The sequence below is a fragment of the Strongylocentrotus purpuratus genome, unplaced genomic scaffold, assembly GCF_000002235.5.
Source record: "Strongylocentrotus purpuratus isolate Spur 01 unplaced genomic scaffold, Spur_5.0 spur5_scaffold_2, whole genome shotgun sequence".
Classification (NCBI taxonomy): domain Eukaryota; kingdom Metazoa; phylum Echinodermata; class Echinoidea; order Camarodonta; family Strongylocentrotidae; genus Strongylocentrotus; species Strongylocentrotus purpuratus.
Genome location: NW_022145605.1, coordinates 931 through 73,019, shown reverse-complemented (window position 1 = coordinate 73,019; position 72,089 = coordinate 931). Strand labels below are relative to the sequence as shown.

The 72,089-nt window shown below is 38.0% G+C and overlaps 3 protein-coding genes across 3 annotated transcripts; 1 reads left to right on the top strand and 2 right to left on the bottom strand.

Annotated features, from left to right (window-relative positions):
• Positions 1-9,100: 9,100 nt before the first annotated feature.
• Positions 9,101-28,458, bottom strand: LOC115926895 (probable E3 ubiquitin-protein ligase HERC4). The gene is made up of 14 exons (XM_030992502.1): positions 28,368-28,458; positions 27,216-27,393; positions 19,869-19,950; positions 18,623-18,827; positions 18,138-18,289; positions 17,162-17,296; positions 16,087-16,176; positions 15,092-15,265; positions 13,693-13,797; positions 12,677-12,798; positions 11,794-11,976; positions 11,105-11,279; positions 10,667-10,775; positions 9,101-9,614 (listed from the first exon to the last, which is right to left on the bottom strand). Exons 2-14 carry the CDS (start codon positions 27,365-27,367, stop codon positions 9,367-9,369), a joined length of 1,932 nt encoding a protein of 643 aa, XP_030848362.1. The 5' UTR covers positions 27,368-27,393; positions 28,368-28,458; the 3' UTR covers positions 9,101-9,366.
• Positions 28,459-31,448: 2,990 nt separating this feature from the next.
• LOC100890334 (probable E3 ubiquitin-protein ligase HERC4) lies at positions 31,449-57,425 on the top strand. Its single transcript, XM_030991361.1, has 10 exons — positions 31,449-31,624; positions 33,031-33,112; positions 35,285-35,498; positions 35,835-36,004; positions 37,013-37,147; positions 38,030-38,128; positions 39,133-39,318; positions 40,059-40,163; positions 40,882-41,003; positions 57,248-57,425. The coding sequence occupies exons 1-10, from the start codon at positions 31,473-31,475 to the stop codon at positions 57,423-57,425; spliced, it is 1,443 nt and encodes a 480-aa protein (XP_030847221.1). The 5' UTR covers positions 31,449-31,472.
• Positions 57,426-57,994: 569 nt separating this feature from the next.
• LOC105446378 lies at positions 57,995-61,596 on the bottom strand. Its single transcript, XM_011683125.2, has 2 exons — positions 61,191-61,596; positions 57,995-59,768 (listed from the first exon to the last, which is right to left on the bottom strand). The coding sequence occupies exons 1-2, from the start codon at positions 61,333-61,335 to the stop codon at positions 59,503-59,505; spliced, it is 411 nt and encodes a 136-aa protein (XP_011681427.2). The 5' UTR covers positions 61,336-61,596; the 3' UTR covers positions 57,995-59,502.
• Positions 61,597-72,089: the final 10,493 nt, after the last annotated feature.

Sequence of the window (72,089 nt, the reverse complement as noted above, 5' to 3'; positions counted from 1 at the left end):
CCCTGCAATTATTATAACCCCCTCAATTAACAGGTACCCACTTACACCTGGGTGAAGAGTGGCAAATGTAGATAAAATATCTTGTCAAAAGATGTAAGTGCTTGGCTGAGATTCGAACCCTCAAAAAATATTGTATTGAGAGTCAAGTGAATGGAAGGTGATGGCGGATCCAGGGAGACCATGGGGAACCCCCTCCCCGTCTAAAACTGATTTGCCTTTTCCCTTTTTTCCTTTGGCAGAATGTATATATTTTAGGAATAATAACTCATTTGAAAATGTTCCATTACTAAATGCACAGGGGTATAAATTCACGAACGAGTCTAAAATATGAGAGATCACTTCGTTTTGGAATTGAATCAATTCCAAATTAAAATGGAATCCACTCCAAGGAGTGGTTTGTATTACTCTCTTGAGAATGGTTTCAAAACAAAATTTTCCCTAACATGAATCCTAAAAGAGTGCACTCCTTTTTCTGTAGATTTAAAGAGTGTGATAAACTCCCTTTTGTCACGTGTGCCACCAACCCCTCTCCCCACCCATCTGAAAATCCTGGATCCGCCACTGTTTATCAATACATTCAATTCGATGTGGTTTATTTAAAATTTAAAAAAAATAGTAGTCTAGGAAATAATTGCGCAATGTTTACAATGTACAAATGGTCATAAAATGGGATCATCGATTTAAACAAAACAAAACGTTAATGAACAAAGCATTAATAAGAATATAAAGTACATAATCATTAGAAATAATCCCACTTTCATACAAGTATAAAGATTTGGAAACAAAATGTCCCTTATTATGCTTAATAGAAGTAAAAGATCACTCGAAAATGAGCTGATTATTAATAATAATAATAATACACAATATTTATAAGGCGCTTAATACTGGTGTCTCCAAGCGCACCATATTCTGACTAAACAATTAATTACCAAAACTTATAATAAACACACAACTTATACATCTGTTCTTTATTCAATAAATCATGCATATATAATAATAAAAAATAAGATAAGAGTGAGATCAAAGATACATACAAGACGTCAAACATAGGATCAAACATAAGATCAAAAAAAAAAAAAAGACGGTGTGAACCTCCTTTGACCGACTCACAACTGCATGCAGAATATTATTTATGAATTAAAAAGGTGCGTTTTCAGCAAGGACTTGAATTGGTCAAGAGAATGAATATTATGAAAGTGCGCTGGTAATTTATTCCAAAGGATAGGGGCATTTGATTTATTATTATGATGCAGTATAGAAGACGTCATTTTCTAAATTAATTATTCCAGGTCGCATAATCATGTGTGAATCAAAGCGCAATGTTGGATATTATAGAAATGAGACAGAAACTAACTGTTTTATAATTGTTTGTTTGTTTGTTTTTATTTCCGAAATCCATATATACATACAAGTTTTTAAAAAAAACATATATATAAAACACATTTCAAACGATAAGAAAGTAAGTAAATGTGTAAAGTATAGACAAACGGTATAGATAATAAAACATAAAGTAAACATGGCTATATAGTAAGTATCCTTACCCGAGCCTAATGAAATCAGTATCTAGGAATGCTTCTACTAGACATGTTGGTGACATCCATTTAAAAAGCTCGGATCGTTGCTTCTGAGTTAGATCAGCTCCAGGATCTAATCTGAAGATGCTCTCCAGTACTATCTTGGAATTGGTTGCCATGGTTATTGGTTCCTGAATATATCCAGCTGAAGATGTTTTAGAATTGAAATTGAAATTGAAAGCAAAATATATTTAATTTACCATCTTTTCAACGAAAATGAGGTTTTTCGTGGTATCCAATTTAATTTTTTAATCCAATACAGAATATTTCATCTAGTCTTCATTAAATGCATACGCGGATCTATCAGGGGCTACCCCACTCCAAAGTCGGTCTCTACAAAGTCTACACACACTAGGTTACCCAGCAGTTGTGGAATTTCATCGTTTTCAAACATGCGATCCCCCCTCCCCCCCCCCCCCCCCCCTCCGCCTGCACCTTTCTAATAACCATATAGCAGTCTCTACATGAAATGAAGTGAATTCCTGCATACTGGGAATAGTCAAAGATAGACATAAATAAGGACATATTTATTCTTTATTCCTGTTTCCATACAGAATAGTTAAACAATAAATCAATCACTGATATTGATAACATCAAACAAATATATGAAAATGGTGTCAAATGAGAACCTTAAATCCTAGCTTTTAAATGAGTATGAACGTAATTATTGTACGTACCGTGATATGATCCTTCTCAGTCAGTGTACTGCATGTGAATGTTATAATAATGAACTACAGCAAAAGTGTGTACAAATAGACGGGGCTGAATTGCGCTCGTACCCATAATTCATAACACTAAGCACAGCCCCGTATGGTACGCTCATTCCCACATACCGTACATGCAATACGAGGAATCCCCGTCTCGCAAATAATAATTGTTGCGTAATCTCTTCGGTCATTTATTTACAGAAAGTTTTGCATTGCGAAAACGGCATGTGCAATCTCGACTGACCTCGCAAGACAATGTATTTGACTGTATGTAGGGTGTATGTATATTGATGTGTTTTCTTAGTTCTAGCTCGGTTACTGTGTGATTAAGTGGCGGCATTTCCTCCGAGGAAAGTCACTACACAACCAAATTTCCGGCTTCAATCAAGGTCCAACGATAGTTAACTTTAACAATAACCATTATCCTTAACCTAACAAAATAAAACCAGCTTTGACGTTTCATTAAATTATGAGAAAAGCAGACGATTTGTTGTACCGTTTTCGACTCTTAATCCTTGTCTGAATTCAGTTTCCCCCTTTCCGCGCGAAGCGCGAAAAGGTTAGGTGTTTGATTTAATTAATATAGAAAGAAGACGATTCGTTGTACCGTTCTCAGCTCGTCTAAATGAAGTTTTCCCCTTCCGCGCAAAGCGCGGAATTTTTGGCTTTTCATCAAAATATAGAGGAAGGAAGACGATTCGTCGTACCGTTGTTGACTCTTAAACCTTGTTTGAATTTAGTTTCCCCGAAAATTTTAAACCTCTGATTTCTTTAGCTGATATTATAGGAAAGTGAAGCTTCGAGAAAATACAAGTATTGTAGTTGTAGTCACCCTCGAAGTCGTCACAGCGGATAAACAGTCACAGTTCGTAGGGAAAAAAACTTGTCGGCCGACCGACAATATACATCGCACCGACTTCAAACTTCCGCATTGATATAGTACCCGATGATCGAGCAAGAATACCGACACAGCTGACCCGACACAGCAACATATTTACCCGTATCTTTCTTGCTCCCTCGACGAAACGACTCCACCCAACAACCCCCCTCTCTCTTTTACTCCCACTCATCCTCTCTCAGGCTCTTACCTTCCCTCTCTCTCCTCTCTTTCACCCCCCCCCCCCCCCGTTTCTTTTGTTTCCCTTTTCTCTTTTTTCTTCTTTTTTTTCCTTTTCTTTCTTTTCTTTCTTTTCCCTTCTCTCCTTTTCTCCCTCTTTTTCTTGTTTCTCTTTCTTTTTTTTTCTCTTTTCTTTCCTTTCTTTTCCTTTCTTTCCTTTCTTTTCCTTTTCTTTTTTTTCCCCGACGGCAGCGCTATTAGGTGTGGGGGGGGGGGGGTGTCGCACCCCTACACCCCCCCCCCCCCTTTGGAGACGCCCCTGCTGGCTCCTGACCATTAGGAGCCAGATCATATAACACTGAGTTCCTATAGTTTCTATGCTCTTTTGGAAAATGAAGACAAAATTGAGAAATTGTAAAAATAGTTTTTTATGACGTCACAGCTTCGGTACTCTATGGTTACATTTCTATTCGAATATTGTAATTACATCACTGTTATATGCTCTTATTATATACACATCGTTAAAACTACTTAGTCACAAAATGCTTACAATTTTAATACAATTAAAATCAGTAATTTGATTTCAACATGTTTATTTTTCATCATGTTTATTTTTCATCATGTTTATCATGGTTTCATGTTTCTTTCATATTCCATTTTACATATTTACTTTTAGTTTCATTTATTTCTCCTCAAGAGATCAACAGATAAAAATACATACATGTATATAAACAGATAAATGTATGATAATACTTAAGAGGAATTATGAGGAAGGCAGTGGCCTTGTAAGAGGCCAACAAACAAACCTTGTAAGAGGCCAACCCTTTCAGAAAACAAGATATACAATATGTAACATAAAAACACATCAAAAAGGAACACAGACTAAGATAAGAAATTAAGTAACTAACCTAATGAACAAACACAAGAGCCCAATACTGAATCTAATATCTAGATAATAAAACTGCTTTATATTTCCTTCTAAAAAAAGATACTGAGGAGCTATTTTGAATGTTAAAGGGAACTGAATTCCAAATTCACTGGACCCTGGTAAAATAACCTATTTTTAAAAAGGGAGGTATTGCACTTTGGGATGTGGATATTTCGAGAATTTCTTGTGAAATAATTATGCACAGATGTATTTAACCAGAAATAGCTCAATAACGAATTTGGCAACAGATTTTGTTTATAAGAAAACATAAACAAGGCTATATTCAGTTTTAATAAGTCCATAATATTGAAAAAATTTCAAGGAGGAAAATAAGGGTCCAGAGAGAGAAAGGTAAGGTGAGCGAGTTATAATTCTCATTGCCTTTTTTTGTAAACGAAATATTCTATTAATATGTATTTGGAAAGTATGACCCCAGCCTATATTACAATAATTTAAGTACGGTAAAATCAAAATATTATACAATATAAGAAGAATTCTCTATGAAGTTTATATATAATTTCAATGTTTTGGCAATCTTATTGCAGACGGCACCAGCATGTTCATTTCATGTTAACCTATTATCAACAGTGACACCTAGAAAGGTAGCAAATTCAACTTCAATGACAGGCATGTCATTTAAATAGACATCAATTTTGAAAGACGCTTTATTTTTGTTCGTAAAAACCATAAAATGTTATTTCCTAACATGTATAGTTAATTTATTGACAATTAGCCACTTAAATACATATTTCAGTTCATTATTAAAACATTTTGTAACGTATCGATATTATGGTGAGACATGAACAAGCTGGTGTCATCTGCACACAAAATGCAATTCAACATTTTAGAAATATTGCCCAAGTCCTTTTTTGTAAATTATAAACAAGATCGAACCTTGATCTTTATTTGAAGGCACTATCTTTTGGCAAGATATTAACCTCCACTTGCTACCCTCCACCCATGTGTAAATGGTTACCCAGTAACATGCGACCGTCATTGTTGGTCAAACAGTTTTCGAGCGTCAAGTAACACCTGACTGGAATGTAAATTATTTCCAAATCGAGATTCAAACCTTTGTTGCTTGTGATCCTAAAGGTGATACTAAAAAAATGAGGTGCCGTATGAAAGATCATATTTATCTCCATATTTCGAAAGGTGCATCATCTCGTCATTACATGTAGATCTAGGCCCACAATCGAGATCGGCGGTCATCTGCGTTGTGTGCAAATGTAGCCATCAAATTTATCGCACAAAAACTATGGTAGCCGCGCTCCGCCCAAACTAAGTTTTAACATGTAAACCAATGGGGATCGCAACTATAGGTTTTCCCGCCCAACTTCGTAAACTTAGCATCCGAATTAACGTTACCATTATTCAAGTTCGTGCGAAATTGAATGACTATGTAGATCAACATTCAAAAAGCGTGATTCAATTTAATTTAGTAGCATGCGATTTCATACTCTTGTCACGGAGACGTGCAAAACGAGCATTCAATTTAGAAAAGCGTGCAAAGAACATTCAAATTCGCGCCGGGCAGACGGTGGTATGTATTCGTGCATTCAAGTTCGTGATTGAGCATACATATTATGTGACATTTTTGCATTGCTTTTCATTTGATGTTAATTTGTCACTTCATATACTTCTGTTTGAATAATTCATGCAAAGTTTACTTGGAGGAATGACATGCGTATTCGTTTGTAGATATCTGTCATTACACAGGTATAACTGTCCCCAGAGAAGGTGCACAGTTTGTGACTTCTCTTCTAAGCACAATCTATAATTATATAAAAAGATCCTGGACAGAGGTAGAGTTCAGCTTTAATAGACATGGACATGATGGAAACAAAATACGATGATGAATAAAGAAAAAGATGTTAAAGAAAAGATGAAAAGATCACCTACTCAATCAAGATTGATCAAAACAAACCATTTAAAAAATAACCTCAAAGACATGTATAATGACAAATATGAAGATATGAATAAAGAGATGTTTCAACAAAAATAAAGAATGTCGAAAGAAAGAGAAAACATAAAATGCAATATAAATATATCAGACAAATAAGAAGATGGTATTTAATGAAATTTGATATGAAGGTACATGATATAAAAATACAGGCCAAGTTCGATTTTGGAGAACGTAGGTCGAAGGTCAAAGGTCATAGCTCATTAAATATGCGAATCTGGTTTTCGATCCATAACTTTAGTATTGTTTGACGGATTTTAATGAAATTTGATATGAAGGTTCATGGTATCAAAACACAGCCTAAGTTCGATTTCGGAGTATGTAGGTCAAATGTTATAGCTCATTAAATATGCGAATCTGGTTTCCATTTGATAACTTCAGTAATGTTCGACGAATTTTAATAAAACTAATATGAAGGTACATGGTATCAAAATACATGTACAGCCTAAGTTCGATTTCTGAGTATGTAGGTCAAAGGTGAAAGTTCATAGCTCATTAAATATGCAAAAACACCTAATTATATATGTGAAAATGTGGTTAACTTCCTTGCCTAGTAATATAATAGTACAGTCCAATGGAGGTAACGTGTTCTAACGTATATAGGCCATTTGTACCCTGCGAGGGGATACTACGCTGTGCGTTGACTTGTTTATTTTAGTACATCGTATTATTTCAAAAGGGTGGTCTCATTTCAAGTCAATTTCTGGACCTGCTCTCCCAGAACATGTACAATAAATTTTAAAAAAGGAATTAAAAACATAAATACTAAGGTAAAAATATACATGGCATTTGCAATAATTCAACTCAAATTGATATTAATAAGAAAAAGGAAAAAATGATTGAATATAGGTAACATAAAAACACACATTAACAACTATAAGAAAAAGCTCACTAATGATTAACAGATGATGTTTGTTTGTTTGGTTGTATTTCTGCGTTATTGGTCGCTAGAAGAAGTCCAATAAAGGTACCTGTAAAGCATTATTAAGCTTTGACATTGTGTGTAATTGTGTTTTTACAGACGTGTAAAAATGTATACAATTAAATCGTATTTATATTACATTTCAATTCTATTCAATTCAATTCGATTCGATTTAATTCAATTCAATTCAAAGTTTTAATATTCAATACTTTTTGTCATGATTACGAAAAAATAATAAACAAAGTTCATGAAAAACGATTACAATTTAGTATAGTAAATCTGTTAGTTAAAAACCTAAATGCTTCTATAAAAAAAAAAAAAAAAAAAAAAAAAATAATAATTTTAAAAATTTAAAAAAAATAAAAAATAAAAAAAATAAATAAATAAATAAATAAATAAAAAAAAAAATTAAAAAAAAAATTAAAAAAAATCGAATTTCAGTGGACCATTTGGCATTCAAATGTTGTTTTCCCCCCATAACCGAATAAAAGCAATGACAATTTCTTCATCCAAAATGATATTTACATTCAATCATAATTATAATTATATTTGTATTATAAAAATCATCGTGAAGAAACCGCGCCTATGTCTCACAAGACAATAGGCCTACATGGCGCCTTGTGGAGAAAAATACACGATGATAAAAAATAATAAGCCAGTTCACGATTGCAGTCTGAGCATGAGCAGATAAAGGTCATTGCAGAACAAATTTTGAAATACACGGAGACGAAATACTGTATACGTGCTCATGAAAGTTATGTAACAGTATTCATTCATGCACATTCAGTGCACTCCATGATACACAGGTGGAAGTATTCTTCGAAAAAGATTCTTTGAAAAGGGGAAACAAAGGATATTTATATAACACCTCCATCGCTGTAGGAGTGATTATTTCAAAATCTACAAAGTGGGACCTCTTCATGTTTCGAAGATCTGTGGATAATCGGGGTCTATTGTTGAAAGATATTTTCATATGGATTATCAGTTTAATGAAGTATATATATATATACACAACTGCGAGAATATACAACACTTTTAGTACGCCATCAGTATACAATTGTTTAGTGTAGTACTCTGTACGACGCAGAGGAAAAATTAAAGCTTACGGTGCACATCTGACATTATTTTCTCATTTATATACATGTGCAAATCGGCGTATTGCTGCAATACAATCTGTCTGAAATTTTATGATTTTATTCGCAATCATCAAAATTAGTTATATTTTACATATTGCATATCCATGTGTTGATAACTTTTTCCCCTAGACAAGACATGTTTGACACCATCTGAGCAATTTGTTATTACATCAAATTTAATCAAATCCTTGGCTACCATCTAATAACCAGATCTACTGGGAAAATGCAATAATATAGTCTGTTTGTTTTCTGGTTAACATCTGCTTGTTGCTTACCTCAATGTCATGAACTAGCTGGTTGTATTCAATACATGTATTATGCCAGTGTGCTCTGCTGTGCCAAAGTGCTAGAAATATAAAATGGATGAGCATCTTGTAAAGGCAACCAGAACGTGTCTAACTTTGTCTTTATCTTTTTCTTATCCTCATCATCCTCATAGTCGCCTTTTTTGTTGCCTTCCTTACATGTTTATATTGTGATAGCGAAGCGCACTCAGCAATGATTGAGGAAACTAACAACAAAACTTAATCTTAATAACTACCATATCCTCCATCTCAGACAACTTGAATGGATAGTCATTTGAATGCTATGATTCAAAATGCATAAAACTACACGATATAGGCCACTTTGAAAACAAAAACCGACTGAATCTTCTAAATAATAGAAAGTCTAATGTTGTACAATTCAATTCAATTCAATTAAAACGATGGATCATGTTATTTATGTATGATGCAGAAAATGACAGGCATTTCAATATATTCCATTCTTTGTTTATGTCGTATGTTGTCTCAGCTCAGTCACACAAACGAGACAAATACCAAACAAAACAAAGTTTTCAATTACATTATTCCCAGTGGCCCAAAATAGGTCGATTTGTCGCTGTGACCGAATTTAGTGCCACCGCGTATGACAGATAGGATTCCATACAATTTCTTAACTTTTTCTTTATTCATTGACCCAACAGGACAATTCATTAACCAGTTTTGAATTTTTTTCTTTAACTAAGATATTATATATTGATTTATAATAAGTCAATGTCCGAATACGAGACTGTTAAAGTCTTTACGACAGTCAAAGGTTCAGTCTGGTATTTTATGAAATCCATGCCCTTTCATCTCTATTAGCTTCATGAGTCGTTCTTTTAGATGCTCTCTTTTCCTGTACTTCGGGAGATGGAGCACGACAAAACCATGACATGTATTCACTTCAGGGCACATGTCCTTCGGGGGTTTCCCCTTACAATCTTTGTCTCCTCCCATTGGCCACATCCTAGGTCTAACCTCCTGGATTCCACCAATGGGGACATGGTCAGCACCTGTCATGACTCCTGAAAACAATTTGCATTAGAAGATGAATAATCGGTCATTGTCCATTTTTCTTATTAAAGGTAAAGACGAGTTCTGGTCATGCGATTGCATTGTAAAAGAAACGTGGTGGAATCGATCAGAAAAGGTTGATCATCTAGCATCTAGCATCTGCAAGGTTCTGGAATCATCAAAATGATAAGAAATTTGGCCCATTCTTCGTAAAGTTACAAGCACTATACACAGAAAGATGTATATGGGACTACCCTATATCTCTCACAGACCATGAGAGAAACAAATTTACCAAATATATGAATTAGTAGGCGTTTTCCCGGCAAATTTTTTATCATCATGTATTAGTCAAAACATATTCTTTCACATGATTGGTAATGAGAGCTTCCATTTCATTTTTTGAAATTGGGGCGTTTCCAATACTGGTCTTTACCTTTAAGGCTCATAAATCAAAAAGTCTCTTACTCTGAAGGTTAACAATTCGGAAGGTTCGTATTTCGGAAAATGAAATAGGGCTCATAATTTCCATGAATTTGAACGTTTCTAATTCCGAAAATGACATAGAACCCTATATAATTTGTTAAGAATTATGAACTTTCGGAGAATGAACTCTATTTCATTTTCGGAATTATGACCACACCTGGTATGGGATTTTTTTTTTCTTCTGAATTTCAAACCTTTTATTACTTTTGGAAAAAAAGAGTGCCTTCCGACATAATCAAAGGTAGTTGGTGGATCATGAAAGCAATGTGCCCTGAAACATGCAGAGTGAAAGACATGACTAGGTTATTATCATCTTGTCACAGTGACACTATCAATGTCTTGAAAGTAACACCATGCATGTCAAAATGACAAAAAAGATGCCAAAGCAGCACAATATTTGTCTTGTCACAGGACGTTTTAAAAGGTATTATCAATGTCATACGTTCAAACACGACGAAGTGACTGATCGTCTTTATACTATCTATTTTTCATACAGCACTGTGCTATACATGTAGGTACGTCTATTTACATACAGTTAGACCTTTGTCGGTCAACGATCACCAGTGAAGATTTGACTTACTCAGAAAGTCTCTTTTGTCATCCTCAGTGAGATCACCATGGAACACTGACCAAAACATCTTGACCACGCGATGGTTTGCTGTGTAGCCTTTCTCATCATAACCAAAGCTCTGTGCAGAGAAGAGCAAATTAAAACATGAAAATGAACAACAGCAACAACAAAGAAAAGATAATTGATTTGTGCCACAAAAAAATAAACTCAATTTCAAATTTATTTCTCAAGAAACAAACTTTAAGTATACAGCGTGTATTATCTTTGTTTTATCTTCTTGAAATAAATTGTCTTCTATTAAATCTTAAAGCACCTACTAACTTTGCATTATGTAAACAAAAATCAAGATATTTTGCTTTGAAGTAGATTAATTTTCTACATTTGTGGATTTTAAAGTGCGTTGATGAGAGAAGATTTTTATAAACAAATTAAAGAAGAGGAGCTCACTTCTTGAAAGGCCTTCCAATCATATTCCCCTCCTTGAAATAATGACATCAGCTCTTGCGGTGCGAAACGTTTGTGCAGACTTAAACGACCGAACATACTCCGAAAACTCTCACTGAATACATTGAACTGGGAGGACGCTGTGTAGTGCCTGGCGTAAAGCTCAATGTACTCTCCACTGGAATTCGAAAAATAAAAGAAATATTTCCATTGAAAGCCAATAAGACTTCAGGATTCACTTCATTTTCAGGTTTTGGTTGGAAATGGGAGTTAAGATAATACAGTCTTTATTTATAAGCATCTCTTTTATTGGTCAAAATTACTTCTCAGGATACCATAATCAATATAGGGGGTGGAAGTCTCGAAATCGAGTGCCAAATTTATACAAGAAAGGCACTTTTTAACTGTCAAAATTAAAGCTATAAACTCCAAATGATATGTGACATTTGTTTTGAAATGATGTTTGGCGTTAGTATGAAATCTATTATCTAATAATTCTAGAACTAGTATTCAGAAAGGAATTTAATGTAGATAATTTGTAATAAACAATTCAGGGACGTTTTTTTAATTACATTCCAAGACAAAGTGAACCATAATTCATATACTTCCACGACCACATCGACATGTCCAATGTAGAAGTTTTAAAACACACAACGGTATAAATCTTTCTGACTAGGTCGTACTGCACTTACACATTTGACGTGGTCACGACCTCGTCTTTGCCTCCTGGTTTGAGTTCGATCTCCGGTTCGTTCACCGGTCCATCGACTGTAAATCTGTAGTCGGAAAGCTCAAAGTCACTCGCCTCTATCAATGTTTCCATGCCCTTCGCCATCCCGGGATCTAGTAGTTTCAGATCTTCCAAACTGGATGGGCTGAATATTGTTAAAATAGAGTCGTATTATTTCTCTGGTCACCTGGCGTGACAAGCTACAGTTAATAACTAAAGAATAATTTAGAATAAACTGTATGTAATCAGCAATGCATCCTCATCTTTCTTTCTCTCTCTCTCTGTTTATCTCTGTCTCTGTCTCTGTCTGTCTCTCTATCTCTCTCTTTCTCTATCTCTCTCTCTCTCTTTTTTTCTTCTCTTCTCTCTTTCTCTATCTCTCTCTCTCTTTCTCTCTTTCTCTTCCACCTCTCTTCTCTCTCCCCCTTTCTCTAATCATTAGCTAGCTCTTACATTCAATGTATTCCAGATCCATTTATTTATAATATTATGCATGTAATCATTCTTTGGTATGTTCTATCCAAGAGCTTGTGGAGTTTGACATCGAGCTATCTGTCCAACAAACTCGGTATACAACTCGTAAGGTAATCGGAGAAACAAGTCGGGAAAGCTCGATCTCGTCTTAGTTCGCAAGAACTTACAATCATTTTGAAATGTTTTTAAAATAATGGAAAAAATTATCAATGAGCTCTCTAGTTCGAGAATACAAATGAAAATAGTACGAAATGGGAACAAAAATTGCAAAGGAATGAAGAACTTTGTACCCCCTGGCCCCCAAATATTAGAGACACATAACTTCCTTGTCTTTCTGCGATTAAATTAAAAATTGTTGATTGGGTGTGTACCTAGTTCCAAGCAGTTTCTTGTAGAAAAGAAATGGAAACGGCATTGTGACGATGACCTTATTGTAGAACATCAGAGCGAACAGCGTCCCGACTGATCGTAATTTGTCCAGGTCCTTAGAATCCTATGTTAAAATTTTAAATATAGAAGAATACAAACTTTTATTGCATGGTGTTTTGATCCGAATGATGGTGCACACTATTTCCCAATTGACAAGGCATATTTTTTCTTGGCCAACAAACATTATGTATATGGAGGGGGGACGCAAAATATTGGTTAGTACTCATGGTAATAAATAGTTTGTAACTTTTTGGTTATAAAGTCAAGATTTTGATCCCGTTTGGACACTAGCTTGCCCTCACCCCCCCCCCCCCCCCCACTCCGTGAACGGAGAGATACCATGTGTGTTACCAAAATGTCCGGTAAAGGGGTACTTTTCACGCACCAAAGTTCGGCTCGTAGTACACAAAAACGACTTTACACAACGGACTTAGGGGGTGTTTTCAAAAGGAGGGAACATGCGTACCCTAAATAACACTGAGTGGAGGGGCCGGGAGCTTGCCTGCCTGAGTATCGAACCCACTCACTGGAAACTGGGCCACAGGTCTTAATTACTCATGGTCGAGTAATCAGATTAAAAACCAATAAATTCATGAACAGACGACAATGTCGATAGATTTTCGAAAGTAACTCTGGGGTGAGCAAGGAAGGCTTTTATATTGGGGGGGGGGGTAAAGAAGGCACTATTACAGTATTAGTGCATTGGCATTGAAGATTAAATCAAGCAAAACATTTAATTTACATGTGGAAGTTTCTATACAGAAAACGTACTTTAAAGAGAGAGATTTAGAGGGAGGAGGAGGGGGGGGGGGGGCAAATACTATTGTGTTCCCCGGCTGCCAACCACCCGTTGTCACCAGCAATAGCTATAATCAACTTACATTAACAATATATTGAGATAAGTAATAATGGGTACTGTACTGAACTTCCGAGATGGAAATTTGGTTTCGATAATGACCTTGTTAAACCACAATGTCGTACACGAAGGAGAATCGTTGAGTTTCTTGAAGATGGAATGCTTCTTTACATTGAACAGCTCTCCGAACAGTCGGGAAAAGAATTCCTTTACGAGAAATGTAAAGGAAAATACACGTTTCAAACAAAACAAAACAAAACAAAGTAAAACAAAACCCCAAATGCACAAAAAGAATCAAAGATCGGAAACAGCTATTAATTACTAATGGTTTTTTGTTTTATTTTAAAATTTTAAAATGTCTAAATTAGTAGATCATTGATTGATTTTACCATTATTATTAATCTCGATGTAATTTAGTATTGTAATAAGCATTATTTACTGTCTTCCATGCCCACCGTCTTCCACGAGTTTGGATTTGGAATAGGGTCGAGTTGTCGGGGTCATCTCGTGAGGAGGGGTTGGTAATCAGAAACATATATATCAGTGTCGGGCGCGTACGCAGGGGGGGGGGAGGGCGTTTGGGGTTGAACCCCCCCCCCCCCCCCCCTTTTTAGCTTTTTTTATGTGTGTGTTCTGGAGGGGGAAAAACACCTTTGGTTGTTTAAAAAAAAATACACATTTAAAAAAAAAAAAAAAAAAAAATTGTGGTAATGGGTGACCCCAAACAGCTGACCTTACCCCCCCCCCCTACGAAACAAAATATCGATCGGCCAAATTTTCAAATTTTGGGACACAAAAAAAAAATTGCTCTATCATTTTGATGATTCCAGAACTTGCAGTACACACCAAAACTGATATGCTAGATGATCAACCTTTTCTGATCGATTCCACAACGTTTCTTTCACAATGCAACACTTGACCAGAACTGGTTTTTATCTTTAACAAAAAAAAAATGAGAACGATCCTATCTGTTTGGATTGAAATCAATAAAATTTGAATTTGAATTTGAATATGTCACAGATATAGACTGTCAGGGGGGATATAACATTCTTCGGACCTGAAGAGAGTTATGATTTCCCTCGTGACAATATTTTCCCTCAGCGCTGCGCGCTTCGGGCAAATATAACCACTTGGGAAATATAACTCCCTTCAGCAGTCCAAATAATGTTATATTACACCCCCTGCCAGTCAATAACTGTATAATATTAAACCCCCTGCCAGTCAATATCTGTATACTGTTCAGACGGCGTCAAAGAATAACAACTGACATCAAGCTTTTGAAGTTAAAGTTATGTTTACGCGATCGCAGCTAGTTTCGAAAATCAACTCGAGGGTAATTTCAATACGCTATTGTATTTCCAATATCAATAATGTTCAGATTACGTAATACGTCATCATCATGTTTACACATTTAGATAGGTGACGCACAAAGCTATTGAAATTGCCTTCGGTTGATTTTACGAAAGTAATTGTCACCGTGTGAAAGGGTGTTCATATTTACCTTCATGGGACCACCAGCATTTCGACCCAAAGACACGTTATCCTTGAAATGGACTTCCATCGGGAGCATGAGAGACGTTTCATCTTTACCTTTTAGCTCCGAGATAGCCGATTCAACAACCTTCTTTTTGTCGTCGTCAATCTCGAATCGAAGGTAAAATGGTTCCAAGTCTATCTTAAGATATCTTAAGATAATTACCAACATAAGGCATGATCCTCTTCCGAAAACTTCCTCAAATTTTAGTAGAAATATCTCCTTCTGTCGGAGCTATAGGATATCATGGGTAAAACAGTATTTGAAACAACATAAGCCTTCCAGCCGTACAACCGTAGATAATAATGGAATAATAACTCAAGCACGAAAGATAAGCGATTTGGTATGCCTTACGTCTCAACAACACACACACAAAATGAAGAAAAAAAGAAGAAAAAAAGAAACTAATAGAAATCGAGGAAAGAGATAGGGGGAAATGTGATTTAGGTTATCTGAAAATGAGATGCACTAAAACGACAATTTTAAGTGCTGTAGTTCACTTTGGGTTATTTATCACCAAAGTAAGAAATAATGAAAAATATTCTAAAAGATAAAGCTCTAGCTACATTCTGGTTTTGTTTTGATTGAACAAACATTCATCACCTACTACAAGTGAATTTTTTTATAAAAATCCTTGAGAGTTCACTTCTTCACTATGACCGGTTTCATTTTTTCCCCTTCAGATCAAGAAATAAAATTGAAACCGGTCATAATAGGGAAGAAGTGAACTCTCAAGGAACTATTGTTTTAATCATCATAATAATTGTCTCAATAACTACCTTGAAAATGATATATGCATGACTCATTAACCAAAATTGCAAACCCCTCTTTTACTCGCCTTTTCATGGTTATGAGAATAAGAATGATATAGAAAGTGACCATTGTATGAAATTAATTTGAATTCATTCAACTGCTTTTACGACTTCACCATGACTTGTCAATGAATAGAGCTTTAAACATACCTGACATGCAGAGTCGAACTCCATACACAGCATTTCCCACTTCAGAGGTACGTCCAGTACCCATGGCACGTTGGCTAATGAAAGGAGACGCTGATTAAACGAACATAAAACAATTTAGATTGCATAAGCGGACAGGGAAGAGAAAAAAGTCAATGACGGGATTCAATATAATCTCAAATCCACAGGCGAGATCAGATGATACACCCCCCCCCCCCCCCCCCCCGGCTGTGAGATGGCCGAAATTCCACGGACTGTTTTTGATTAGAATTCATCATAAATCTATAATAATACGTTTCTATATAAGAATCTAGAATGAAATGTTACATTTTCCACTAGATCGTGATACAGATCTAATTCATTATCGAGAATATATATTTATATCAAGTAGTAACCACATTATTGACACATGTGTTTATCATTTATTTCAAAATAAAAGAGTTGACATTTATCCTTTTTTTTAATCAAGAGATATTGAGTAGTTAGAATATTTTATTGCCTTCAAGTGCCTCCCTCCTGTACACAATACCTTATTCATCTGATATTGTTTTCTTCTTTTCATAATCAGTACCTTTTTAGGAGGGGTGTGAAGGGGAACATCCCATTAAAATTTACAGACAGTTATCAAATTTATGTCTTAACATTAACTTTACAGTTTGTAGATATAGCAAGCTATTAACAAAAGCCATGGATAAAACCACCGATATGATAGCGCCAATGAAAAATAGTATTTTTTTATTGTAATATCGTCATTGAAGTGTATAAGGCAAGTTGTGAGAAATACAGCATCCCTCGCGGTCTCAACAGCCGAATATGCAAAATGATCATGGTGAAGGTTGTCCCCATTATCAGGCATGTCAGGGGGTGATGGTTAATAACGATGGTGAAGATGATTGATGAATAATGGTTAGTTATGATGATGATGGTGGTGGTGATGGAAATGCTGATGATGATTAGCACAATATATATTGTCAACAACAACTTTACGATGAATTGGCCTATAATTTTATGATTGTCTTTTGTAGTGTTGTGTAATGTTTTCCTGAAAATGTGAAGCATAACAAGACTGAATAAATACCAGGTGAGGGAGTTGCAAATGCTGATGATGAAGCTGAAGAATAAGCCTCTTGATCTTCCTGTTTAATTCTTCATTTCCTGGTTGAAGGATGTAAAACTGATTCACGGGAATCGTGTACCCATGCGATGTATTGATCTGTATGTGAAATAATCCATTAACTTATTTCAATCTCATTGCATCATAGTGAGACAAGTTTGCATTGAGCAGGTCCACAGAGACGTATTTAAAAGGTAAATCCTACCTTGATATCAAACTACTCTCGAGGAAAGCAGACAAATCAGAGAAGTAGTCTGGTGAAAGTTTGAATGAAACCGGACAAAATTGAGAATGTTGTGAATTTTTGAAAGTTGTGATCACTACAGACATGGGCTCCTCAAATTGGCTAAATCGGTAATGTCTCTGTGATGTAGTGGCATACAACATTCCTTGTTGTTCAAACACACAAAAAGACGAAAATTTCACTTGTTCAATAATATATGATTTAGGAGAGTCTATCCTCTTTATAGGATTTATATCAATATGCTATCAATTATATATTTTGAGTAGTGTCCTAAGGGAGAAGACACTAGGGAGAAAGACAGGTCCAATATCAAATTTTCGCCATTCTATCTTATTTGTCTTCTTTCATACAAATAAACTTATAATAAGGGTTGCATTGCCCTTTAATTTTACAAATAGAAACGAAATACTGAAACAGTATCAATGAGTACTACATTTCGCACTGGATGTGCAATAATAAACCTCAGGGGGTTAATAGTAAAGGTTGCTGACCGGAAGAGTTTAAAGGTAAAATGTTCAACATATCCTCAACAGTATGCCTCAGATAATCACCCGCTACTTTGTTACATTTTGTTGATATAGGTCTACATCACTATGTATCTCACAGCTATGCATATTCAAACTGCTATAATATGTCACATGAAAAGTCAGAACGACCAATAACAGTAAATCATTTCCGTTCCCCAAACATACGAACCTGTCTCAAGAGTACCAATACATCTAAGTATAGGTTATCACATGGTTTCGACGCAGTGTTGTCCAGATAATCCTTCAGGTCATTCCTGAATGCCTGTACGTAGACCTTAACCACTCTGGCTAAAAGATCCGAGTCCTTACTCCACCAACAAACTGTCAATCGAAAATAAAGAAGTTTATATCATGGTCCGATGGTTTAAGTTATCAAGACCCATTCTATGCTTCATATCGGTCTAAAATCACCCAGTTGTAGTCAATTTGTTATGAGTTTTCTTTAAGTTCAAGACTAAGAAATGTATTTTTATCGTTAAGTAATGATTCTCAGGAAATTGCAAGTAGTAGACCGCTACGAGCACATATTTGTAATTAACCGTAATAATGTCATGTAATAAAATTGAGATGTGTAAACGACAGTAGATCCAATGCCCTGGCGTGAGATATATCAATGTACATTATGCTTCAAGCCACTTTTGATTTTGTTTTTACCAAGCACTTCGAAGTTCCTCTTCGTAGCTTTATGCATCCGTGTCAAGATTTCGGCCATTTCTCTGATGATTCGATCACCCCACTCTTTATCCGGTCTGTCGAAGGCTGGACACTCGAGTAGGATCGGAACTACTCGGAGAAGATCGGGTTCGATTGCATCCTTGCGTAATTCTGAACGCATGTGCCGGAAGATTACTTCTGCTACCTGCATCAAACATGAGCCAAACGAATATAATGAGATAAAGAGTTTGGAAAGAAGGGACAATCATGCACAGAGATGTAGGTTCAAAGTTTGACCAACCTAATTCGAGTTGGGCACAATAAAGCGAATAATGCTTTGTTGGTCAAGCACAAACAAAAGAATACACGCCAAGGTTGTGACCAACTGATTTAAGTTGGTCAAACTCTTTGCATAGATGGCTCAGGGGCAATGGAGTAGGAAACGAGCCTCCTGTTTATTAGGAATGCTTGATTCAATCAGTACAGTATAGAATGCAAATATTGAATGTTTTGAGGTGCATGGTTAAAACTATTGCCCAAGATTATCTCAAAAATGTACTCCGCCATTAGACGTAACCGAGCGTCATCACCGAGGAGCTTTAATTTTACCCGTGACTCGAAAATGATATTTGTAAAAGTACGCAACCCTACACCTGTTATATGCAATCGTATGCGTAGGTACGCCAATTGCATATGCCGTAGGTAGGCGGTGCCTATGCATAGGGCACGTAACCATACGTCATCGTAAGCCAGCATACGCATAACTTACGCAAGGGCTACACCGAAGCAACATTTATTTTTAATGAATACGCCGCCTAATTTCGTACTTGCGTAATTGCGTACTCGCTACGCCCCACTACGCAGCTCTACGCAGATCCGGTGTGAAAGAGGCTTATACCTATAAGCCCCCGTTTTAAGTAGCGAATTGAAGAGTGATATAGCATCACAGATCATGACCAAATTGCAGATTTGATATGGGAGATTTGACCCGCTGATTTAATTAATTGATCAGACTTTTTATTTTAGTAATGTTAACTAAACTCAGTCAAACACCAATGGCTATGTGCTTGACTTTAACAAAGCCCTGCGATCACAATGAAACAAGAAAGTCACCCCATATAAAACCAGTCATGTTATGCATAACATTAATGTTATTCCCAGAAGATGAAGTATGCAATCATAAACTAAAACGAAATTAAGAGTTCTGCATACATTAATATTACAAACTAAAAATATTGACACGTACCTGTTCTAAGAGTTTAATGTTGTCTTTGAGCAGGAGAAAGGTTTCCTTCAGTGAGTCCATTTTTAAGGCCGTATATTGGTCTCTTAAAATTAAATATATATGTAGATAACAATACTTTGAATAATATAGAAAGACCTACAGAACATAATGATGTGGTATAATACTGTTGACTTGCAACAGTCATGCGGGGGCTATAAGCTAAACGTATACTGTGTATGATTATAATTATTAAGATAACATTTCCGATGCATTTAACAATATTCAAACTAAACTGTATAAATTGTAAACTAATACAATTATTCAATGTCGTTTGTATTGAATCATATATCAAAGGTTAAATTCTTCAAATGTTTCATTTTTATGTTAAATGAAAGACTACTTTTATATCATCTAAATATGAATTCTCTCTGCGGTATACACAACATTTTGTATGCCATGGCAACCTTTGATATTAATAATAGTAATATTACCAACCTTGGCTTCATCAGCATCAATGCTGTTTTTCCTGAAGGCGTTGCAATTATTATTATAGCAACAATTAACATGTGACCACTTACACCTGGGTGAATAGTAGCAAATGTAGATTAATGTCTTGTCAAAAGATGTAAGTGGTTGGCTGAGATTCGAACCCTCAATCCTTATGTTGAGAGTGAAGTGAATGAACCACTATACCACGACACCTTCACATTTAATATGTGAAAGGTGATGGTGGATCCAGGGGGACATGGGGAACCCCCTCCCCGTATAAAACCGATGCTTTTCCTTTTTTTTCTTGTCAGAATGACTCATTTGAAATGCTCTATTAATGCGGAGGAGTAGAAATCCACTCGGGAGTTTAGAATATTAGAGATCACTTCGTTTTGGATTTGAATCAATTCCAAATTAAAGTGGAATCCACTCCAATGAGTGGTTTGCATTACTCTCTTGAGAATGGTTTCAAAATAAAATTTTCCCTAACATGAATCCTGAAAGAGTGCACTCTTATTTCTGTAGATTTAAAGAGTGTGATAAACCCCCTTTTGTCACGTGTCCCACCAACCCCTCTTCCCACCCATAAGAAAATCCTGGATCCGCTACTGTTTATCAATACATTCAATTCGATGTGGTTTATTTAAAATTTAAAAAAAAAATAGTAGTCTAGGGAATAATTGCGCAATGTTTACAATGCACAAATGGTTATAAAATAGGATCATCGATTTATTTAACGTTTTGTTTTGTTTAATAAACAAAACAAAACGTTAAATAACAAAGCATTAATAAGAATTTAAAGTACATAATCATTAGAAATAATCCCACTTTCATACAAGTATAAAGATTTGGAAACAAAATGTCCCTTATTATGCTTAATAGAAGTAAAAAAAAATCACTCGAAAATTAGCTGATTTATCATTATGATGCAGTATAGAAGACGACATTTTCTAAATTAATTATTCCAGGTCGCATAATCATGTGTGAATCAAAGCGCAATGTTGGATATTATAGAAATGAGACAGAAACTAACTGTTTTGTAATAAAACATAAAGTAAACATGGCTACACACACTAAGAAAAAATGGTGCACCTTTCGGGGTGCAAACCTATGCAACAATAGCAGCACCTTTAGGGGTTAAATCCTACACCCTTTTTAAAGGTGCAATCCTGCACCCTTTAAAAGGGTGCCAGATTGAACATTTTAGGGGAAATAGTACCCTTTATGGTTCATTCCTGCACCTTAAGGGGTGCAAACCGATGCAACACTAGCAGCACCTTAATGGGTTCAATCCTGCACCCTTTAAAAGGTGCAATCCTGCACCCATCGAGGAATACTGGTAAAATTTGCTCGTACACGAATACATATTAAACATGCATGATGTTTCTTGGTTAGTAATCATATAATCAATATATCTATTGCTAAAACGTGAATGTAAGTGTAACATGATCAGACAAAATAATCTATTGGTTAATGATTGCCAAAGGAAAATACAAATCACAAAATTGATGTGCATTGTCATAATTTGCTTAACAAATCATGATAAATGTATTTGTATGTGAACACGGGGAAATTACATTAATCTACATTAACAACGTGCCTGACTGTATCTCCAAAGGTACCAAGATACGTTTATTCGCTGACGATGCATTAATCTACCGGGAAATAAATTCTGAAATGGACCCCCAAACTCTTCAAAAGGATCTCGACGCCCTCTCCAAATGGGGCTCCGACTGGCAGATGGCTTTTAACACGGACAAATGCTTTACCATGCATTTCACATCAAAGAAATCTCCAAACATTACCCCCTTTAAACTATGTTAACAACACTCTACAGGTGACTTCTAGCCACCCCTACTTGGGCATCACCTTCAGCAGCGATCTAAAATGGAACTCTCACATTAACAACATCACAAAGAGCTCTAAGAAGGTACTGGGAGTCATCCGACGCAACTTCAAAGCATGTACTGTTGACGTCAAATCACGACTTTATCTATCACTTGTACAACCCAAACTAGAGTACGGCACGACTGCATGGTACCCTAGCACACAAAAAGAAAAACATCAGCTTGACATGGTCCAAAGAGCTGCTGCAAGAATGTGCCTCATCGACTACTTAAGAGAATCCAGCGTGACAGCCATGATAACCTCTCTCCAGTGGACTGACCTCGAAACCAGACGAAATATTGCCCGACTCAATATGATGTACAAAATCAACGCAAACCTCGTAGACTTTGACTGGAACTCCTACTTAACCAGACCATTTCGCCAACTTATGCTAGGAGTCCACTGGGCCGGCGCCAGTTGGTGCCAGTTCGCGCCAAAGATTATGTGATTGGCGCGTAGTGGCTCGCTGTGGCGCCGAATTAATGTCCGCTCGGAATGTGTCGCCAAGTGGAATAAACTGGGTGCCATATGGCGTGCGCCAAATGCCACCCGGCTTGCTCCAAAATGTTGCGCCAGTTCGCGCCAGTTTGCGCCATTACACGGCCATTTGATTCCAAAATTCACCCTGTTGGCGCCATTCGCGCCAATAGACGGCTACTTTGCGCCACTTGGTGATTAGTTTGTGCCAAAGGTCGCCAAATTGGTTTGAACTTGCCGCCGCTTGGCGCTACTTGCCGACTAATACCGGCCATTGGCTACCTGGTTCAGACCCTCCTCAGCTGCTGTATGAACAACATCTCTACTAAATATTTGATATAATTTTGATATGTCTGAGGCTTTTGGTAATGTTGGAGTGATGATGCTGCTCCATCAGAAGATGATGAGAGATGCTGAGGTGGCCACTGCCTATCAACTTATGCTGGTCAATCCTGAAGAAGAAGAGCCTCCTAAGAAGAAAAGGAAGCACAACTGGTGGTTTAGACCCATGCTCCACCCACAGTTGAGGGCCGAACGTGGACAGTACCACACTTTGATGGAAGAGCTGAGTGAGAATGACAGGAGGAAGTTCAAGAACTACACCAGGGTGTCCCCAGAGATGTTTGATGACCTGTTGGTCAGGCTTACACCCCACTTGCAGAAGAAGGACACCCACATCAGGAAGGCCATTCCCCTGGTCTCAAGTTGTCCGTCTTCCTGCGCCATCTCGCCACTGGGGCCACCTATGCCGAGCTGTCTTACAACTTCCGAGTGGGCAAGGAAACCATCCAGAAGTTTGTCCCTGATGTAGCCAGAGCGGTAGTGGATGAGTATGCTGCAGAAGTCATCTCCCTCCCCACAACCAATGAAGGCTGGCTTGAGGTTGCATTTTGAAGCCAGATGGAATCTTCCTCACTGTCTGGGAGCCTATGATGGAAAGCACATCCGTCTCCAGAAGCCCGACAAATCAGGCAGCCTTTACTTCAACTACAAGCAGTTCTTCTCGGTTGTCCTGATGGCTCTGGTAGATTCAAAGTACCAGTTCCTGTGGATCGATGTGGGTGGGGTTGGCCATCAGTCTGATGCCCAGATCTACAACAACAGTGAACTGAAGGAGTGCATTGAAGCTGGCACTTTAGGCATCCCAGATCCAGCTCCTCTTCCCCATGATGATGAAGAGCACACTATGCCGTACTTCTTCGTGGGAGACGATGCCTTCGCCATGAGGACGTACATGATGAAGCCCTATGGCCGTCGTAACATGGACCAACAGCAGAAGATCTTCAACTACAGGCTGTCCAGGGCAAGGCGTGTGGTTGAAAATGCCTTTGGTATTCTGGCTCTGCGGTTCCAGTGCTTCCTTGGCCAAATGAGACAGGAACCAGACACAGTCCGCCTGCTCATTGGAGCTGCCGTCATGCTGCACAACCTCATCAGGAAGCACAATCAGGCACTGGACGTCCGCATGTTGGACCAGGAGGATGCCCAGCACAACCTCATCCCTAGAGCTTGGAGAACTGCCGCCATCACTGTGAGAAAGTCCTGCGATGCCGCCCTGCTGTTATAGGCGGCAAGTGGCGCCGAATGGCGGGCAATCAGGTGGCATTTGGCGCGAAGTAGTCACCAATCGGGTGCCGTTTGGCTCGCGTAGTGGCGCAAACAAGGTGCCTCTTGGCGCCAAGTGGCGCCATGTGGCGCGAAATCTCATTGGCGCAACTTGGCGCGCGCCATTACATTCCATAATGCTAGGAGTCCACTGGGCCGGCGCCAGTTTGCGCCAGTTTGCGCCAATGCAATTTGCTGTGGCGCCTAGTGTCGCCAATAAGGTGCCTAGTGGCGTGTAGTGGCTCAAACTGCCTCCCAACTGGCTCGTGGTGGCCCGTAACGGCACCAAATTTGAATTTGGCGGCAAGAAAATTTCAAAATGTTTGAAATTTTCGTCGCGCCACTTGCATCGAGCAATCAGCGCCAAGTGTCCGCCAAGTGGCACCAAATGGCGCGAACATATCGCCCTTTGGCGCAAACAATCCGCCTATTGGAATCCACTGGAATGTAATGGCGCGCGCCAAGTTGCGCCAACGAGATTTCGCGCCACATGGCGCCACTTGGCGCCAAGGGGCACCTTATTTGCGCCACTACGCGAGCCAAACGGCACCCGATTGGTGACTACTTCGCGCCAAATGCCACCTGATTGCCCGCTTTTCGGCGCCACTTGCCACCTATAAAAGCAGGGCGGCATCGCAGGACTTTCTCCTAAGCTTTTGGTGGAAATGTTACCTATTATATTTCTATATCAATACAATATTAGTTTTATTAGTAGTTCTATATCAATACAATATTAATATTATCATAATTCAATATAAAGTTTCTACAACAGGGTGAAATTAAATTAAATAGAAGGAACAACTTTTGAGAGCTGACACTCTTTCTAAGGGACCTCCTTTTTGTTTTGCCTTGGGGTGACCTCTTCCCTTTAAAAAAAAAATCATATTTCGATAAACAATATAATACTGTAATAGAATCACAGTAATCGTAATCACTGCCTTCAACACTGGTCATATTAGATAATAACTAATTATAGCTTATGAGAGCGGGCATTCTTTTCGAAGGTACTTCTCTGTTTTGGGTTTTGGGTACATTGCCTACATATTTATGTTTCTATATCGATATTATAGTAATATCATCGAAATAGATACTACTGGTTCATATCAAGATAATGACGAGGATAAGCTTTTGAGAACTGATATTCTGTACATGGGTACTATATATATCTTTTTCTTTTTGTTATGCTTTGGGTATAATTATATAACTTATATCAACTCTATACCTGTATAATACCAAGATCATCAAATTCGATAATACCGGTTAAAATGTGGGTTTATTTTAGAAAAGGGGGAACATCTCACGAGAGCTGGAAACCCTTTCATAGTTACTGCACTATTTAACCCATGGTTAATCTCTTACCTAGTAAATTTTCTATATCACGGCATTGATCTTTTTTGAATAGTCGGCAAAGACTAACTCAACGTTATTTGATGTTAATCATTTTATTAACAGTATAAGAATTTAACAAATGCACCTCCTAATGTACACCTATTGTTTTGATGTTTATGTATATGTGCCACCGTTTTACGTCTACTTGTTCCCCATTTTGTTTTCTCTTATCCAAAAGAGCTACATAATTGTATTGAGTCACGGCTCTTATGAAAGAGTGTGCCACATCATTTAATTTCGAATTCCAAATATATAACAACAACAAAAAATGAGCACAAAAAAAAATTAATAATAATAATAATTAAAAAAAAATATTATATATATATATATATATATATGAATATATTCAAATAAATACCGCTATTTCTAGCTGGCATAAATAGTCATTTCTGACTGCAATGCCAAAACAAATTTAAATTAACAACAACAGGACTTTCTCACAGTGATGGCGGCAGTTGTGCTTCCTTTTCTTCTTAGGAGGCTCTTCTCCTTCAGGATTGGCCAGCATAAGTTGATAGGCAGTGGCCACCTCAGCATCTCTCATCATCTTCTGATGGAGCAGCATCATCACTCCAACATTATCAAAAGCCTCAGACATATCAAAATTGTAAATATTTAGTAGAGATGTTGTTCATACAGCAGCTGAGGAGGGTCTGAACCAGGTAGCCAATGGCCGGTATTTATTTAGTCGGCAAGTAGCGCCAAGCGGCGGCAAGTTCAAACCAATTTGGCGACCTTTGGCACAAACTAATCACCAAGTGGCGCAAAGTAGCCGTCTATTGGCGCGAATGGCGCCAACAGGGTGAATTTTGGAATCAAATGGCCGTGTAATGGCGCGAACTGGCGCGAACTGGCGCAACATTTTGGAGCAAGCCGGGTGGCATTTGGCGCACGCCATATGGCACCCAGTTTATTCCACTTGGCGACACATGCCGAGCGGACATTAATTCGGCGCCACAGCGAGCCACTACGCGCCAATCACATAATCTTTGGCGCGAACTGGCACCAACTGGCGCCGGCCCAGTGGACTCCTAGCATAAGACGCACACACCCATCATCCTTTCAGAGACCTAGAACCAACTCAACAATTTACACAAATAGCTTCTTCCCATGGACTGGTAAATATTGGAACGACCTGCCTCATTACATCCTAGACGCCCCAAACATAGATATTTTTAAGAAAAGGCTCTGCGATTTTTTCACAAACACTAATCGGAAATAATTCCACCAGGTCAACCCCCAGGTCAGCCCTCTGACGTGATGCGGGATCCCGCTTTGTCGGAGTAAAATCCAGAACCAGAGCCAGAACCAGAAGTAATCATGAATATGCATGCAATATGCAAACTTTTATTTTGCACCCTTTTTTGGTCGATAGGGTTCATTTTTGTGGGAAGGGTGCAAAATCTTATATTGCACCCTTTTTTTAACCCCTTTTCCTTCAATAGGGTTCATTTTTATGTAAAGGGTGCAAACTCTTATTTTGCACCCTTTTTTCTAAGAGTGTATAGTAAGTATCCTTACCCGAGCCCAATGAAATCAGTATCTCGAAATGCTTCTACCAGACATTTTGGTGACATCATTGTAGACAGGTCGGTTTGTTGCTTCTGAGTTAGATCAGCTCCAGGATCTAATCTGAAGATGCTCTCCAGTACTATCTTGGAATTGGTTGCCATGGTTATTGGTTCCTGAATATATCCAGCTGAAGATGTTTTAGAATTGAAATTGAAATTGAAAGCAAAATATATTTAATTGTCCATCTTTTCAACGAAAATGAGGTTTTTCGTGGTATCCAATTTAATTGTTTAATCCAAATTAAAATACAGAATATTTCATCTAGTCTTCATTAATGCATACGCGGATATATCAGGGAAGGAGCTACCCCCACTACAAAGTCGGTCTCTACAAAGTCTACACAAGCTAGGTTACCCAGCAGTTGTGGAATTTCATCGTTTTGAAACATTCAACCCCCCCCCCCCCCCCTCCACCTGCACCTTTCTAATAACCATATATCAGTCTCTACAATGGAGATGGAGTGAATTCCTGCAGACTGTACATAGTCAAAGATAGACCAAAATGAGAACATATTTATTCCTTATTCATTTTTCATACAGAATATTTGAACAATAAATCAATCACTGATATTAGGTAAGATAAGATAAGATATGTATTCGTCTTTCTTTCAAATGACACATAGAACATAACATTAGATCATTATACATTTACAATGCAAAATAACAAATTATGGCAATGATAAAAACAAAGTTAACTAAAAGAAAGACGAGGAGACCCTGGTAAAAGCAGAGTTTGTAAGTTTTGGGGTCCCCTCTGAGCCAGATAAACAAGATGAGTAGATATTTGTGACTACCTAAGAATACAATAGGGAAAAGTGGGTATAAAAAACAAGAAGTGTACACACACAACAACAACAAAACGAGAGACGAGACTAGACAAGACGGGAGAAAAGAGAAAATATGAGAAATAATAGAAGACTACAACACATCGCCAATAGGCACAGCACACAACGGGCACAAGACAACAGGGGGAGGGAATAAGACTAGAGGTTGACAATCTGAAAATATATTGATAACACTAAACAAATATATTAAAATGGTGTCAAATGAGTACCTTAAATCCTAGCTTTCAAATGAGTATGAACGTAATTATTGTACGTACCGTGATATGATCCTTCTCAGTCAGTGTACTTCATGTGAATGTTATAATAATGAACGACAGCAAAAGTGTACAAATAGACGGGGCTGAATTGCGCTCGTACCATAATTCATAACACTAAGCACAGCGCCGTATGGTACGTTCATTCCCACATACCGTACATGCAATGCGGGGAATCCCCGTCTCGCTAATAATAGTTGTTGCGTAATCTCTTCGGTCATTTATTTACAGAAAGGTTTGCATTGCGAAAACGGCATGTGCAATCTAGACTGACCTCGCAAGACAATGTATTTGACTGTGTGTAGGGTGTATGTATATTGATGTGTTTTCTTAGTTCTAGCTCGGTTACTGTGTGATTGAGTGGCGGCATTTCCTCCGAGGAAAGTCACTACACAACCAAATTTCCGGCTTCAATCAAGGTCCAACAATAGTTAAAGATAAACTCCAGTACTGGTAAAAAAAATAATAATTCTCACAGAATCAAACGAAACTCACACTGAATGTTAAAGATTACAAATAAATGACATGTGCCAAACAATTTTGGAAGAAAATGTATACTGGCTGAGTAATGAGCATAGAAAGACAAGGAAATCAAGGTAGTGAAGTAGGCTGTGCGCCTACTTGGTAAAAGTAACCATAGCTCACTCACCTAATTGGCCTTGAGGAAATACGTCCTCCAGGTCCGGAATAGGTGCTTGATACTGGTTACTTGTCTGTGCTGAAGAGGTAGAATCTTCCCGCCGCACCCATATATATATGTGTCGCGCGAGAGGATCCGAGTGTGCAGCTAGTAGCTCAGCTCAGCTGGCCTCCGAAGTGCAATGCCGCCCTCTAGTGGTGAGGGCGGCACCTGTCGTCTGCTAGCTCTGGCTGCTCTGCTCTGCTATATTTATGGCCTACTACAGTAGTACTAGCCCCGACACCATGTGTGTTGTCCCATATATAGCTTTCTATGTGAGTGCTTGTTACTTTACCAAGACTCGGTCAAATTTATTATGATTATGATGACTCCAGAACCTTGCAGTGCACACCAATACTTTCATGCTACATGATCAACTGTTTCTGATCCTTTCCACACCTTTTCTTTCACAATGCAATCGCATTACCAGTACTAAAGTTTATCTTTAACTCCGGAGTTAACTTTAACAATAACCATTATCCTTAACCTAACAAATAAAACCAGCTTTGACGTTTCATTAAATTATGAGAAAAGCAGACGATTTGTTGTACCGTTTTCGACTCTTAATCCTTGTCTGAATTCAGTTTCCCCCTTTCCGCGCGAAGAGCGAAAAGGTTAGGTGTTTGATTTAATTAATATAGAAAGAAGACGATTCGTTGTACCGTTCTCAGCTCGTCTAAATGAAGTTTTCCCCGAAAATTTTAAACCTCTGATTTCATTAGCTGATATTATAGGAAAGTGAAACTTCGAGAAAATACAGGTATTGTAGTTTTAGTCACCCTCGAAGTCGTCACAGCGGGTAACAGGCGCGTACGCAGGATTTTTTCAAGGGGGGGGGGGGGGGGTTTAACATTTTTAAATCGGGCCGAAAATTTCGCAACGACTCAGCCGGCCGCTGAATAAGCGGGGGGGGGGGGGGTGGAGGTAATAGGACACTTTTTTTTTTGGTCTCGAAATATGAAAATTTGACATTTTGCTCCGATAGGGGGGGGGGGTAAGGTCGCCTTTTTTAGGTCAGCCATGGGAATTTTTTTTTTTTTTTTTATTATTATTATTAAACAAAAACAAAACAACAAAAAAACCAAAAAAACAAAGGGGGGTTTAGTTTTTTGTTAGGGTTTTTTTTTTTTTAGGGGGGTTTATACACATAAAAATACCAAAGGGGGGTTCAACCCCCCAAACACCCCCCCCCCCCCCCCCCCCCCCCCCCCCCTGCGTACGCGCCTGTACATACACCCTACAAAAGTCAACTACATTGTCTTGTGAGATCATTCTAGATTGCACACGCCGATTTCGCAATGCAAACCTTTTAGATGGGGATTCCCCGCATTGCATGTACGGTATGTGGGAATGAACGTACCATACGGCGCTGTGCTTAGTGTTATGAAATTATGGTACGAGCGCAATTCAGCCCCGTCTATTTGTACACACTGTCGTTCATATATTCACGTAGCAGTACACTGAATGAGAAGGATCATATCACGGTACGTACAATAATTACGTTCATACTCATTTGAAAGCTAGGATTTAAGGTACTTATTTGACACCATTTGTTTGGTGTTATCAATATATTTTCAGATTGTCAACCTCTAGTAGTATTCCCTCCCCCTGTTGTCTTGTGCCCGTTGTGTGCTGTGCCTATTCATTGGCGATGTGTTGTAGTCTTCTATTATTTCTCATATTTTCTCTTTTCTCCCGTCTTGTCTAGTCTCGTCTCTCGTTTTGTTTTTGTTGTGTGTGTACACTTCTTGTTTTTTATACCCACTTTTCCGTATTGTATTCTTAGGTAGTCACAAATATCTACTCATCTTGTTTATCTGGCTCAGAGGGGACCCAAAACTTACAAACTCTGCTTTTACCAGGGTCTCCTCGTCTTTCTTTTAGTTAACTTTGTTTTTATCATTGCCATAATTTGTTATTTTGCATTGTAAATGTATAATGATCTAATGTTATGTTCTATGTGTCATTTGAAAGAAAGACGAATACATATCTTATCTTATCTTACCTAATATCAGTGATTGATTTATTGTTCAAATATTCTGTATGAAAAATGAATAAGGAATAAATATGTTCTCATTTTGGTCTATCTTGGACTATGTACAGTCTGCAGGAATTCACTCCATCTCCATTGTAGAGACTGCTATAGGGTTATTAGAAAGGTGCAGGTGGAGGGGGGGGGGGTTGCATGTTTGAAAACGATGAAATTCCACAACTGCTGGGTAACCTAGCATGTGTATGTTTTGTAGAAACCGACTTTGGAGTGGGGTAGCCCCTTCCCTGATATTGTTATATTCTGTATTGGATACAAACATTAATTGGATACCACGGAAAACCTCATGGTCGTTGAAAAGATGGAAAAATATAAATATTTTGCTTTTAATTTCCATTTTAAAATATCTTCAGCTGGATATATTCAGGAACCAATAACCATGGCAACCAATTCCAAGATAGTACTGGAGAGCATCTTCAGATTAGATCCTGGAGCTGATCTAACACAGAAGCAACGATCCGAGCTTTTTACAGCGATGTCACCAAGATGTCTGGTAGAAGCATTCCGAGATACTGATTTCATTAGGCTCGGGTAAGGATACTTACTAGCCATGTTTCCTTTATGTTTGTATTACAAATATATAGTTTTATTTCTTTTATATCCAACATTGAACCTTTGATTCACACATGAGTATGCATCTTGGAATAATAAATTCAGAAGATTTTGTCTTTTATACTGCATCATATATAAATCAGCTAATTTCCAACTAAATATTCGAGTGATCTTTTACTTCTATGTTGCAAAATGATGAACATTTTGTTTCCAAAGCTTTATACTTGTATGAAAGTGTGATTATTTCGAATGATGATGTACTTTAACTTCTAATCATTAATGCTTTGTTCATTAATGTTTTTTTTAAATCGATGATCCTAGTTTATGACCTTTGTACATTGTAAACATTGCGCAATTATTCCCTATAGACTAATATTTTTTATAATTTTAAATAAACCACATCGAATTGAATGTATTTATAAACATTGGCGGATCCAAGATTTTCTGATGGGTGTGAAGAGGGGTTGGTGGCATACGTGACAAAAGGGGGTTTATCACACTCTTTAAATCCACAGAAATGGGAGTGCACTCTTTCAGGATTCATGTTAGTGACAATTTTGTTTTGGAGGAGAAACACACTTTTTAAACCATTCTCAAGAGAGAAATGCAAACTACTCCTTGGAGTGGATTGCACTTTGTTTTGGAATTGATTCAAATCCAAAACGAAGTGATCTCTCATATTTTAGACTCGTTAGTGGATTTATACCCCTGTGCATTCAGTAATGGAACATTTTCAAATGAGTTATTAGTCCTAAAATATATACATTCTGCCAAAGGAAAAGACAAATCAGTTTTAGACGGGGAGGGGGGTCCCCATGATGTCCCTGGATCTGCCATCACCTTTCATTCACGTGAATCTCAATATAAGAGTTGAGGGTTCGAATCTCAGCCAAGCACTTACATCTTTTGACAAGACATTTATCGACATTTGCCACTCTTCACCCAGGTGTAAGTTGGTACCTGTTAATTGAGGGGGTAATAATAATTGCAGGGCCTTCAGGAAGAACATCACTGAAGCTGATGACTCCTCCCTTGGTAATATTATTATTATTAATATTAAAGGTTGCCATGACAAACAAAGTATTGTGTATACCCCATATCGATGACATAAAGGAGTCTTCCATTTACCATTATTGTGAACCATTCGAAGAGTTTCACCTTGTATGTATGATTCGATACTAACGACATTGAATACTTGTATTGGTTTACAGTTTATACAGATTTGTTTGAATATTGTCAAATGCTAATCATACACAGTATACGTTTAGCTTATAGCCCCCGCATGACTGTTAAAATCAACAGTATTACCACATCATAATTGTATGTAGGTCTATCTATATATATTATTCAAAGTATTGTAATCTACAAGTTTATTTAATTTGAAGAGACCAATATGCGGCCTTGAAAATGGACTCACTGAAGGAAACCTTTCTCCTGCTCAAAGACAACATCAAACTATTAGAACAGGTACGTGACAACACTCAGTTTGATTCATGTATGCAAAAGTTTCTTTTTTATTTTATTTTAGTTTATAATTACAAACGTGATCTTCTGGGATATCATTATTATGCATAAAATGACTGTTTTTTTATGGAGTCACTCTCTAATTGATTCATTGTGATCGCAGGACTTTGTTAAAGTCAAGCATATAGTAATTTTTTGTTTGACTGAGGTTAGTCAACATTTCTGAAATAAAAAGTCTGATAAAGTACTGAAATCAAAGTGTCAAATATCATATTTCAACTCGGCAATTCGGTCATGATTTGTTATGCTATATATCTCTTCAGTTATAGCTGCTATCAAAATATTATTTAATTTTTATATTTTTTTCCACTTTGACAATAGAACATAATTTTTCCTTCAAGCATTATCGGTGACCACTTTCATTATGACATTGAGAAAGGGGGAAATTTTAGTGTTGAGATACGATGGAGATTTCTCAGTTAAAACATAGATATCTAAAACATTCATTCATTCATTATTTTTTTCTAATATTTCTGCTTCTATCCACCATGTCCATGTACGTTTTCAAAAAGGAAAAGGGGTCTATTTTTGTATGTAAAAGGGGGCACTTTAGGTTTTTTTTAAAGTGATGGGGCACTATGCTCCTGACCTCCAGGAGCGCTGCCTCTGAGCACAAATATTTAATGTGCATTTTTCTCTATTTGCTTCTCTATGTGTTTGGCAAAAATAATGTCCCCTTTTGTGTATCCTATCTTTCTCTCTCTCTCTTCCACGTGTACTATTATTGGTACCCCTTTGTAAAAAGTTGGTTTTAGTGGAATCAGAGAAATACGGGGTCGGGGGAGGGGTATATTTGAGATAGGCTATCAAAGATAGAAGAAAGTCATGAAAATTGACATTTGAGATTGATAACTTTCTTTTTGTCAATAAACTTGTTTCTGATGTGTAATGCGAAGGCCCCGACAAGGAGAACTGTAAAATATGTCTACACAAAATATAAGAATTCCATTTTCGAATTCATGATAGGGTAGCCATAATTTTGTTCTTAATTTGTTATGGGCGATATGCTTTTACTTGTTAATTTGCCCCCCCCCCCCCCCGTGAATAAGTATCTGTTCCATTATTTAAAAATCACGAACAAAATCGACACTTCGAGTAATTTTGTGCACAAATCTAATAGGAGTCATCTTTGTATTTTGTGATATACGTTACGCGTACATGACATCGCACATAAATGCCAGTTGGAGATCCTCCATATAAGTGTATTGTTAAAACTTTCTATTTCGCTCTCTCTCTCTCTCTCTCTCTTATCCTTTCATCTCTCTCTTCCTCCCTCACTCTTTCATCTCTCTCTCCTCTCTCTCTCCCTTTTCCCCCTCTAACCGCTAAATATCGATTGTAATATTTTGTTAACCGCCATGTTTTACTGATCATTTTTGTACTCGATTTATTCTCCGCTGCTCGCCCTCTTTTCATTTAAAAAGAGTTAAATTATTATGTGTCTCCTTTCATTTTGCAGTTTAAATATGCCATTCAATCCATGTCTTCATGTAAGTCACTTTCTGTCGTTATAATGTATTAAATGTAGGTCCTGTTGAAACTTTCCTTTTCTCTCTCATTTTTTCATCGCACTATATAATTAATATCTGTCTCTCTTTCCCTCTTTCTCTCATGCGCTCATCGTTCTCTCTCTTTTTCTCCACTCTCTCTCTCTCTCTCTCTCTCTCTCTCTCTCTTTTCTCCCTCATTCAGTGTTGCATAACAACATCCCTAGGATGATTCATCTTATAATGTACTGTCTGGAACTATGTTATGCTTTCAAATTGTTAAGATTAATGTATACTTTTGTAAGTTCAAATTTTACTGCTATTTTATTGTGAATCGATATGCAATTCAGCTTTCGGGCTGCGCTTTGGATGATTTTTAATAAATCATTTTTAATTCGATTTAATACCCTACCATAATTATAGTATATTGATTGAATCAAGCATTCCTAATGCACAAGAGACCCCTTCCTACTCCATTTCCCCCAGAGCCATCTATGCAGAAACGGTTTGCCCAACTCGAATTGGGTTGGCCAAACTCTGTTTCTACATCTCTCTGAATAATTATTATCCCTTCTTTTAAAACTCTTCATCCCATTCTTGCTTATCGTTTGGCTCATGTTTAATGCAGGTGGCAGAAGTAATCTTCCGGCACATGAGTGACATGCGTTCAGAATTACGCAAGGATGAAATCGAACCCGATCTTCTCCGAGTAGTTCCGATCCTACTCGACTGTCCAGCCTTTGACAGGCCGGATACAAAGTGGGGTGATTGTATCATCAGAGAAATGGCAGACATCTTGACATGGATGTATGAAGCAGCGAAGAGGAACTTCGATGTGCTTGGTAAAACAAAATCAAAAGTGGCTTGAAGCATAATGTTCCCTGTTATTATCTCAGGCCAGGGCATCGGACCCACTCCTGTCGTTCAAACATCTCGATTTTATAAACATTACATTATTACGGTCAATTAAAAATATTATGTCGTAGAGGTCTACTATTTGCAAGTATATGGGAGTCATTACTTTAAGATCAAATACAATGCTCAGTCGTGAATTATTATTTTTTTAAATAACAAATTGACTACAACTGGTTGATTTTAGACTGATTTGAAGCATAGGATGCGTCTTGATAACGTAGACTATTGGACCATAGACAAACTACTTTATTTTCTCTTGCCAGTTCGTTGGTGGGATAAAGACTCGGATCTTTTAGCCAGAGTGGTTAAGGTCTACGTACAGGCATTCAGGGATGTGCTGAAACGTTTTCTGGACAACACTGCGTCGAAACATGAACCTAATACAAAACCACTTAATATCAACTACTTAGCAGTATTGGTACTCTTGAAACAGGTTCGTATGTTTGGGAAATGGAAATGATTTAATTTTCAATTTAAAACAGTTGTTGGTCGTTCTGTACGTCTGACTTCATGGTTGTTTTCATGTGACGTATTATCGTAATTTGAATATTCATAGGTGTGAAATGCATAGTGATGTAGACATGTACACGACAAGCGGGAGAGTTGTCCGTGAATACAGATCGTAACAAAGTAGCAAAGTGATTATCTGAGGCATACTGTTGGGGCCGGATCGGTTAAACAAACAAATTACCTATCAACTCTTCCGATCATCAACCTTTACTTTTACCCTCTTGAGGTTTAGTGATTGTTGCACATCCAGTGCAAAATGTAGCACTCATTATGGAGTCTTTATTTGTAAAATTAAAGGAATTTTGTTTGTTGGTAATAAGATCATTTGTATGTAAGAAGAAAAATAAGATAAATAGAATGGGGAAAATTTGAAATAAATCGGACCAATAATAGGGAAATTATGAATGTTTGAAATATGAAATAAGTCTATGCGTATCTCCAATCGGCAGTCTAGTCAGTGGATTGTGACGTTTTCACGGACAACTCTCCCGCTTGTCGTGTACAAATAATATCAATAATATCTGTTTTTCTCCTGAGTGCCTTCTTCCTTAGGACACTAATCAAAGTATATTAGGGATAGCATATTATTATAGAGGATAGACCCTCCTGAATCATACATTTTCGAAAAAGTGAAAATTTAGTCATTTTGTGTTTGAACAACAGGGAAAGATGTCCACCATACATCCTCGAGACATTACCGATTTAGCCAATTTGAAGAGCGCATGCCTGTAGTATTTACAACTTTAAAAACAATTAAAGTCTCATGTTTGTCCGATTTCATTCAAACTTTCACCAGTCATATACTTCTCTTATTTTTCAGCTTTTCTCGAGAGTAGTTTGATTTCCCGTGGACCTGCTCAATGTAATATTGTCTCACTATAAATATGATGCAATGAGATTGAAATAAGTTCATGGATTATTTCCTATACAGATCAATGAATCGCTTGGGTACAAGGTTCCAATAAATCAGTTTTACATCCTTCAACCAGGAGATGAAGAAACAAACAGGAAGATCGAGAATCATATTCTTCAGCTTCATCAACAGCATTTGCAACTCTCTCTCCTGGTATCTATTGTCTTATGCTTTTCATTTTCATACACTTTTTCATTTTGTGTCATATCTTTCTAAATGTACTATCATGGAATTTTATTTTAACTGTTCTGTATAAACGTTATGCTTTTTGATGTAAATATGTTCATGTTTATTCAGGGCCCCATGGAAGACCACTACTTATTGGTGAATGGGCTACCCTGACAAAAGATTAGAAATAAATAAATAAATAAATACACTTCGATGACGATATTACAATACAGATACTGTTGTCATTAGCTCCATCCGTGGTTTTATCCATGGGTTTTTGCTATACCTATAATTGACTACAAACTGTTAATTAAAACTGTTAAGAATTTCAATTAATTTTATACATGTCGGTAAATTTCAGTTGGATGCCCCCCTTCCCATCCCTCCTAAATAGATATTGATTATGAAAAGAAGGAAACAAAAACAAATGAATAAGTTATCGTGTACATGGTGAAGGCTATAAAGTAATCAAACTACTCAATATCTCTTAATAAACAAAGATCATTTTCACCTCTTTTATTTTGAAAAAGAAGACAAACACATGTCTAAAAAAAATGTAGTATACTTCTTGATATAAATATATTATCGACAATGAAAATTAAATCTGTATCAAGATCTATTTTAAAATGTATCATTTCATTCTTATAAAGAAACATTTAATGATAGGTTTATGATTTGTTTATGAGTTTGTGTAACCCAAATAGGCCCTTATTACGGCCACCTCATAGCCGGTCCGGCCCGGTCGTGGGGGATGGGGGGGGGGGGGGGTGGTGGAATCTACTTTTCCGTGGATATTGACTCCCGCCATTGAGTTTTTCTCGTCTTGTCCGCTTATGTAATTGAAGTGTATTGTCTTTGTTTTTCAAGTTTATTCAAGGTCCCTCTTCATTAGCTCACATGCCATTTCTACTGGATGTACCTCTGAAGTGGAAAATGCTCTGTATGGACTTTGATAATGAGCGTATGGTATGTTTAAAGTTCTATTCATTGACATCAATGACATGGTCTAGTCGTGAAAGCAGTAAATGTCTTCTAGATTTCTTCATAAATAAAAACTAGATTGAGTGAATAAAAAAAAAGTCATACAACGGTTACTATCATTACCATTCTACTTCTCGTAACCATGCATGAACTAATTTATTATCCCCTCGCCGACGAAGTAACGCTGCCGTCCGTCCTTCCGTCCGTAACAAATTTTTATGAAAAGGCGAGTTAAAGAGGAGTTGGCAATTTCGGTTTCAATTTTATTTCTTGATCTGAAGGAACAAAAATAAAACCGGTCATAGTGAAGAAGTTAACTCTCAAGGATTTTTATTATTTGTTCTATTCAGGGGCGTACGCAGGGGGGGGGGGGGGGTTGGGGGTTCAAACCCCCCCCCCTTTGGTATTTTAATGTATGTAAACCCCCCTAAAAAAACCTAAACCCCCCCCCCCCTTTGGCTTTTTTTTTTATTTTTATTTTTTTATTATAAAAAAATATAAAAAATGAAAAAAATTATACCCACGGCTAACCTAAATAAGGTGACCTCACCCCCCCCCCAACGAAAATTTTCGGGAGCAAAATATTTTAAAACCCCCCCCCCCCCTTGAAAAAATCCTGCGTACGCCCCTGGTTCTATTAATATATATATATATATATATATATAGGCGTAGTAAAGAATGTCACTGATACATGTAGTACATGTAAGTAATGATTTTTAAGTAGCGATATTACTTTCGATACTATATTGAGCATTAATGGTTTTTTGTTTCATTAAAACAAAATCAGAACGTATAGCTAGAGCTTTATCTTTTAGAATAGTTTTCGTTATTCACCACTTAAAAATGTCGTTTTAGTGCATTTCATTTTCAGATAACTTTTTTCTCCATTTGTGTGTGTGTTGTTGAAACATTATAGGCTTCCTAAATCGCTTGAGTGAATGGATTAACTATTGCCAATATTTGTTTGCTTTGTAAAAAAAACGTTACAGAAAACCAGTTACTTACGTCTGGTACCACTAAAGCTTCGATTCGAAATTGACGACGACAAAGAGAAGGTTGTTGAATCGGCTATCTCGAAGGTTAAAGATAAAGATGAAACGTGTCTCATGCTCCCGTTCGAAGTCCATTTCAAGGATAACGTGTCTTTGGGTGTAAATGCTGGTGGCCCTATGAAGGTAAATATGAACACCATTTCACACGATGGCAACTACTTTCGAAACATCAACCGAAGGCAATTTCAATAGCCTCGTGCGTCACCTATCTAAATGTGTAAACATGATGATGACGTATTACGTAATCTGAACATTTATATTAGGAATGCAATATAAAGGGTATTGAAATTGACCTTGAGCTGATTTTCAAAAACAGTTGCGATCGTGAAAACATAACTCTATTTGTAAAGATAACATGCCGACGTGCTTAATTCCAAAGAGTTATTCCAACATTTTATTCTTCGACGTCGGCTGAACAAAACTAAATATTTCAATCGCTGTGACTGTAGGCTTTGGAGAAGGAAACAACGCTGAAAATGCCTTAATTATTTACTAAAGCCGGATAACATTTAAAAATACGATGGTCAAAAGAATTACAAGCCGCTCTATAACCGGTTTCCTCGGATTGGATTAGACTAAAGACTTAAAGCATCTTCTGCCGAACCACTCTTTGTACTTTCATATTAGTTATATCGCCTTTTCTATATAAGATTCGTGATGAAGAACCTGAATAAATATTAAGATATTTCAATTTCGATATTGCAGTCTATCAACTGGACCGTAATTTTTAAATTAAAGAAAAACCAGTATTAATTATTAACTGTTTCCGATCTTGGATACTTTTTGTAATTTGGGGTTTTGTTTTGTTTTGTTTTGTTTTGTTTTGTTTGAAACGTGTATTTTCTTTTACATTTCTCGTAAAGGAATTCTTTTCCCGACTGTTCGAAGAGCTGTTCAATGTTGAGAAGCATTCCATCTTCAAGAAACTCAACGATTCTCCTTCGTGTACGACATTGTGGTTTAACAAGGTCATTGTCGAATTCATATTTCCATCTCGGAAGTTAGAGTACCCATTATTTACTAATCTCAATATATTGTTAATGTAAGTTGATTATAGCTATGACTGGCGTCAACGGGTGGTTGGCAGGGGAACACAATAGTATTTGCCCCCTCCCCCCCCCCCCCCCCTCCTCCCTCTAAATCTCTCTCTTTAAAGTACGTTTTCTGTATAGAAACTTCCTCATGTAAATTAAATGTTTTGCTTGATTTAATCTTCAATGCCAATGCACTAATACTGTAATAGTGCCTTCTTTAACCCCCCCCCCAATATAAAAGCCTTCCTTGCTCACCCCAGAGTTACTTTCGAAAATCTATCGACATTGTCGTCTGTTCATGAATTTATTGGTTTTTTAATCTGATTATTCGACAATGAGTAATTAAGACTTGTGGCCCAGTGTTCAGTGAGTGTGTTCGAGACTCAGGCAGGCAAGCTAATGTCCAAACGGGATCAATATATTGACTTTATAAACAGAAACTTACAAAATATTTATTACCATGAGTACTAACTAACATTTTGCATCCTCCTCCATATACATAATGTTTGTTGGCCAAGAAAAATATGCCTTGTCAATTTGAATTTCGTGCAGGAATATTTGTACTGATCATGGAATTAGTGTGCACCTTCATTCGGATCAAAACAACGTGCAATTAAAGTTTGTATTCTTCTGTATTTAAAACTTATCATAGGATTCTAAGGACCTGGACAAATTGCGATCAGTCGGGAAGCTGTTCGCTCTGATGTTCTACAATAAGGTCATCGTCACGATGCCGTTTCCTCTTCTTTTCTACAAGAAACTGCTTGGAAAAAGGTACACACCTAATCAACAATATTTAATTTAATCGAAGAAAGACAAAGAAGTTATGTGTCTCTATTATTTGGGGGCCAGGGGGTACAAAGTCCTTCATTTTTTGAAAATTTTGTTGCCAACTTGTATCATTTTCATTTGTATTCTTGAACTGGAAAGCTCATTGATACATTTTTTTTAAACATTTCAAAATGATTGTAAGTCTTCGCGAACTAACACGAGATCGGGCTTTCCCGACTTGTTTACCGAGTTTGTTGGACAGATAGCTCGTGTCAAACTCCACAAGCTCTTGGATAGAACATACCAAAGAATGATTACACATGCATAATATTATAAATAAATGGATCTGGAATACATTGAATGTAAGAGCTAGCTAATGAATAGAGAAAGGGAGAGAGAAGTGGAAGAGAGAGAGGGTGAGGGAGGGTGCGCGCGAGATAGATAGATAGAGAGATAGCGAAGAGAATAGAAAGTCAGAGAGAGAAAAGAGAGTTATCCATCTCATATACATTTCAAATCATATTTGAGGATGCAATGCTCATTATATACAGTTTACAACTAAATTATTCATACCTCTTTCAAATTTGATGTACTGGTTCAATTAGGGCCTTTGTTGAATACTTTTAGATGTAAGCTTTGATATCACATTCCTAAGAAACATATTCGTAATTGCTGCAAAGTTCTACAGAATTTGATGTTGGCTGCAAATACGGTGTTATGTCGAGGCTTTCCAGAAACACTTACAGTTTTTTTTCTCAATTAGACTTCATATTGAATATCTGCAGTCTTAGGTTTCCAGTAAGACAACCAACAACAAAAAGTAATGCCCTGCGCGTGCGTAGATCAAAACAACACCGTACAAACTCTCGACCAATCACCGAGTTGACTCAAAGTTCTACTCTGTGATTGGTCAAAAGTTTCTTGACGGCGCGCGTATAAATTTGCCATGCTACGCGTTGAATACCATCGCTTTTGGCTTACAGTACAAATCGCTTTTGGTGTTCAGTAATACATCGGAGGAGTGTGATCATCAGGAAAGTATAAGCCCGGGCACTATGGGGCGCTATGATGCCCGTTTTCAGGGATGAATCGAGTTATTAATCACACCAGTGCCTCTCTTTAATTTACTCGTTAGCTAGGAAGTACTTCAAGTCCCAGTTTAGGTTTCAAGGGTTACCTATCTGTCTCTCATAATGATTCATTGCTAGGAAAAACCCTAAAGTTTTCCCGAGGATTGCCAAACATAGCAACGAGTAATGTGAGTAGACGTGATTCCAAGTATTGTAGTATATCCATCAATACAGGTTAATGGAATAACTGGTCACTATAGTATACCGGTCTATTGAATAGAGCACTTATCTATTCCTAATTGCTATGTCGGGGAGCCCTACGCAGAAGCTTACTAAAAGGACTGTACATTATAAATGTTTAATCACACAGCCCCTTCCCCCACACCAAGAATAAACAGAAACAGTAATGATAATACGCGTTTTATTGCCACTTTTGCCTCGATCTACGTACTGAATCTAAGTTGTAAGACCAGCTAGGAAAACAATTAAAATCTGACACTGTTTCCTCCGTGGTTTTAATACACATACTTATGTTCTGTTACATTTTCTGCATAGTATTTGTAGGACTGTTTTTCATCAATGTACGTTTAAAACCTGTCCATTAAACATAATTTTTATTCTTCTCTCAGTAATTTTGCAGCCAGTTTGTTTATTGTAAATGCTTGTAAATAAAAGATGAGAGTGTGCGTGCCTCTCTGAGTAAGGCCTCGGTCACAAACGCCATTACGAACTGCTACGAACGCCGTACGAACGATTTTCAGACCATGAAAATTCGGGGAGACCATGGAAAAACAGGGGGATTCGCACGAATCTCGCTGAGAATATGCGTACTTAATTGAAAAGAGCACTTTCCTTTACTTTATTGCTATGTCGGGGAGCACTACGCTTCTCTACGCAGAGGCCAACTGATATAAAAGTACATTCTGCATGTTCCATCACCAAGAAAATCAAAACATTGTTTTCTCTATAGGGCGACTCTAAAAGCGTAAACGAATGCCATTTTTTTTGTCAATGATTAAATATACATTTCTCTGAAAAAAGTGTTTAGATGAAGAAGCGAAATAGATAGTAACAGTGAGGAAGAATGGCCTTACAGTTAAAGCGATCGCCTCTTCATTGGAAGATACAGGGTTCGATTCCAAGCGAGTGCGCTATCGCATTTAGTTATTTTGTTATATGTTTTTCTTCTTTGGGAGGGGGGTATAATATTCAACCCTTTTATGTCATTGATAGACTGATGTGCTCTTTTTTAATTATTTATTTCATCATATAAAGCCCTAAAAAGGAATTATAGAGATAAAACAAAAAACTATGTTTATTCGCCCTTTTCGCTCGACTCTTTGAAATTGCAACGATATCAAAGTTAAGTCCCTGATACTTCTCGATCTGTAAATCTACCCTTTTCCGAAACAACTGACAACCGAAAGCCAAATAGGTAGTAGCAGTGAGACAGAGTGGTCTCGAGGATAAACGATCGCCTCATAAGGGGAACATAACCACCCGGTGTGCTTTCGCCATTTTCTTTTTTGTTTCTCGGATAGAACATCAATCCATCAATACAATATACCGAACACAGTAAAACTGTTCATTAAAAACAAAAGTACTAGTTTTACAGACCTCAAACTATTTTCTGCATTAAGTATATCATATTATGCAGGGTTACTGCTGTATCCATCATTAAGATGCTAATGAGCTAAAATCTCTATAAACGTTGAAAGTAGCCAGTTTATAGAGATCGGCTACACAAGCTGCATTTATGTGTTTGAACAAGGAGTTTTAAGAGATGGAGTCATATCTAGCTCATTCCCTTTGTACCATCGTCGATGCCGCAAGGAGGAAATGTGTCAGGCATGTGCCTTACTGGATCTTCATTGCAGATACTTTTTTCCTGTTTTTAATGAAAACATACAATTCTTCTCTCTTTCTACTTTTCATTTTCTACTCTGTCCTTCTCTACCCCTCTCCTCCAATCTTTCGTATATTCTCTGATCAACTTTTATTTCTTTCTTCTTCTCCCTTCTCTTCCTCTTTCTAGTTCCTTCTGTATCTCCTTTCTCTGTAACCTTTGATGACCCAGAAGTTTTTCATGTTTTTAATATTTGTAATATACTAGACTTTTATGTAATATTTGAGAGTTTTATTAAGTTTCATTATGCATGATTTATGGTCATACGTTTTAGTCATTTATATTTTGATCGCGTATTGTGTTGTACATTGACCTTGACTTTTACATTGACCCTGTAAATTGAGCAATTTCAGCTTTCCAGCTGCATGTTTTATTGCAATAAACCGAATCAATTCAATTCAATTCAATTCAATACGTAGACAAAAGATTCCTGCCTAGCTGCAAACTAACGGGCGACTTTCAAAGGGAAATATGCTTTGTAATTATAATTACTTTTCGCTATCACTCGTCTGATATAATACGAGCAGTACACAGTGCTTACCTTTACAGGAGGCAAGCGAAAGGAAATGGAGCAAAATTTCCTGAAATATTAATCAAAATTACTCGACTGTGCATGTGTGGGCACCAATCTGACATATAACATCATAAAAAACTGCACATGAACACATTCATTTTTTTATTTTCGTGAGTCGGAAGTAATCGGAAAAGTGTCAAATTACAGGTTTTATGACAAATAAATATATTTAGCATGAATTAAAACTGCTATTATACAATGTAAACAAATTTCTTGACACAATTAGGCTTTTGTATTCATATTTCAACACCTGTTCGATTTTCCTCTTGTTAGTTTAAATAAAAAGCGAAATATTAACGATATTACTTTGTGAACAAAATCACTACTCAATCTGTCTAATGATATATGCGGCTTCGAACCTCGGACATCAAAGGTAACAGCACACCTGTAGATTCTATTGTGCAACCTAAGGAAACGGCAGCTGCTTTGAAAAAATTGTTGCAAGTTGGGACTCCAGGCGGGGTGGGGGGGGGGGGGTTCGCAAAGATCCTAAATTGAACTTATCTCTAAGTTGGACTTAACAATTATAGAAAGCCGTTAGCATCATAGAAAATATTTTTAAAGGCATAAAATGTTGATTCAAATTATTGATATTTTCTATTACCTTGGGAGATTTCATGTTCTTGATATGGAATTTATGAAAAGTCTAAAATACTTGAATTTTGCTTTTGAATGTATTTCATTATAAGGCTACACATGGCTCTCCATAATATTTAAGTCCAACTTGGAGTTAAGTTTGACTTAGAATCTTTGTGAAACACCCCCAGGTCTGAAACCTCTTTGGTTTAAAACACATGTCGAGAGAGGAAGGAGGGAATAGAGGAAAGTCACGTGTGAGAGTGTGTTGTGGGAGGGGTGGGATGAACCTATATGTTGCCCTGGCAACATTTGCTTAGGGTTTTATTTTGTCAAAAATATGGTTTCGGGCCACAAAATTGAAAAATACGTATTTTTCAGTTCTGTGGTTTAGGGGTAGGGCTGCAACTCAATTTTAGGTTTGGATTAGGGTTGGGATCAGTGTTGAGTTGAAGTTTGGAATTCGATTCAGCTCGGTTATTATAGGACATTTACCGCAGAGCAAAAGACCGGTTTACTAACATTTCAAATTGTATGCACACTTTTTAAACAACCTGAAAACTTGCCCGAGGCTTTCCTGATCTAACAACACGTAATGTATGAAGACTGGAATCTAAGTAGTTTAATATGGAATAACTCGTCACTAGATCCCCAGGAAAGAAAGATCCATAAATTTGAATATGTTTAAGTGAACCGCAGACTCGGAGGATATGTGTGTCATACAGCCGGGGGAGGGGGTTAATTGTACCTTTCATGTACTTTCTTATTCTATCCCTTTGTCTGCATTCCATGGTTCAATAAAAGGCTTGTTCAGACATAGCGGTGTTAACCGACGCAAAAAAAAAAAAAAAAACTGCCGCTGTCTTTCCCCCTTTTGTTTTACGTGTAAAGGAATAAATCCAGAATGCTCAGTTAATCTCATGTCAAGAACCCCCGCAAGAACTCTAATTTGGCATTCGTAGTATTACTTATCTAGGGTTCCTACGGAAATTTGAAAACCGAATTCCATGAATTTCCGTGACCCATTTATTTGCCTTTTCCATGACCAGATAAGTACCATTTTGCTATGAGACTTATTAGTTATGATAATGCTTGAATACTATTGTCAGTTCAAACTGGAAGGCTGCAAACACGCTCACGTTTCATGATCAATTTCATAACTTTGGGAGATTAAAAAAACAAAACACTTTCCATGACTTTCCAGAAGAACTAATTTGTTCATGACCGTGGGGAATCTTATTCTTAAAATGTACATTCTTCATCACATCCACTTCTCATATTATCTTCCTGGTATTGGAAAATGAACTGTTTGTAGTTTATATACAGTATTGTACTGACATGCCATGTTTATCTCTTCCAAAGTTGTATTTAAGGCGAATAACAATCACAGGAAACAAGACGAAAGCACAGAAAATATCATTCATAGTAATGTTAGTATTTACATTTATTATACAATAGACAATAAAATAAATTCTGTGTACAAGAGGATGTTATATACAAAATAAAAAATAAAAATGTACTTGCACTTTATTTACAGAAACCAAACTTAATATCGAAACACTAGGCTGTAATCAAAAGGCATGCAATATCATTACCTGGTGTTGACCTATCTAACAGAATTTAGAGTAATACAAAAGTATATATGTATACATTTCTAAATTCAAAAGTAGAATTTAGAAAAATCATACATTGTATCAAAATGAGCAAACCACAACATTTCAAACTTTGAGAATGAGTTTTCATTTACTTACTAGTAAGGATTCTTGTTTGTTAAAAAATGCATTCACTAACTTCATCGAAAGGGTGCGGTGCGGTGCGGCGCGGTGTGGTGTGCTCAACGCACCCATTCGATAAAAGATGGGGGCCTTTTCTCGAAAGGGTGCGTTGAGAGCGGAGTACCGTTTTAACACACCCTTTCGATGAAAGCGGGGGGGCTTTTCTCGAAAGGGTGCGTCGACTAGTCTTTCGCATCAGTCGTTTAAAATGAGGATCTCGGACAGAAGGTAATAGTTGCCAATTTAAGTATATCGAAAATGTATTAAATAAAATGGAATGGCCTTGATTACAGAGTGGTCTCTTTGATGGGGAGACAGAGAGAAGGAAAAAAGGGAAAGGGAAAGGGAAGATAAAAGGAAAGAAAGAAGAATAAGAAGAGAAGAGGGAAACGGGGGGCGAAGGACTCTTGCCCCCCCCCCCCCCGCCAAAAAATAAATCAGAGAGAGAGAGAAGGGAAAGGGAAAGGGAAAGAGAAGATAAAAGGAAAGAAAGAAGAGGAAGAAGAAGAAAAGAGGGAAACGGGGGCAAAGGGCTTTTGCCTCCTCCCCCCCCCCCCCCCCCACCAACAAATAAATAGTAGAGAGAGAGAGAGAGATAGAGAGAGAAGGGAAAGGGAAAGGGAAAGAAAATATAAAAGGAAAGAAAGAAGAAGAAGAAGAAGGGAAGAGGGAAACGGGGGAAGGGCGAAAGGGAGAGAGAGAGAGAGAAAGAGAGAGAGAAGGGAAATGGAAAGAGAATATAAAAGGAAAGAAAGAAGATCGAGGAAGAAGAATAAAAAGAAAAGAGGGAAACGGGGGCGAAGGGCTCTTGCCTCCTCCCCCCCCCCCCCCCCGCCAACAAATAAATAGGAGAGAGAGAGAGAGAGAGAGAGAAGAGAAAGGGAAAGAAAATATAAAAGGAAAGAAAGAAGAAGAAGAAGGAAAGATGGATACGGAGGAAGGGCGAAAGGTTCTTATACCTCCCCCCCACCACCTCCCGCCAAAAAAATAAATAACAGAGAGAGAGAGAGAGAAGGGAGAGGGGAAGAAAATCTAAAAGGAAAGAAAGAAGATGAAAAAGAATAAGAAAAGTGGGAAAGGGGGCGAAGGGCTCTTGCCTCCCCCCTGCCAACAAATAAATAAGAGAGAGAGAGAGAGAAGGGAAAGGGAAAGAAAATATAAAAGGAAAGAAAGAAGAGGAAGAAGAAGAAGAAAAGAGGGAAACGGGGGCGAAAGGCTCTTGCCTCCCCCCCCCCCCCCCGCCAAAAAATAAATAAGAGAGAAAGAGAGAAGGGAAAGGGAAAGGGAAAGAGAATAAAAAAGGAAAGGAAGAAGAATAAGAAGAAGAAAAGAGGGGCTCTTGCCTCCTCCTCCTCCCCCCCCCCCCGCCAAAAGATAAGTAAGAGAGAGAAGGGAAAGGGAAAGGGAAAGAGAAGATAAAAGGAAAGAAACAAGAGGAAAGAGAAGGCAACGGGGGCGAAGGGCTCTTGCCTCCTAGCCCTCCTTCCCCTCCTCCCCCCCCCCCCCCGCCAAAAAAAATAAATAAGAGAGAGAGAGAAGAGAAAGTGAAAGAGAAGATAAAAGGAAAGAAAGAAAAGAATAAGAAGAAAAGAGGGAAACGGGGGTGAAGGGCTGTTGCCTCTTCCCCCCCCCCCCCCCGGCAAAAAATAAATAAGAGAGAGAGAGAGAGAGAGAGAGAGAGAAGGGAAAGGGAAAGAGAAGATAAAAGGAAAGGAAAAAGAGGGAAAGGGGGCGAAGGGCTCTTGCCAACAAAATAAATAAGAGAGAGAGAGAGAGAAGGGAAAGTGAAAGAAAATCTAAAAGGAAAGAAAGAAGAGGAAAAAGAATAAGAAAAGAGGGAAAGGGGGCGAAGGGCTCTTGCCTCCCCCTGCCAACAAATAAATAAGAGAGAGAGAGAGAAGGGAAAGGGAAAGAAAATATAAAAGGAAAGAAAGAAGAGGAAAAAGAATAAGAAAAGTTGGAAACGGGGGCGAAGGGCTCTTGCCTCCTCCCTCCCCCCCCCCCCGCCAAAAAATAAATAAGAGAGAGAGAGAAGGAAAGGGAAAGAGAAGATAAAAGGAAAGAAAGAAGAGGAAGAAGAAGAGAAGAGGGTAACGGGGGCAAAGGGCTCTTGCCTCCTTTCTTTCCTATTCTCCCTCTTTTTCGTTTTTCTCTTTCTTTCTTTTCTTTCTTCTCTTTTCTTTCCTTTCTTTTCTTTTTTTTTCTTTTCTTTTTCTTTTTTTCTTTTCTTTCCCTTTTACTCTCTTTTTTCCCCTCCCCCTTTTCTCTTTTTTCCCGACGGCAGCGCAATTTTACCGACAATATCCTGACAGGTGGGGGGGGGGGTGTCGCACCCCCACACCCCCTTTGGAGACGCCCCTGCCTTCGCCACTGTTGGCGACCACAAGGCTATCAATACAAATTAAGACATATTAATGAAGATACTTATTTAATGTTGCAGAGAGATAAGTATTTTCTCTATGAACTTGTTTAATGGACAATAAATAATATTAAAAACATGAATACTATAGCGGTATAATGATGAGAGAGATGATTTAAGTCATACTTTTTTCAATGTGATTGGAGTGGACTTGAGGGTGGGGGGGGGGGTCCCCTAAGATCTCGGCCGTTTCACAGCCGATCGCCGCGAAAATGCATATTTATGGTAATTTATGCAAACAAGGTCAGAGAATTCACATTTTTACCCATAAATCATATATAATTCATATTCGAGCGTTCTTTTTCACTTCATATATTCGTTAGAATAATAATACGACAACAAAGTTGGAAGAGCCAGTTTATCCCTATGCTATCTCTTGTTTTGATAATTTGTATTTATGTACTATATTATTTTGTTATTTCATTTCATTTCTAACCACAATTCAACTATTTTTACCCAAAATCAAACACATTTACTTGAAACAAGACCAAATAACCAATGTTTTCTCTTTTTTTAAAAGAATAAATGGTATTTCCATATGTTTGGTACTTAAATCACAAAAATGAGCGATTTAAGGGCTGACATGCAAAAACAAAAGGTCACGTGACTCCGCAATTATACGTCCGATTTTCAACAAAAAAATGTTTCAAAAGATGCGTAAGACTCGAAAGAAAAAAGTCATGAAAGAAAAACTTTATATCTGCCGCGGTTCCGGAGTAGTCGCGAAATTACTAGAGAGCACTAATCTTTTTTGGGGCCCTCAAAAATTTGAAAAATCGTACCCCCCCCCCCCCTTGAACGCCGGGGGGGGGGGGTATCTCCCAAAAACGGTAAAAATTAACGTGTTTTTTTTTTACACGTTTTTTTCACAGGGCGGAGCCCTCAGAAGCTCAGGGGTATTAAACATCAAAATTAACGTCGGATGAGCATAATTTTATACCTTATTTGTGACAGTGGCAGGACACAATTTGGTGTTGGGTCCAGGGGGCGGAGCCCCCAGAAGCTCAGGAGTTTTGTCCATTAAATAATTATTATTTTATACCTTATTTGTGACACAGGGGTCACGAATTGGCGTGGGGTCCAGGGGGTGGAGCACCCGGAAGCTCAGGGGTTTTGGGCAATAAATAACGGTCAGATGAGCATATTTTTATATCTATTTGTGACACTGGAAGGACACAAATTGGTGTTGGATCCAAGGGGCGGAGCCCCAAGAAGGTGAGGGGTTTTATACATCAAATTATCGTCAGATGAGCATATTTATATATCTATTTGTGACACTGGCAGAACACAAATTCTTCTTCCTCTTCCTCTTCTTTCTTTCCTTTTATCTTCTCTTTCCCTCTCCTTCTCCAACATAAGATGCAAGACGGATATATATCGACTCACCTTCTTTCCAAGAACCATACGGGCCTGGAATTTACTTCCCCCCCCCCCCCCCCCCCCAGCATCTTTGCCTGCGACGCAGTCGAAACCTTCAAAGCCAGACTCTGGGAAGCCATCCAAGGGGGTAATATAATCATAGTCCCTCCCCACAACTGCAATGTGATGGGACTTAATTCTAAAATGTTCTAGAAGCAACAAACACTCTCTCTCGAACGATAACGTTCTTATTGGTCATCTTTATATCCCTCTTGAGGATCAGGACCAGGATCAGAACAGATTCTCTCTCTCTCTAATATTTATTTTTTGGCGGGGGGGGGAGGGAGGAGGCAAGAGCCCTTCGCCCCTGTTTCCCTCTTTTCTTATTCTTTTTCCTCTTCTTTCTTTCCTTTTATATTTTCTTTCCCTTTCCCTTCACTCTCTCTCTCTCTTATTTATTTTGTTGGCGGGGGGGGGGGGCAACAGCTCTTCGCCCTTCCCCCGTTTCCCTCTTTCCTTCTTATTCCTCTTCTTTCTTTCCTCTTATATTTTCTTTCCCTCTCCCTTCTCTCTCTCTTATTTATTTTTGGGGGGGGGGGGGGGAGGGCAAGAGCCCTTCGCCCCCTTTCCCTCTTTTCTTATTCTTTTTCCTCTTCTTTCTTTCCTTTTATCTTCTCATTCCCTTTCCCTTCTCTCTCTCTCTTATTTATTTTGTTGGCAAGAGCCCTTCGCCCCCTTTCCCTCTTTTCTTATTCTTTTTCCTCTTCTTTCTTTCCTTTTAGATTTTCTTTCCCTCTCCCTTCTCTCTCTCTCTCTTATTAATTTTTTTGGCGGGAAGGGGGGGGGGAGGTAAGAACCTTTCGCCCTTCCCCCGTATCCATCTTTCCTTCTTCTTCTTTCTTTCCTTTTATATTTCTTTTCCTTTCCCTTCTCTCTCTCTCTCTCTCTCCTATTTATTTGTTGGCGGGGGGGGAGGGAGGAGGCAAGAGCCCTTCGCCCCCGTTTACCTCTTTTCTTCTTATTCTTCTTTCTTTCCTTTTATATTCTCTTTCCCTTTCCCTTTCCCTTCTCTCTCTCTCTCTCTCTCTCTCTCTCTCTTATTTATTTGTTTTGGTGGGGGGGGGGGGGGGTGGGGGAGGGCAAGAGCCCTTCGCCCCCGTGTCCCTCTTTTTTTCTTTTTCCTCTTCTTTCTTTCCTTTTATCTTCTCTTTCCCTTTCCCATCTCTCTCTCTCTCTCTCTCTCTCTCTCTTATTTATTTTTTTTGGCGGCGGGGGGGGGGGAGGGAGGAGGCAAGAGCCTTTTGCCCTTCCCCCATTTCCCTCTTTCCTTCTTGTTCTTCTTTCTTTCCTTTTATATTTTCTTTCCCTTTCCCTTTTCCTTCTATCTCTCTCTCTCTCTCTCTCTCTCTCTCTCTCCTATTTATTTGTTGGCGGGGCGGGGGGGGGGGAGGAGGCAAAAGCCCTTTGCCCACGTTTCCCTCTTTTCTTCTTCTTCCTCTTCTTTCTTTCCTTTTATCTTCTCTTTCCCTTTCCCTTTCCCTTCTCTCTCTCTCCTATTTATTTGTTGGCGGGGGGGGGGGAGAGGCAAAAGCCCTTTGCCCCCGTTTACCTCTTTTCTTCTTCTTCCTCTTCTTTCTTTCCTTTTATCTTCTCTTTCCCTTTCCCTTCTCTCTCTCTCTGATTTATTTTTTGGCGGGGGGGGGGGGCAAGAGTCCTTCGCCCCCCCCACCTTTCCCTCTTCTCTTCTTATTCTTCTTTCTTTCCTTTTATCTTCCCTTTCCCTTTTTTCCTTCTCTGTGTCTCCCCCATCAACATAGTAATAACGAAAAAGACCACTCTGTAATCAAGACCATTCCATTTTATTTAATACATTTTCGATATACTTAAATTGGCAACTATTACCTTCTGTCCGGATCCTCATTTTAAACGACTGATGCGAAAGACTAGTCGACGCACCCTTTCGAGAAAAGCCCCCCCCCCCCCCCCGCTTTCATCGAAAGGGTGTGTTAAAACGGTACTCCGCTCTCAACGCACCCTTTCGAGAAAAGGCCCCCCTCTTTTATCGAATGGGTGCGTTGAGCACACCACACCGCGCCGCACCGCACCGCACCCTTTCGATGAAAGCCTTCCCCGACCCCCTTTTCCTGCTATCATGCATTTTGTAGACACATTTTTGTTATTATGTCATGGACAATATATTCTTTGATGTTTCATGTAACTATATATTATGTTCAATATTGATGAATTGAATGAATCATTGGATGACAAAGTGGATTGTAAATATTATCTTCCTCATGAATTTAATTCAAGATTTGAGAGTGAAAATAGTTCCTTTAGCTTATTACATACAAATGCACGAAGTCTTGTTAAAAATTATGAATATCTGAACATTCTGCTGTCGGCCCTCACCAAACCGTTTTCAGTCATTGGAGTCACAGAAACGTGGCTTAATGATACATCTCCATCTACTTTATGTAATATTGACAATTATTCGATTGTACGTTCTGATAGAAAAACCGGAAGGGGTGGTGGAGCTGCTATGTTTATCTCAAACTTGTTAACATACAAAATTAGATCTGACCTTAGTTTGAAGAGTGATGGTACTGACTCGATATGCATTGAAATCAATATGGCTCAAAGGAAAAACATCTTGATATGTACAATATATAGGCCTCCGCATACAAATGTTGAATTATTTTTGGATGAGTTTGATAGGATGCTGCATAAGGTCAATCTAGAAAATAAGGATGTTTACTTGATGGGTGATTTTAATATTGATCTTTTGCAGGAAGATAATACTTTTCATAATATGTTACGATCAAATTCATTCAATGCCATGATTGATAAACCAACCAGATTGGCAAATAACTCTTCTACATTGATAGATAACATTTTTACAAATGTCACCAATAACTATAGGCTCTGGCCTCTTGTATAGTGAAATCTCTGACCACCTTCCAATTTTCCTGATTTGTAATCATGTTCGCAATTATCCTGAGGACGAAAAGAATCAAGCTATGATACGTAAAATCACAGCTGAAAAAATAGCCATGTTTAATGACGAACTACTCAAAGTAACATGGAATGACGTGGTCGCATGTACTGACACCAATAAGGCATATGCACTTTTTTGGAACTTGTTCTCCTCTCTTTTAAATAAACATATCCCAATGACTAAAAAAAGATCGGCAAGAAATAGAATCAAGCAGCCATGGATAACTAAAGGTATCTTTTGCTCTATTAAAAAACGGAATAGATTATATAAATATAATCTTCGACACCCAGGAGAGGAAAGCTTGAATAATTACAAATCATATAGGAACAAACTAACCACCATTATTAGACAGTCTCGACAAATGTATTTTGCCAAGCAGTTTGAAAATGCAAATGGAAATGCATCATCAACGTGGAATGTGATCAATCAAGCCCTCAAAAAACAAAAGAGTAAATCAAAGTGTCATATTACCAAAGATAATAATACAATGGTTGATTCAAAAGAAATAGCAAATTGCTTCAATGCTTACTTTGTTGGGGTTGGCCCCAATCAGGCCAATACAATAGCTTCGAACGGAGTCGACTTCTCACAATTTCTTCAAACTCCCTGCAACAAGTCATTATTTCTCAAACCAACAAACTTGATTGAAATCTTGAATATTGCACGTTCTCTTAAAATAAGCTATGCTAACGGTCATGATGAGATAAGCACATATCTTCTGAAACAAGTTATAGGAAATATAATAACCCCACTAGTGCATATTTTTAATCTCTCTCTCACGACAGGTACATTTCCAGAAGCATTTAAGATTGCTAAGGTTGTTCCGATATACAAAAAGGATGACTCTTCCCAAGTCTCAAACTATCGCCCTGTTTCTATTCTCTCGAGTTTGTCCAAAGTATTGGAAAGACTTATATACAATAGGCTATATTGTTTTCTAACAGAAAATGACTTACTGAATCAGGATCAATATGGTTTCAGGAAATACCACTCAACCGATTTAGCCCTTGCACAATTATATGATAAGATTTCGAATGCTTTGGCGTCTCGAAAGCATGTTATTGGTGTATTCATGGACTTAAGCAAAGCATTTGACACTCTTGATCACAAGGTACTATCAAGCAAACTTCATTATTACGGAGTAAGAGGAGTTGCTCTTGACTGGTTTAATGATTATTTGTCAGGTAGAAAGCAATATGTAAGCTACGAATCTGTAGATTCATCATTATTGCCTATGAAATGTGGTGTCCCACAAGGATCGATACTCGGTCCTTTATTGTTTCTACTGTATGTTAATGATATCTCGAACTCAACTACATCATTACAATATATTATATTTGCTGATGATACTAATGTGTTTTGCTCCAATTCCGATTTTCGATCACTTCAGAGAATTATGAACACCGAGCTACCTAAGCTGTCTTTGTGGTTTAGGAGCAACAAATTGTCTCTGAATCTGAAAAAAACTAATTATATTCATTTTCAAAGCAGGAAAAATGCAACTGATAAACCTATACCTGAAATAGTCTTGGATGGTGAATATTTGGAGAAAAAACAAAATACTAAATTTCTTGGAACTATCATCAATGAAAATCTGAAATGGAGTGATCATGTACATTACGTTTCAAAGAGAGTGTCACGCACTGTTGGTTTACTGTATAAGTTAAAACATTATGTGCCTTTGAATATTCTATATATGCTATACAATTCCTTGATTCTTCCTTACATGTCTTATTGCAATATACTGTGGGCAGACTCAAAAGTATATACTGATAAAATGCTGCTTTTACAAAAGAAAGCGATTCGTGTGTGTACCAATGCTGGATATCGCGATCACACTGATCCCCTATTCGCGAGGTTAAAAACTCTGAAAGTAACTGATATTAACTTTTTACAACAAGCACTGTTCATGTTCCGTCTACATAATGATTCCCTACCTTCCCACTTCCCACCAATGTTTTGTTTGAATAGAAATATTCATACATACCCAACCAGACAATCAAATAAATACCATTTATGTAATCCTAAAACAACAATGGCTATGAAATCTATAAGACATTCTGGTCCGGATATTTGGAACTCACTGTCCGTTGACATCCGTAACTTGAAGTCAGTATATACTTTCAAGAAAAGTGTGAAATCAATTTTATTGAGCAGAGTAATGGTTCTATGTAAAGGTTGCAAGTCACTGTTTATTTTTTGTTATTTTCCCCCAATTATGTTCTGTAATTTACTTTACTTTACAATCGTTATGATTTTAAATGTTTCTGGGCTGCAAGCGTATCAAGCTGTCACGCTTAGGCTGTAGCCCTTCTGTATCATCACCTCTTCGAGCGTATGTATCTATGATTTACTGAATGTGGAAATGTAATTTAACTTATGTTTTATACTCATGTAAAGACATTGTCACATTATTGTTATAACCTATGATGATTCAGTAACCAATAAATATTTCAACTATTACTAATCGCATTTCCACGACGTCACCAAGATTTGCATCTATCTCTAATGTTATGATCCAGAGCAAAATAACAGTGATTTTCTATTGAAATCTATTTATTCAGATGGTTTACACATTTCTCAGCCAATACATCTGGACATGCTGTTTCGGAAAATAAATTTCAAATTTGGAAACTCAAAAAATATTAGTTTGATGACGTCATTTCTGACCACTCTATCGGGGAATCCCCTTTAACCAAACTCCCGTAATACGGTTCTCATGTAAAATTATGTTAATTTGCACTTATCGTCTCACTCAGACATGGAGAAGTATTTTCAGTCGGAGACCATACTTAAGTGTAGACAAGTCTGAGAGTGAGCACGAAAAGGTGTAAATTATTATGGGGAGTATTTAACCCGTGGCGGATTTATGGCTGGGGGGGGGGGGCGACTGGCCCATGCCCATATCGAATATAAAACAACATTATCCCTCGATTGTGATTTTGTTTTTTATACTGTGCCCCTCCTCACCTTTCTCCTTTTGATGTTTCTGCTCTACCACTGAGCCATCACTCCTCCTTTTAATTAAAAAAAAAAATCTTTTTGCTTGCTGTTTTATACAAATACTTCCAGTGAAAATGTCAACTGTGATTAGAAAGACTGAGAAAACATTTATTTTGAAGACTGAAATCACTTCAATTCAATTCAAGACTTTATTCCAGACTCAGCTGCAAGAGTAAAGGTCCATATAACATATTTACATTTAGATATAAACAATGCACAATAATAAGAGGGGAACATATTATTTAAACTTACATATTTACATGTAGATATAAACAATGAACAAAAATAAGAGGGGAACACATACAGATACAGAAACAAAACTAAATTACTTTAATCAACCTCAACCGATTGTGACAACAAGCTACTGAACCAGAACTTCCACAAGTCTGAGGTGGTGAGCCTTGTACTATTTGACAGCATCATTAAGTACAAGTTCAAGGCCTACACACACACATCAAAACATATTTAATCTTGATTCTACTTGTGTTATGCGCTACAATTATTCAGTAGACGAACAGCCAGCAAGACCGACAATGATCTTCCTGAATATTTTATCTGAAGCTTTCCGAGACCGAGAGTTTGCGAGACCGACAATGCTTCTCCTGATGTTTCATTCACCCCAGGCTTCACAAGACAACAACACATGAGGCCACGAGACCGTCAGTCGTCGGTCTCGTTGGGTGTCTGTTTACTGGGATGCCTGGGTTTATGGGCCTACACAGTCTCAATATTCTACAAAAAAGAATAAACGTACAATCGTATGAAGCATTTATTTACATTATAATGAGCAATAAAGACAACGCGTTCTGAAACATACTACTCTAAACAGAATCTATAAAATGATGATGAATAAAACTTATACAATTATAAAATCACACACTATAATCGTAGTATATTCAGATAATATTTCCGAAATCTTCATTGTTCAATAATGATCATTATCATTGATGTTATTTTCATTATCATTACTACTACTAGTATTATTATCACTATCATTAGTATTATTATTATTATCATCATCATCATCATCATCAGGGAGCCCTCTGTAAACCAGCATTGTTATGCTAACAACGCTGAGTAGGGCCATCCCTCCGTCTTCCCTTTTTGTATAAGTGTGTCTTAATGATTGTAAATATATATATGCTGATGTATTTTTAAATGACGGAAAATAAATACAAAACAATACAATCATCGTCGTCATCATCATCTTCATCAACATCATCAACATCATCATCAACATCATCATCATCATCATCATCACCATCATCATCTTTGCTGTTGTAGTCGTGATGATGCTCGTTATATTCGGACAACGAAATGTGTATTAACAAAAATAAATATTTAATGTGTATTCCTTATCAGTCATCACATTCTTCTTTCCGATTGACATAGGGGAAATTAGGACTACCAAATGTTATCCGAGATCACGTGTTAGTGAAAAGGCATTTTTAATTACGGATAAATATATATATACATGTACACCACAAATAAACATTGTTTTTTACATGTGTTTGCCACTTGATGTGCATGGGAAAAACTAACACCGACTATAAATATATAGAATTACGGACTGGTATTTTGTTTTGGTTGTTATTACCTTTATGGAAGCTGAATGGAAGAAACCTTTAAGTACCAGAAAGAGTTTCGTTGTAATTGATATTCCTTACAGAAAACAGATTATTTCCAGAATCCTTTATCAAAATGCAGCATAGAGCTTTAATGCATATTTAGTAATTGACATAATATTTCTCCGACATGATTCTGTTTGGTGTTTTTCCCCTCGTCGTAACCCCTTTTCTTATAAAGGATGGGGTGTCCCCGATCCCGTATGACCCGCCAATGAGCAAGGTACCAATTCAATGCAGAATTTATACATCAAGTTGCAAACATATTTAGTGTCGATAAGACTTCCGCAAACTTTTCCATGCTATAGCATTTTTAAATACACACGATTTGTATATTACATACAGCAAGTCAACATATTTAACTACATTGTGTGTTTAAAATGATGTTTGCCACTACCTCTGATCTCAAGTAGGCGATATTTTACATGAAATATTATAAACAATACCCACCAAAAGACTTCTAAATATGAGACTTTATACACTTGAGTTGAAGATGCCAATTGGCGTTGGTGCTTGGGATTAAATATATCATCACCATACTGTCCACGAGTGATCAATGGTGTGAGAAATTATAAAAAAAGGTATATGTACAAGCTGATCTTACTTTAAAAGCTTATGAAGATCATGCATACTTTACTGTACATATATACAAAGACCCATTTAATGACATGGTAAATTGATAAACATCACTGAAATAAGTTAAATTTACTGATTTCCTAATATTGTAAGAGGAATACTCTCTTGGGTATTAAGTACATGACTTTGTAAAAGATCTGTAACAACAATGTCTGCCCATGCGAGGATTCCAGACACGTTTCCAGTTATTTTAAGAACTTCACATCCTCACCTTAAAAAAATAAAAATACATTCCTTACCAAAAAGAACATCACGTATAATACACTACAATATAAAGTGGAATTAGGCTATTTACACTGCATGGCTTATAAAGGTACCCAGCTATGTACATTTAATAACTATATAATAACTATATGACCTCATGGACAAAGTTATAGACAATTACAAGGGGGCAATAACATTAAGGATGGGGGAGGGAGGGGCACTTTAGGTAGGATCGCGATCGGAGCGACCAAGCGGGACAGGGTGTAAAAGGGGGGCTGGTCGAAGATAACATTATGACACAGCTCATAATGTCCTCACAAGTCCCACGCTGATGTAATGGGCCTCAATCTTCATCGAAGTTCACTGACGGATAAGGCGATAGAGAAACCTGTAAAATGCTCCTACAATTCTGCGACTGGAAAGTGCCCCTTCAAAGAAGAAATTGAACTCGGACTGTTGTGCAGCGGTCAGTCGAATCGGGCCACCCCCTGCAGCAAATTGACCAAGTGTTAGCATCAGTGACGTCATATTATTGAATGTGGACCTGTTGGTTTGGTTCCACGTTTCAAGTGCTTCTCGCGAAAGATCTTTGTAGTCGTGCACAATGACAGCTACTCTCTTCTTTCCTGTTTGATGATAGAGGTAGGAGAGAAGAAAGAAAAAAAAATCCGTCTTGACTGTTGACAGGGTTATTATTGCCTCTTTTTTTGTTTAGATTGAAGGGCTACCCCCTCGGGAGGGGGAGGGGGTTGCAGTGTATGCCGGGGCCATTGAATCAATTACTTTCTTTTGTTTTGTTATATTGGGGGAAATCCAGATCATTTTGTCTTGTATAATTAATCTTACACTAATATATAATTTGTTCAAGTTTGCTTATTCATCTTCATTGAAGAAAGTACATATAACAATTAACATAGTAATAAAGAAGTTACATACAACCCAGGACCGAGATTTGAATGACATTGGATGCATCTCATGCAGGGTAAAACAATTACAATACACACTAACAAAACGAAAAAGAGAACATCATAACGTCAGTTTTTTTTTAAATGAAAACATTAATAATTCCTAACAAAACAACAACAAAAACACAATTTTTAAAAATTATTTTCTTAGTTAGAAATACCTCACTATACATTTATATACCGTTGTCATATCTATACATCTCTTCTTAATGAGTAATCAATCACGGGAACCTATCTCCACAGAGAGAGAAAGAGAGAGAGTTGCAGAGAGGGAGAGTTGCAGAGAGGGAGAGAGAGAGAGAGAGATGTGCAGAGAGCGAGAGAGAGAGAGAGGGAGAGAGAGAGCGAGAGAGAGAGGGAGGGAGAGAGATAGAGAGAGGGAGGGAGGTCCCGTTATAACAAGTTATATACCGTTATACGTCTCTTAAAGGGATCCGGTAACTTTGTCTCAGATTCTGAAATAAAATCCTGGATTTTGCTCATGATGCAATGATAATTATAAACCTTTAGGTCAGTCAGGAACCCCATGACTTTTACAAGCCGATCGCCGGTCTGATTATCAACATATTTATGATTGAAATTACAAATTTTGAAAAACGTTCGCCTGACGGTTTTCATAAACCTACAGTCTATTGGGGAAAACGAGTATGGTAAAACCGGTCACTCAAAGATTTTTTACTCTTTTGAGGCACTTCTTGATCATTTTGAAGCACAATTTTTTTAGGGCTTCAATATTACACCATATCACAAACACTGATAACACGTAGGACCGTGTATCTCAGATTTAACATTGTTAAACGATCCCTTTAAAGTAATTACACCTCCAAGTGTTGTGGTGATTCCAAGTGAGTTCAGATAGGCTGTAAAAAATAACATAGACCCACACAATATTCTTTTGAAATATTACTGATCCCATCAGATTTTTTTCTTGGGGCGCTGCCTCTACGGATGAGCCAAATATCAATTGAATGAGGCCTTCGGTGCATGTCGGAATAAGAAGAAAATAAATAAATAAAAAAAAAACATTTTAAAGAAATAAAATGAGAAGTATAATAAACAATGAGGAGCTCAAGAAAATCTTACCCAAGCACCTCTTTGCCTTGTACAAGAACTTGTCATAGATGGAGTTGGATCCGTCAGGGTAGCGATAAGGTCCCCTGATATCCATAGAATGACACAGAAACAAGGCATCAACGCCACCTAATTCGAATTCCTTCATGTCTGCCATGTTGTAGGGAAGCGGCTCAAACTTCACACTCGCTGACTCTACGACGTCTGATATATTCCTGTTGATATATCCTATAAGGCCTTGCACGCTGTCTTCACCAGAATTACTGCACACGACAATGTTCACTCGATCCTTTGTTCAATGAAAAACAAGATGGAAAAATAAGAATTTTTAGACACTGCATTTTAAACGCGTTACACCCATTCTTTTCTTTTAGCATTTGTTGTTTAACTTCCTTATTTTTCATTTGTTTTTCTTAACCATAACAACCTGTTATGCAGTGTCAATTATATATGCATATGATGTCATTCAGGGGCAGCGGTGCGTCTTTCAAAATGGGGGGAGGGGTACCAACAAAGAGGTCACTTTCTGGAAAAAGGGGCACCTACAAAGGAAAGCCTCAAAGCGAAAATATACGGTTTTTAGACATTGGTATATGCCCCTACATTGTGATTACTTTATCAGGGATGTTTTCAATGTTTGTTTCTCTCTTTTCATGGTCCAAGTTACTACTTTGCAGTTGGGTGTGATGGTCTGAATGCTTATTTGAAGGGGAGTTATCAGAGGTTAAAATAGGGCACTTTTCGCACCTGATAAGGAGCACTGAACAAAGATGAAGAAAGGCACTCATGAGAACGCAAAAGGGGCACTTATTACAAGGATAAAGGGGCAATTATCAGAAAAGAAATGGCACTAATTAGAAAAGATAAGGGGGTACGTGTCAAGTTTAAAGGGGGCACCTCCCAAATTTGAGTAAAGGCACTCATCGGGGATGAAAATGGGTACTTGTAAGAACGAACAGAGGTAATTATAAGAGGTGAAGGGGCACTTATTACAAAGGAAGATGGGTACTTATCGAAGGAAAAAGGGCACCTACGAAATTTTAATAGAGGTATCTATCAGACGTGTCAGAGTTAAGGGACATTTCTGAGAAGGTGAAATGGATGTTATTAAAAAAGAAAAGGGGCATTTATCGGATGAAAAAGGGCACTTATTAGGAAGATAAAGGGGGCATGTGTCAAAATAAAAGGGGGCACTGATCAGAGGTGAGAAGTGGCACTCATCAAATATGGAAAGGGGCACTAATCAGAAAGAGGAAGGGGCACTTATTACAAATGAAAAGGGCACTTGTTAAAGTTAAATGGGCACCTCTCAGATTGGAATAGAGGCTCCTACCCTAATATCGTTCAATAGGTCCTAAGGAAGCCCTATACCAAAAATGGTTCTAGGACAATTACCCCCGGAAAATTACCCCCGGAAGATCACCCTAGGACAATAACCCCCCGTGAACAATTACCCCCCCCCTGAAATTTATTCCCTTGGTCAATCACCCCCTCTCAAGGACAATTGCCCCCCCCCCCCCCCCGAAATCTGCTTTTATTAAAACCAACTTATTTTCAGGGTGGACTTCCCCTTTAATGAACGGGGGTAATTTTCGGGGAAGGGTGTATTTGTCCTCGGGGTTGGTTATCCTTGGTTGTCCTTGGGGCATAATATTGTCCCATATAATTTTATATAGGGGGTAATTTTAAGCGGGATAATTGTCCTCGGGGGGGGGGGGGTGGGTAATCGTTCATGGGGGTAATCGTTCATGGGGGTAATTGTCCTAGCAGGTAATTTTCCGGGGGTGATTGTCCAGGGGTTAATTGTCCTGATACGAAGTTATATGCATGCATTTTATTGTGCTCGCAACCAATCAAATGCAATGATCATGATCCCTTAATGTTAGTTGTTGTTATTGTCTTTTATATATAATACAAGTACTATCAGAGGCGTAATTATCCTTTTGGTTTTCCTGGTTGCAAGACTATCTTGTTCAGGGTTTGGAAGCAACCGTATATCGTCCAGGTTTATCTGCATGCTTCCATGTGCACTTTCGGATTACCGTAATCAATAGGCTTTGAAAAGTAATAGCAGGTACAATAGCCAATATGTAAAAATGGTATCCTTATCCTGTACAGTGTATCTAGATATAGTTGTAACATTAAAGGTAAAGACCAGTATTGGAAACGCCCCAATTTCAAAAAATGAAATGGAAGCTCTCATTACTAATCATGTGAAAGAATATGTTTTGACTAATAAAAAATTTGCTGATAAAAAATTTGCCGGGAAACCGCCTACTAATTCATATATTTAGTAAATTTGTTTCTCACATGGTCTGTGAGAGATATAGAGTAGTCCCATATACATCTTTCGGTGTATAGTGCTTGTAACTTTAAGAAGAATGGGCCAAATTTCTTATCATTTTGATGATTCCAGAACCTTGCAGATGCTAGATGCTAGATGATCAACCTTTTATGATCGATTCCACAACGTTTCTTTCACAATGCAATCGCATGACCATAACTGGTCTTTACCTTTAACATATCAAAAGAGGACCTGGATATTAAATAAATGTTGACGATACTGTACTATATGTCGTCAATAGTTAGCACACAATTATTAGGCCTATATTTGTCCTGTATAGCTATATTGGGCGTACAGCATACTTAGCTTTCTAGATCCGACTCTCCTTGTAGCACTTTAAATGCACGTTGCCGCGTGTGTGTTTGTTTGTATCAGATGTACACAATCATGACTGATCTTTGTCAATGTTTTCCAGAAAACATGTCCAGCGGCGTATCCAAACCTTGGCCTCAGGAGGGGCAACACATTTCCAACTCTGATCCATATACCTTCGGTAAGGAAGGTCCTAGTTTGCGTTACCGGGGGAGGAGGGGGGGGGGGGGGCATCATCCCAAATGACTTAACTGAGGAAGAATGAGTCTATTGACCAATGTCATGCCTACACTCCATGCATTTCTTCGCTTACAGTGATACCTGTGGCTGTTTATGCTACCAGGCAATTTCCCTTCATTATATATGCTAATGAACATCTCCAAATACTGCTGATCCCGGAAATGAGTGTCCTATATCAGATATCAGATATATTGAAATGAAAGTGAATAATTCTTAGTTTTGTTATCTTATCTGAAGAGATATCTGTCATGAGGAAGTCTGTCGACCACAGAAGAGAAGGAACTATAGGTTCTAATTGCTAATATTTCTTTTTTTCTAAGTAATCAGGGACATTTCTGCTGATATCATCAATCATGATACCCAGTTCTGATTGTATATAGCTATTTTGAAATATGTGAACGTACATTGTTTTAATGGAAATGATTGATGGCTGAATGAATGGATAAATATGAAAATAAATTACGTGTAACCTTTTAAATTGAAACGAATCAAATTGATTAAACAAGATCAGTGAATGGTGTGGGGTAGATAGAAGAAACGGGAGTCATGAATATGAAGGCTGAATATTTTGTTTGCTATTCATGTGTTCTCTGTGTATGCATGAGTCTTTGAATTGTGTCATATTATATAGTTTCTGTGGTGTTTGTGATATAATTGTAAAATAATTAATGTTCTATTGGAGCTGCTTTCCTCAGTCAGAGTATAGGCATTTAAGAAAAAAAAATACAAAAGGAATACTAGCATTTGAGCTGCTGTCTTGTTAGATATGAAATAGATGAAATTTGAAAATACTCTGACAAAAGTTTGTCAAATACTTCGCATCAAGCTATGGCGTCACACATTCTTAATATCAGCTCCCAAATATTACTCTTTATAATATTCATGTAAATGAATTAAGATACTTAAAACTGTGAAAAGCAAATCTTTATTTAGGACTAAACTTGTTTATCAGATTTGCTTATTTTTGTCATGTACATGTAAATGCTTCTTTTTGCCATGTACATGCTACAGTATATGTTTATGCAAAAGTAGTAAATTTTTAAAACAGCATTGCCTAACAAAAATGTAGAATGAAAAGTCTTACCAATAATTGATAATAATGGTGTCATTTTACTTTACCCAATAAAACAAAAGTGATGCATTGTGTAAGATGATGAAGTCGAGAGCTTAAATTGTTTGCCCTAACATCAGCTATATATCTATCAAATTTGCAAAACTAAAATGAAGAGTAGCTTTGATTTACTAGTAGTATGTTCTGTCGAGAATATGTAAATATAATAAAGTATGAATGGAAGACAGTATTTTTGAGAGACAGAATATCAACACCCATGTAGCCCGATAGTGACAGCTTAATTAATTACAATTTGCATAAATTTGGATAGCAAACAACAAAAACAGTTTTATTTGTCAGTTCTTTTAATAAGTAGAATTGTGCGTTTTATGAGTTAAAATTAAAATGCCAATGTAATATCACCACACTGCATGATATTTGTGTAAATGAGCACTTTTGAGAGGTTTGCTAATCACGGATATCGTACCACTCCCTATAAAGTGTATGCTTTTGACACATATACATGACCCACAGGAACAGAATGCTCTTTTGTCCATTCTGTTCCCCAGATTCTGTTAAGAGACCTGACTATATATTAAAAAGATATATGGCAACCTGCAGCGAGGATAGTACATACACATAAATACACATGCAGGGCTCGAATTACCCACCGGCAATCGGAAATTTGCCGCCATGCCCCTCTCACTGGCCGGAATGCCCTTTTCAAAATCAAACCGTTTACGGCCACAATATTTTAATCCACAAAAGTTTTGCCGACATTATAGTCATCGTAAGCCAACCCGACTTGTAATGTTCAAAAAGGTTTTGTTGCCCATACGGAGCTCTACAAACAATGATAGTCGGCAAGGTTTTGTTGCCCCTCCGGAGCTCTAAAAACAATGATAGTCGGCAAGGTTTTGTTGCCCCTCCGGAGCTCTAAAAACAATTATAGTCGGCAAGGTTTTGTTGCCCCTCCGGAGCTCTAAAAACACTTTTTATCGGCAAGGTTTTGTTGCCCCTCCGGAGCTCTAAAAACAATAATAGTCGGCAAGGTTTTGTTGCCCCTACGAAGCTCTAAAAACAATAATAGTCGGCAAGGTTTTGTTGCCCTCCGGAGCTCTAAAAACAATATTTATCGGCAAGGTTTTGTTGCCCCTCCGGAGCTCTAAAAACAATAATTACCGGAAGGTTTTGTTGCCCCTCCGGAGCTCTAAAAACAATGATAGTCGGCAAGGTTTTGTTGCCCCTCCGAGGCTCTAAAAACAATAATTATCGGAAGGTTTTGTTGCCCCTCCGGAGCTCTAAAAACAATAATTACTGAAAGGTTTTGTTGCCCCTCCGGAGCTCTAAAAACAATGATAGTCGGCAAGGTTTTGTTGCCCCTCCGAGGCTCTAAAAAAAATAATTATCGGAAGGTTTTGTTGCCCCTCCGGAGCTCTAAAAACAATAATTACCGAAAGGTTTTGTTGCCCCTCCGGAGCTCTAAAAACAATGATAGTCGGCAAGGTTTTGTTGCCCCTCCGAGGCTCTAAAAACAATATTTATCGGAAGGTTTTGTTGCCCCTCCGGAGCTCTAAAAACAATAATTATCGGTAGGTTTTGTAGCCCGTCCGGAGCTCTAAAAACAATGATAGTCGGCAAGGTTTTGCCCCTCCGTTGCTCTAAAAACAATAATTATCGGAAGGTTTTGTTGCCCCCCGGAGCTCTAAAAACAATAATTACCTGAAGGTTTTGTTGCCCCTACGGAGCTCTAAAAACAATTATAGTCGGCAAGGATTTGTTGCCCCTCCGGAGCTCTAAAAACAATAATTACCGGAAGGTTTTGTTGCCCCTCCGGAGCTCTAAAAACAATAATAGTCGGCAAGGTTTTGTTGCCCCTCCGGAGCTCTAAAAACAATATTTATCGGCAAGGTTTTGTTGCCCCTCCGGAGCTCTAAAAACAATAATTATCGGAAGGTTTTGTTGCCACTCCCGAGCTCTAAAAACAATAATTATCGGCAAGGTTTAGTTGCCCCTACGGACCTCTAAAAACAATAATAATCGGCAAGGTTTTGTTGCCCCTCTGGAGCTCTAAAAACAAGAATTACCGGAAGGTTTTGTTGTCCCTACGGAGCTCTAAAAACAATAATAATCGGCAAGGTTTTGTTGCCCCTACGAAGCTCTAAAAACAATAATAGTCGGCAAGGTTTTGTTGCCCCTCCGGAGCTCTAAAAACAATATTTATCGGCAACGTTTTGTTGCCCCTCCGGAGCTCTAAAAACAATAATTACCGGAAGGTTTTGTTGCCCCTACGGAGCTCTAAAAACAATAATAGTCGGCAAGGTTTTGTTGCCCCTCCGGAGCTCTAAAAACAACAATTACCGGAAGGTTTTGTTGCGCCTCCGGAGCTCTAAAAACAATTATAGTCGGCAAGGTTTTGTTGCCCCTCCGGAGCTCTAAAAACACTTTTTATCGGCAAGGTTTTGTTGCCCCTCCGGAGCTCTAAAAACAATAATAGTCGGCAAGGTTTTGTTGCCCCTACGAAGCTCTAAAAACAATAATAGTCGGCAAGGTTTTGTTGCCCCTCCGGAGCTCTAAAAACAATAATTACCGGAAGGTTTTGTTGCCCCTCCGGAGCTCTAAAAACAATAATAGTCGGCAAGGTTTTGTTGCCCCTCCGGAGGTCTAAAAACAATAATTACTGGAAGGTTTTGTTGCCCCTACGGAGCTCTAAAAACAATAATTATCAGCAAGGCCTTGTTGCCCCTACGGAGATCTAAAACAATGATAATCGGCAAGACTTTGTTGCCCCTACGGAGATTTAAAACAATAATTATTGGCGAGACTTAATTTCCACTATGGAACTCCTAAATTAATTGGCGGGACTTAATTGCCGATACGGAGATATGAAAGAATGTCTTCATCCAAATGACTGAAACGTTTGGCATAAAAACCGTAATGACTCAGGCTTAGTTTTTCAATCCATCCTTTTTATTATTTTGAACCAATCAATATCGGGAAGTTTTGTTTACCCATCGTTGGTTCAACATCTTTACTTCGCGTTGTGACCTTTTTTGGTGCGTTTTCACAGTTTTTAATCAGTGAAAAACTTGGATTTTTCTCGGGAGGAGGGTCTGGAATTAAATCAGAAAAGGATTAAGAGTCGAGATAATGGTACAAAGAATCGTCTTCTTTCCCATACGTTTTAATTAAAACGTCATAGCTTCCGCCCATCGCGCGGGAGGGGTGTGAATTGAGTTCAGAAAAGGATAATACCGGTAGTCGAGATCGAGACGAATCGTCTTCTTTCCCTAATAATTTATTAAAAACGTCTAAGCTTCCGCGCTTCCCTTGGAATTCAGAAAAGGATAAAGAGTCAAGAACGGTACAACGAATCATCTTCTTTCTCTAATAATTCAATGAAACGTCAAAGGGGAAACTCCCCCCCCCCTCCAGCTCCCCCCCCCCCCCCAAATTTTTTTTGAAAAGCATTTTAAAGAGAAATAGAAAGAAAGAGAGCAAGAAAGAAAAATAGTTAACTACCAGTTTCTCAACAAAATAAGGTATCAAAAATTGCTCATCTGATCGTAATTAAACGCCTAAAACCCCTGAGCTTCCGTGGGCTCTGCCCCCGGGACCCAACCAAGGGCCCTTTGGCAGGCCTCTTGATACTCATCTGACTGCAATTTAGTGCCTAAAACCCTTGATCTTCTGGGGGCTCCGCCCGCTGGACCTCACGCCAATCAGTGTCCTGCCAGTGTCACAAATAAAGTATAAAAACATGTTCATCTGACCGTAATCAAATGCTTAAACCCCTGAGCTTCCGGGGGCTCTGCCCCCTGGACCCCACTGGATGCTAATCTGATGGTAATGTAATGCTTTAAACCCATGGGCTTCTGGGGGCTCCGCCCGCTGGACCTCACGCCAATCAGTATCCTGCCAGTGTCACAAATAAGGTATAAAAATATGTTCATCTGACCGTAATCAAATGCCTGAAACCCCTGAAATTCAGGGGTTTCCGCACCCTCGACTTTACCAGGGGCCCTGAGGCGGGCCCTTGAATGCTTATTTGACCGTAATTTGCCTTCAACCCATGAGTTTCCGGGGTGAACAAGGTATCGAAAGATGTTTATCTGACCGCAGGCACGTAGCCGGGGGGGGCAGTGGGGGCGCCCCCTAAAAAAAAAGCCAAAAAAAGAGAGGAGAGAAAAGGAAGAGGACGTATGAAGAAAAAGGAGCAGACAAAAAACATTTTTGAAATTCAGACAAGGATTAAGAGTCGAGAACGGTACAACGAATCGTCTTCTTTCTCTAATGATTTAATGAAACATAAAAGCTTCCGCGCTTTGCGCGGGAAGGGGAAAACTGTATTCATGCAGGCGAGGATTATTTTCGAGAACGGTACAACGAATCGTCTTGTTTCTCTAATAATTAAATTAAATGTCAAAGCTTCCGCGCTTCGATCGCGCAGGAGGTGGGGTAACTGAATTTAGACAAGGATTAAGAGTCGAGAACGATACAACGAATTGTCTTCTTTCTCTAATGATTTAATAAAACGTAAAAGCTTTCGCGCTTTGCGCGCGCGGATGGGGGGGGGGAACTGAATTCAGACGAGGATTAAGAGTCGAGAACGGTACAACGAATCGTCTTCTTTCTCTAATGATTTAATGAAACATAAAAGCTTCCGCGCTTTGCGCGGGAAGGGGGAAAACTGTATTCATGCAGGCGAGGATTATTTTCGAGAACGGTACAACGAATCGTCTTCTTTCTCTAATGATTTAATGAAACGTAAAAGCTTCCGAGCTTTGCGGGGGAGGGGGGGGGATGAATTTAGACGAGGATTAAGAGTAAAAAACGGGACAACGAATCGTCTTCTTTCTCTAATGATTTAATGAAACGTAAAAGCTTCCGAGCTTTGCGGGGGAGGGGGGGGGTGAATTTAGACGAGGATTAAGAGTAAAAAACGGTACAACGAATCCTCTTCTTTCTCTCATGATTTAATGAAACGTAAAAGCTTCCGAGCTTTGCGGGGGAGGGGGGGATGAATTTAGACGAGGATTAAGAGTAAAAAACGGTACAACGAATCCTCTTCTTTCTCTAATGATTTAATGAAACGTAAAAGCTTCCGAGCTTTGCGGGGGAGGGGGGGGTGAATTTAGACGAGGATTAAGAGTAAAAAACGGTACAACGAATCCTCTTCTTTCTCTAATGATTTAATGAAACGTAAAGAGGGAGAGGAACTGTATTCAGACGAGCAGGCAATAACGCAGGGGGGGGGGGGGGGTTTGGGACGTTAATCTAAAAAAGGTGACCTCACCCCCCCCCCACCCCTCCCCCCCCCCCCCACCCCAAGGGAACAAAATGTCAAATTTTCAAATTTCGAGACCAAAAAACAAAAAAAAGTGTCCTCTTACCCCGCTTATTCAGCGGCTGGCTGAGTCGTTGCGATTTTTTTGGGGGGACAAAAAAAAAAGTGGGCCCCCCCCAAAGGAAGAAATCCTGGATCCGCCCCTGGGTGCACATATCCCCCCCCCCCCCACCTTTAAAACAACGGCGTGAGGTGATTTTACGCGCACTTTCCACATTGGCCTTAGTGCCCCTTAGGATAGATTTGTGCCCCTTTCAGTGGATCTGTGCCCTCTCAAAAAAGTGGCCTTGACCCAAATTTGATGTAATTCGAGGCCTGCACATGTCACATATAGATGTGACATGCCAATGGTTAAACAGGTCATTTTAAAGCTATAAATCTGCTGTTTTAGAATCAGACCAAAACAAAAAATTCACATCTGTTTACTCATTGGTGGTTTTGTTTATTAGGAGTTAATAAGATACACTTTTAATCATATCAACGTATATAGCAGTAATTTGCACATTGTTGAAGGGTGTCAACATTTGTTTGGAATATGTTTCTGGACGTTATTTTCATCTAAGAATCTTTTCAGAAGTTGCTCTGAATCTTTTGACCAGACTTTCACTTTTTGACATACAAAAGCCGAAATATCTCTGTGTGTCAGGAATTAATCGAGAACAAAACAGTATAACCATGTGAGCGTCTGACTTCGGGAGCACCTCTTGCAAACAATAATATAGAGTAAGGAATTACATGTAGTAATATCACTTTAAGTTTAAGTCAGCAGTTTGCAAATTAAATGAAATAAACATAAAACCTCACTATTATATCAGTATATCAGTAACTGAAAGAAAAAAAATACGGGCAATCTTGACAACATCGGACTACAAAAATAATGATAATAATGCATCCCGAAAGCGTCAAATCAGTAAATCGGCACATTTTGTAAAGTCATTAGCGTGCAGAAAGTGTTAACAACAAAAAGCGAACCAGTTATCACGGTGAGGCAAAATGGTCTTGTGGATAAAAGTGATCACTTCACAATGCAATGTACTCGGTTCGAGTCTCAGTTTCTCCTTTATATAAACCCATGTTATTTTTTTTTCTTCACTCCATAATATTGACTTGTCATCTCTTTTTTAAAGGGGACACCCCCCCCCCCCCCCTCAACAAAGAAAAATAGCATGTAATACTCTTTCTTTAACAAGCGACTCTCTGAATTAGTCAGAAAACATCTTTTGCTACATCTACAACAATTAGTGTAAGTATGAAGAATACATGAAGATTAGCGATGTGACACTTTAGTCTAGTGGGTAGGCAATCGCCTGATAACTGGAAGGTATCGGGTTCGACCCCCAGCTGTTGCGTTTTTTTCTTTTGCTACATCTACAACAATAAGTATAAGTATGAAAAAAAAACATGGAGATTAGCAATGTGACACTTTAGTCTAGTGGGTAAGCAATCGCCTGGTAACTGGAAGGTATCGGGTTCGACACCCAGCTGTTGCTTTTTTTTTTAAATCTTTGAAAAAGAAAAACTGATATCAAACCCATTTTGATCTCACTCAAAGTCCATATTTATTGCTATTTTCTTAATTGATCTATACAATGAGCTTGCAATTAACTTGTAAGCAAG

Excerpts from the sequence above, each read along its gene's own strand:
- LOC105446378 (XM_011683125.2), bottom strand. The coding sequence starts at position 61,335 with ATGGCAGACATGAAGGAATTCGAATTAGGTGGCGTTGATGCCTTGTTT. Across the intron at positions 59,769-61,190 it reads CAAGGCAAAGAGGTGCTTGG|GAAAGAAGAGAGTAGCTGTC; the intron begins GTAAGATTTTCT and ends ATCATCAAACAG.
- LOC115926895 (XM_030992502.1), bottom strand. The coding sequence starts at position 27,367 with ATGGCAACCAATTCCAAGATAGTACTGGAGAGCATCTTCAGATTAGAT. Across the intron at positions 18,828-19,868 it reads ACATTAAACTCTTAGAACAG|GTAGCAGAAGTAATCTTCCG; the intron begins GTACGTGTCAAT and ends TGTTTGATGCAG. Across the intron at positions 9,615-10,666 it reads TGACAAAAGAGACTTTCTGA|GAGTCATGACAGGTGCTGAC; the intron begins GTAAGTCAAATC and ends AATTGTTTTCAG.
- LOC100890334 (XM_030991361.1), top strand. The coding sequence starts at position 31,473 with ATGGCAACCAATTCCAAGATAGTACTGGAGAGCATCTTCAGATTAGAT. Across the intron at positions 36,005-37,012 it reads TATTGGTACTCTTGAAACAG|ATCAATGAATCGCTTGGGTA; the intron begins GTTCGTATGTTT and ends TTTCCTATACAG. Across the intron at positions 39,319-40,058 it reads ATGCTGGTGGCCCTATGAAG|GAATTCTTTTCCCGACTGTT; the intron begins GTAAATATGAAC and ends TTTCTCGTAAAG.